The following is a 72089-nucleotide window of genomic DNA, read 5'->3' as shown; positions in this document are numbered from 1 at the left end:
AAGTTGTATTGAAGTTTACTTTACTTTTTAAGGAATCATAAAAGGGTTTTCTAGAAACAGGAAGTGATCAGGATTTCTATCGAATATGATGGAAATCGATACACCATGCAACCTTACTATCTCATAGATGTACTATTCAGCTAACCTCTCTAAGGTATAGTCTATCCTCATTGGGATAAAATGACATGATTTAGTTAAATGGTTAACTATGGCCCACATTGCATTATGTGTCTGCCTGGTTACGGGTAACCTTATCAAAAAGTCTGTGCTTACTGCCCTATTTACACTAGGAATCTGAATGGAATGAAGTAAACCTGAGGGAACTTGGTGTTTCACTTTAACATGATAATATACTAGACATCTAGCGACACTTTCCTTTTAATGCCCGACCACCAAAACAACTATCAAAGTTCTTGTTATATCTTGTTACTACTTGGATGAACTGAGAGTGTATTGCAAGGCACCTTATGAAAGATATTACTATGCAACTGAGCATCTGCAGATACACACAACCGACTTTTGGTATACAAAGCACCACCATCACGTAAATCAAAACCCGGTGATTCACCTTGTCAAACCAACTCAACATGAGTATTCAACCGTTCATATGAACTCTGTAGTCTATTGGTCTCGCCAACTAACTCTGTCTCGACTCGTAACTTGGATAACAACCTACCTTTAGTAGTAAAAATCCATTGTTCTATGAGAGCTCTAAAATCTGACATTGACATCCTGCTCAAGGCGTCTACTACAATGTTTGCCTTACCAGATAGTAGTCAATCACAAAGTCATAGTCCTTGAGTAACTCAACCCATCTATGTTATCTCAAGTTCAACTCCTTCTGCGTGAGTAGATACTTGAGGCTTTTGTGATATGTTAAGATGTAACATTTTTACCAAAAAATTTAATATCGCCAAATCTTTAAGCAAACACAAATGTTTCTAGCTTAAGATCATTGGTGGGGTAATTACGCTCATGAGGCTTAAATTGATGGGATGCATTGGCTATGAACTTGCATTCCTGCATCAAGACATACCAAATACCATTTAACAATGCGTCACTAAAAACTGTGAAATCTTTGCCCAACTCCGGTTGGGTCAAAATTGGGGCCTGAGTTAAGATGGTCTTTAACTGTTCAAAGATCTCCTATCCCTTATCATTCAATATAAAGGAAACTCCCTTCTGAAGTAGTTTGGTCATTGAGGTGGTATCATCGAGAAGACCTGAACAAGTTGACAGTAGTACCTAGTTAAACCTAGGAAACTACACACCTCAGACACATTCTTAGGTGTCTCATACTCAACTATAGCCTGAATCTTATACGGGTCGACTCTGATGTCATCTGCTGATATGACATAACATAGAAATGAAACCTCTAGTAACAAAAACTCACACTTCCTAAACTTGGCATATAATTGACAATCTCGAAGTGTCTAGAGGACGATGCGAAGATGTTGATCATGCTCATCCTCTGATTGGGAGAAAACTAAGATGCTACCTGTAAACATCACTATAAACTAGTATAGGTAGGAATGAAAGACTTGGTTCATCAAGTCCATGAATGTCGACTGCATTGGTGAGTCCAAACGATATTACTAGGAACTTGTAATGATCATATCTTGTTCTAAAAGTTTTTTTTGCTACACCGACATCCTTGACTTTCAACTGGTAGTAACCAGACCTTATGTCGATCTTTGAGAACACACATGTTCTCTTCAAGTGATCGAAGAGATTGTCTATCCTAGGAAGTGGGTAACTGTTCTTGATGGTTAACTTGTTCATGCACAACCTTATCAATCCATCTTTCTTCTAGACAGACAATACCGACGTTTCCCAAGAAGAGATGCTCAGTCAGATGAAACCATTCTCTAAAAACTTCTAAATATGAATCTTTAACTCATTCAAACCTATTGGTGCCATACGGTAAGGAGCAATGGACACCAAAGTTGAACCCAACACTACCTCTATACCAAAATCTAGTTCATGGTCAGGCAATAAACCTAATAACTCCTCTAGAAACACGTCGGGGAAATCTCACACTGTGCAAATATCCTCGAGTGTTGGAACTAAAATTTGATTGTCGATCATATGAGCTAAGAAGGCCTCACATCCACGATCAATCATTCATTGGGTTTTACTACTGATACTATCCTTGATTGACTTTATTTCCCACTGGTCATCACTAACTTAGTTTCATCATCTGCCCTGAGCTTGAGTTGTCAGGCCTTGCACTTCAAACTGGCATTGTGCTCAGATAGTCAATCAATGCCTAAAATCATGTCAAACTCTCTGAAGGGTAACTCCATCAAGTCTGCTAAGAAGGTATGTATAACCCCTAGACCCGGCCTGTACGCTAGACCCAAACCTAAGCGGTCACATATCCCATTCAAATATTTTTTAAAATCAAATTTATAAAATATTAAAGGTAATACGGAACAAAATATCGATAATATAGATATATCCAAAATGATAGCAAAATACATCTCACCAAATACAACTGGAAAACATATAGAGATATACGTTCGTACAAAATAAAAGTAGTTGATCTCCCTTGATGCCAAATCTGCTAGTTTACGGTCTACTATTACCTGAAAAAGGGTAAAAACTACATAATGAGCTAAAAAGCCCAGTGTGCTCCATACAGTGTATATAAAAACATACTGATAAAAATATTCCAGTAAAATCGGTTTATACAAACATGTCGTTAAAAAATATGAACACTACCCCCATCCGATCACAACAGAATGTGTAGGTTCCCCAAAACCATACAACACTGGTACAATAGTAAGGCCCTGAGCACACAGCTGAGGAGCCTGCATATATTCTTCATCCAACAATACCCCCCAATGACAATAATCAACATGAATGCATCCGAGTGAAAACAATGATTAATCCTTTAAAACATGAAAATGTTTCATTCTTAGAAATCATATACAAAATTACGGAAAACAGAAGTCAAATCAGTAACGTATGGTAAATCATATATCAGATAAGCCATATTCATAAATCAGGTATAAAAATATACCGTAACTAGAGATCATATCATAAGTGTGCCATAAATCAGATTTCAAATAAACGTTATTCAGATAGATATTTTAAAATAGTAAGGTAACACCTTCAGGAAACACACCAGTAACAGTCTAAGAAATCAGATAGGGAAGCCTACTACTGGGTCTATCGATCACGCTTTACTGCAGTGCTAGATCCTACGAATCGAAAAAATCCATATTTGAATCCTCATATGAATAATCTTAATCTTTATTTAAATAATTTACGGAAACCTACGGGTAATTCTCGTAGTACGCGGTTTAGACTGATCTGACGAACGGACAACACCAGACCTAACTGATCCTCGCTCAGGTGAAACACGAGTACCTTCATAAAATATCTTATTAGAATAATTCCATAACCATATCTCAAATAAATAATCAAAAATGCTAAAATACTAAGCATTTTTGGGTTAACAAACTCGATTTGTGGATTTTGGGTCAGAATTTGGCTAGACAGACTTTGAAATCAGATTCATGACGTCGAAAAACATAAAATATGACCTTTCAAAAATTTGAATTTTTGGTCAAAGACAACGGGTTTGACTGAAGATTTGGAGGTTTTCAGTTTCGAATTTGGCAAAACGGACCCCAAAAATGGATTTAAGACGTCGAAAAATATCAGGATAGGTATACCCAGAAAAGTTAACAGTTGTTTAATGGCCGGTCAATGCCGATCAAAGTTATGGTTAACGGTGGTCAATAGTCAACGGTCAATGATTTTACACAAATATCACCCTAACAGAAATTAATTACATATTAGGCACTATTTTAAAAATATTTATAAAACTAACACCCGAGTTTTTTTACACATTTCGCAATTCGGGTCAATGGGTCGGGTCGGAACCGGTCAAACCGGTTTCAAGCCAGGGAGGGTCTTCCCCACGCGCAGTGACGGCACGTGGGAGCTCCTATAGTGGCGGAAAAATTACAGAAAAATTTCATAAAAAGTTTTTAAGCAATTTTGAGGCACTTACAAAACTCGGTTGACAATTTTGAATGATGGAGAGCTCGATTTTAACAAATCCGAAACTTTGACCACTTCACATCCTCACGCGCCACCGCTGATGGAGACAAGGAGGACTCCGACGAACTCGAAACGACATAAGGAACACGATGGTGTGGGAGGTGTCGAAAACGGAGCTACGATCGACAATGAATTTAATATTTTCTCGGCGATGGTGCTAAAAACACGTCGAGACTTTGACTTGAAATTCACGACGTTTGGCAGCGTTTTACTTTAATTGATTTAAGGGGTTTATTCATCACTCGATGATGAACACGATGGTGGTTTCAAAATGACGATCAGAGGTCGGAAGATGTCGGAATTGGGTTTGAAAGTTGGGGTGCAGGAGGAGGAAAACTATGCAAATTGATTCTGGTATGAAACCAGAATCATACGCATTTAAACAAATTTCCGTCGACACTCCTTGGGTAAATTCAGGGCTTGGTCCCTGAATTTCCTTCAACTCTAAAACATGCTACAAGTTTTAAAAAACTTTCAATTTAATCCTCATATTTTGCTAAATTACTTAATTAAATATATATTTTTTCCCAATTTTTCGGGTTGTTATAATTGTCCCTCTCTACAAGAAATTTCGTCCTCAAAATTTACCATATGAAAATAGATGAGGAAATTGAGCCTCCATTGACTCCAATGTCTCCCAAGTAGCTTCTGAGGGGCCACGATTACTCCACTGAACTTTGACCATTGGAATACGCCTATTCCGAAGAACTCGCTCATCTCTCTCTAAAATCTGAACAGGCTTCTCCTCATGTGACAAATCTGGTCTCAGCTCTACCTTATCAACCTGAATGATATGATCCAAATCTGGACGATATCACCTCAACTTAGACACATTAAAAACATCATGAATACGACTTAGCTGGGGAGGCAACTCAAGCTGATAAGTAACAGGTCTGACTTTATTCAGAATACGATACGACCCAATAAATCTCAGACTCGGCTTACCCTTACGTCCAAATCTCAATACTTTCTTCCACGGACATACCTTGAGAAAAACCTGATCTCCAACCTCAAACTAGATATCCTTCCGTCACTTATCTGCTTATGATTTATGCCTATCAAATGCCTCTTTTAAGCGATCACGAATCAGTCTGATAGTATCTTCAGTCTCTCGAACCAAGTCTGCACCCAAAGTTTTTCTATCATGCAACTCTGTCCAACATATAGGAGTACGACATCTACGTCCATACACAGCCTTGTACGGTGCCATGCGAATACTTGCCTGGTAACTATTATTGTAAGCAAACTCGACTAATGGTAAGAAATCTTCCCAACTACCACAGAAATCGATCACACAACCCCGTAACATATCCTCCAACACTTGAATAACTCGCTCACACTGTCCATCAGTCTGTGGATGAAAAGCTGTACTGAAATTCAAACGAGTACCCAGAGCCTCGTGCAAATCCTTCCAGAACCTGGAAGTGAATCTCGGATCTCGATCATATATGATAGACAACGGAACACCATGAAGTCTAACAATCTCATAAATTTACAATCTAGCCAGTTTGTCTAGAGAATAATTAACCCGAATAAGGATAAAGTGAGCTGACTTGGTGAGTTGATCAACAATCACCGAAACAGAATCCTTTTTGGAAGAAGTCAGAGGAAGACCAGTAACGAAGTCCATCGTAATGCACTCTCATTTCCACTCAGGAATCTTAATTGACTGTAGCAATCCAGACGGATATTGGTGCTCTACTTTAACCTGCTGACAAGTTAAACACCTCGCCACAAAATCTAAAATATTTTTTTTTCATACCAGTCCAAAAGTAGCGCTCTTTGAGATTATTATACATTTTGTCCCCGCTAGGATGCATAGCATAAGGACTACTATGAGCCTCATGAAGAATAACCTATCTTAACACATCATCTTTAGGGATGCAGTAACGACCGTGAAAACACAAAATACCATTATGATCCACAGTATATTCTGAACTCGATCCTTGCTTAACTTGTTCAATATTGGAAAACAATGAGCTATCAAGAAGTTGTTTGGCTTTAATCTCCTCAGCCAAAGTGGGTTTAACCTGCAACTCTACTAACAAACTATTATCATCAAATAAACTCAAGTTGGTGAATAAGGCTCTGAGATCTGATATCGCCTTACGGCTCAAGGCATCAGTCACTACATTAGCCTTCCCTGTATGATACTCTATCAAAAAAATCATAGTCCTTTAGAAGCTCCAACCAGCGACGGTGTCTCAAATTCAATTCTATCTGAGTAAGCAGATACTTCAGACTCTTATAATCAATATAGATATAACACTTTTTTCAATAGTGGTAGTGTCTCCAGATTTTTAAAGTAAAAACCACGGTAGCTAACTCCAGATCATGAGTAGGATAGTTACGCTCATGGGGTTTTAACTGACGTGACACATAAGCGACAACCTTCCCATCTTGCATCAAAACACATCCTAATCCAGAGTGAGAAGCATCACTGTAGACAGAAAAATCTTTCCCAGACTCAGGCTGAATCAGCATTGGGGCTTGAGTTAGAACAATCTTCAGTTTCTCAAAGCTAGCTTGTTGGTTCTCAGACCAGACAAATGGAACATATTTCCTTAATAGTTTCGTCAGAAGAGCTGCAATAAGGGAGAACCCTTCAATGAAATGACGGTAGTAACCAGCTAAGCCCAAGAAACTACGGATCTCATAGACGTTCCTAGGTTGCTTCCAATTCAGAATAGCCTCCACTTTGCTCGGATCCACCTGAATACCATCAGTAGAAACGATATGTCCAAGAAAAGTCACTTCACTGAGCCAGAACTCACACTTGCTCAACTTATCATATAACTTATTTTCCCTTAGAGTCTGTAGAACAATCTTTAAATGCTCCTCATGTTCTGCTTCAGTTATAGAATACACCAATATGTCATCAATGAACACAACTACAAATTGGTCTAAATAGGGTCGAAACACCCGATGTATCAGATCCATAAAAGCAGCAGGGGCATTAGTTAACCCGAATGACATCACTAAAAACTCGTAATGTCCATACCGAGTACGGAAAGCAGTCTTTGGGACATCAAAATTTTCACTTTCAGTTGGTAATAACCAGATCTCAAATCTATCTTCGAAAAGATAGAAGCCCCTCAAAATTGGTCAAATAGATCATCGATTCTGGGCAGAGGATATTTGATTTTAACTGTGAACTTGTTCAGTTTCCTATAATCAATGCAAAGTCTCAATGTCCCATCTTTCTTCTTAACAAAGAGAACTGGGGCTCCCACGGTGATACACTGGGTTGGATAAATCCCCTATCCAACAACTCCTAGAGCTGGACTTTTAGTTCCTTAAGCTCCTTTGGGCCATACGATAAGGAGCCATTGAAACCGGGGTGGAACCAGAATAGACTTCAATCTCAAACTCGACTTCTCTATCCGATGGTAATCCAGGTAACTTCTCGGGAAAAACATCGAGAAATTCCTTGACAATCCGGATGCCTTCAATATCAGATTGAGAACTCCTAGTATCTAAAATATAAGCAAGAAATGCCTCGAAACCCTTCTTGATCATCTTCTCAACTACCAAAGCAGACACAACATTCGTCAGAAATCCACGACGATCCCCGATCATTATAATCTTTTGATTATCTGGGGTCTTCATAACAACTATCTTAGTCTCACAATCGAGATTGACTCGATGTTTGTCCAACCAATCTATGCCGAGAATCAAATCAAACTCTTTCAAAGGTAACTCCACCAGGTCAGCCAAAAAAATCTCCCCATTGATCTCTAAGGACACCCTCTAAAAATACAATCCAACACTATAGATTTGCCTAAGGGACTTTGAACTGTCACCGAATGCTCAGAATTCTCAACATGAATATTTAGACCCTCAAAAACAGAATACGATACATAGGAATTTGTATAACCACTATAAAAAATGCAAAGTAGGGAACTGAATGAATAATAACAGTACCTGCAATCACATTAGGCCTATCGCGATCCTGTCGAAGTCTAGCAGTGTAAACCAATGCCGGCTGTCTAGCTTCAGATCTGATGGACCCCTACTTTGAGATGCTCGACCTCTAGTAGTTGATCCAGGTGCTCTCTCCTGAATACAATCCCCTGCTGGAGTCTGAACTGTACTATGAGAACTAGTGGGAGTACAAGCTGGTGTCTGAACTGTAGGACCTGACCATGTACAATCCTTTACAAAATGGTCACTAGAACCATATTTAAAACAGGTACCCAATTTCTTCCTGGATTCCCCAGGATGAGGTTTCCCATAATAATTACATGGCTGTGACCCAGAAGAACCAACAGGTCTAGAAGGCTGAACAGCTGAAGAACCAGATGTCACAGGCCTGGTACTCACACTGCCTCTCTGAAAAGATTCGCCCATGCCTCTCTTGCTGAGGTGTGCATATGAATAAATGAAACCAGAAGGCCTCTGGAATCAGTCCTGAGCTCGATCTCTATCTCTCCTGCGCTCCATACCCAATCGCTCTATTTCCTCAGCAGTCTTGGCTATCTCAACCAAGGCATCAAAATTCCTCTCCCGGTGGGTAGCAACTCAGCTCCTGATCTCATACCTGAGTCCATTCTCGAACCTCAAGCATCTATCTGTCTCAGTGTCAACAAGTCCAAGAGTATATCGACTCAATCGGATGAACTCAACCTCGTTGTTCATACCAATCATATTATCCTGCTCTAGATTCTAAAACTCTTGGTGTCGCTCCTGTAGATATCTCTCTCTGACGTAGCTACTCTGGAAATGTGTCTTAAAAAGATCCCATATTAATTGGTTCCTCGGAATACTACCATAAATCGATTGCCACCATCTGAAGCTCTCTTTCTTCAACATAGTTAGGGCCCCCTTCAACTTCTGCTCAGGCCTCAGATCCATCTCATCCATAATCCTCTATATGTCCTCCAACCAATATTCAGCATCTGTCGAAGGTCCCTCAGTAATTCCCTCAAAAGGAACTCCTCCAGTAGCTAGCAAGAAATTCGAAATCTCAACCCCAGTCATATTACTAGGGGATATAGCAACTCTCTAAAACATGCAAACAATAGCTCTATTAATGACGTCTTCGTTCATATCAGTATCCTCATCTCTAGTGACGGGAGGGTCTCTCACAGGAGTAAAATGATCATCATGAGAAAGGGTCGGATCTACTTACGAAATAGGAGGATCACGTGGTGACATCGGATCGTCTATCGTAACAGAAGGTCGAGCGACTCACCCTCGACCACGACCACGTCCTGTCCTACGACCTCTAGCAGTACTCATTGTTGGATCTATAAGGGTCTACAGAAAGAATTTGAAACACAAGTCAGACTAGCATCAGGGATCTCAAAAAAAATAATTCATAAAATAAGGTGACACGTTTTTGAAAATATTAAAATCTCTTAAAAATCCAAAGTTTTTGACTCTTCCACAGTCCGAGTATTTAAAATCGAAAGCTATGATACCACCAAATGTAACCCCCTAAACCCGGCCTGTACACTAGACCCAAACCTAAGCGGTTGCATATCACATTCAGAGATTTTTTTAATCAAACTTATAAAATATTAAAGGTAATACGGAACAAAATATCGATAATACAGATATATCCAAAATGATAGCAAAATACATGTCACCAAATACAACTGGAAAACATATAGAGATATACATTCGTACAAAATAAAAGTAGTTGATCTCCCCTGATGCCAAATTTGCTAGTTTACGGTCTGCTGTTATCTGAAAAAGGGTAAAAACTACAGAATGAGCTAAAAAGCCCAGTGTGCTCCATACAGTGTATATAAAAACACACTGATAAGGCCCTGAGCACACAGCCGATCATAACAGAATGTGTAGGTTCCCCAGAACCATACAACCCCGGCACAACAGTAAGGCCCTGAGCACACTGCCGAGGAGCCTACATATATTCTTCCTCCAACAATACCCCCAACGACAATAATCAACATGAATGCATCCGAGTGAAAACAATGATTAATCCTTTAAAACATGAAAATGTTTCATGCTTAGAAATCATATACAAAATTACGGAAAAAAGAAGTTGAATCAGTAACGTACGGTAAATCATATATCAGATAAGCCATATTAAAAAATTAGGTGTAAAAATATACCTTAACCTGAGATCATATCATAAGTGTGCCATAAATCAGATTTCAAATAAATGGTATTCATATAGATATTTTAAAATAATAAAGTAACACTTTCATGAAACACACCTATAACAGACCTGTAACAGTTTGAGAAATCAGATATGGAAGCCTACTACAGGGTCTGTCGATCACGCTATACTACAACGCTAGATCCTACGAATCAGAAAAATCCATATTTGAATCCTCATATGAATAATCTTAACTTTTATTTAAATAATTTACGAAAACATACGTGTAATTCTCATAGAATGCGGTTCAGACTGATATGACGAACGGACAACATCGGACCTAACTGATCCTCGCTTAGGTGAAACATGAGTACCTTCATAAAATATCTTATTGGATTAATTCCATAACCATATCTCAAATAAATAATCAAAAATGCTAAAGTACTAAGCATTTTTGGGTTAACAAGCTCGATTCGGGGATTTCGGGTAAGAATTTGGCAAAACAGACTTTAAAATCAGATTCAGGATGTCAAAAAACATAAAATATGACCTTTCAAAAATTTGAATTTTTGGTTAAAGTTACAGTCAACGGGTTTGACTGATGATTTAGAGGTTTTCGGTTTAGAATTTGGTGAAACAAACCCCAAAAATGGATTTAGGACGTCAAAAAATGTCAGGATAGGTATACCTAAAAAAATTAACAGTTGTTTAATGGCCGGTCAATGCCAGTCAAAGTTATGGTCAACGGTGGTCAACAGTTAACGGTCAATGGTTTTACAAAAATATCACCCTAACAGAAATTAATTATATATTAGGCCCATTTTAAAAATATTTACAAAACTAACAGCCGAGTTATTTTACACATTTCACAATTCGGGTCAACGGGTCGAAACCGATCAAACTGATTTCAAGCCAGGCAGGGTCTTGAGTTTGAGGCACTTACAAAGCTCGGTTAACAATTTTGAGTGGTGGAGAGCTCGATTTTAACAAATTTGAAACTTTGACCACTTATCCTCCTCACGCGCCACCGTCGATGGAGACAATGAAAACTCCGACAAACTCGAAACGACACAAGGAACACGATGGTGCGGGAGGTGTCGAAAATGGAGCAACGATCGGTTGATGAATTTAAGATTTTCTCGGCGATGGTGCAAAAAACACATCGAGACTTTGACTTGAAATTCATGGCGTTTGGTAGTGTTTCACTTTAATTGATTTAAGGGGTTTATTCATCGCTCGATGATGAACATGATGGTGGTTTCAAAATGATGATCGGAGGTCGGACGACATCGGAAATGGTTTGGAAGTTGGGGTACGGGAGGAGGAAAACTAAGCCAATTGATTCTGGTATGAAACTAGAATCATACGCATTTAAACAAATTTTTGTCGACACTTATTGGGTAAATTTAGGGCTTGGTCCCTAAATTTCCTTTAACTCTAAAACAGGCTACAAGTTTTAAAAACTTTCAATTTAATCCTCATATTTCGCCAAATTACTTAATTAAATATATATTTTTTCCCAATTTTTTGGGTTATTACAGTCTGACCTTGAATTTCTATTAGACAACATTTAGACCTAGAGGGCTTGACACTTGAACTCCTACCTTTAAGTCTTATGCTAGGATTTCCATCTCTCGGACTAAGTTGGAACAAATGTATGAGTGAGTGGAATCGAGACCTAGAGGGCTTGACACTCGAACTCCTACCTTTAAGTCTTCTGCTAGGATTTCCATCTCTCGGACTAAGTTGGAACAAATGTAGGAGTGAGTGGAATCGAGATCTATCAAAGCAGTAACTGGATTGGAAAATGATGTGAAGGTGCCTGAGATCACATTGGTTGCATCACACTCCTTGTTGAATCTCACTGCCTATTGCCCGAAGGCTACTCTCAGCTCTGAACCGACTACTAATCTGGTTGTCTCTCTACTCTGCTGCCCAGATGCAATACTACCACTTCTTACCGGTTCTCGGGTTCTCTACACCGATGGCACTGACCTTTCGGTCACTATCAGAGTTACTCATTGAATTCTGGAACAGTCTTTGACAAAGTGGTGCAAGGAGTCACAACTATAGCAACCCCTCGATCCCTATTGGCACATCTTTGGGTGCCTCCTCCCACATTGAGCACATACAAGATAGGTAAAGACTCTGATCAGTTCACTGAAACTACCTCCTGAAACTAGTGACAAGGGTCTCATCTGAGACTCAAATATGCCTCTACGATCGAAACTCTAATTGATTCTCTTAGATTGAGCTATTGGGGGTTTTCATGAACCCTGAATATCACTAGGCCTCTTTACTAGAGTTTGAACTGATCTTGCTACATCGGGGGCTCTCCTGGTCTACATTATTATCTCATTATTCTGCTCAGACCTCCTACTAAAGACCCTCTCAAATGTTTTTACCTGGCAGGACAACTGAGTAAAAACCCTAGGATGGTTGACTGTAAGGTACGATATGATATCGAGGTGTAAGCCCTCCCTGAACCTACGGCAATAGTGCTCCTCTGAAGAAATTAACTTTGATGTGTACCTACTTAGTTTGACAAAATCCCACTCATATTCTATTATTGATTGGTCCCTTTGGACTAAATGTAGAAATTGCTCCCTCAAATCATCGGTGTAAGCCTCACCGATGTATTTATGGTGGAAATCTTATAGAAACTACTCCAATTTCGGTCTCTTATACTCTAGTGTTATCTCTATGGTCTCCCACCAATCTATGGCATCACCCTTGAGTAGGGCAGTGACGCACTTGAGCTTACCCTCTGGGGTAAGGTGCAACAGTCTAATGGTGCGAAGGTTCTCTCTGAGCCACTAGTTCGCCGCTATAGGATCATCATCCCCTGAACAGTGGAAGTGAGTAGTCATGTATCTGTAGAGCCTCTCTACTGGAACTCTTGGGGAACTACTACTAAATGCGCTAGGGTGCTGGTGGTGGAGGTGGTGCAATTTTAGAGACCTAGCGATCTGTCTAAATGGAGGTGAGGTCTCTAAATAAGGTCAGTTCCTCGACCCCTACGTATATAGGTACGTCCTACTGGTATGTATCTGAGACTAACTCTCATCGGTGTCTTTTGCTAGCGAGGCATGACTCTAATCTCTACCATCCTGACTATAGGTTAGGTCATCTTCCATAGGGTTTTCTCTTAAATTAGAAGGAAAAATGAGGTTATTATTGTCATTCGAGTCTTTAAAGTACTATTGACTCTCTAGATGCATGCACACTTATAGACTCTAACTGACTCTAATTCGTGGGTCTAAGGAACGACTAAACCTGATGTTCTAATACCACTAAATGTAACATCCTAATCTTGTCTAACCCGAAGATCATTGAATCATGATATCACACGAGACCACCATAGTGGATAATCCAAAAAATTTCTTTTAAGATGATAAGCAAACTCTGATAAATAAAATCCATCAATAATAATAATAATAAATTAAAAAAAATTGGGTTTACAATAACGGGAGAGCTTCCAAAATATTCAAAATAATACAACATTATGTTTAAAATCAAAATAGAGTTACATTTGACGTAAATATGGTCTATAATAGTACATACCCTCTAAACAAGATCAAGACTACTATGAATCTCTGCTGAGCTGAAACTATTAACGATGATAATGCTCCTCGGTTGGTCTCCTATGATCCTGCACACAGTAACACATTCTGAATGTTGAGCTTACGAGATCAGTGCCACACTAATAACTTTCCTATACTATATATGCATTCACTAAATGAGTTGCCTAGTGGCATAAGTATGAATACATGTAAAATACTGATATGTAATGTTGAAATAGGCATCATGGTGTAGCTGAGGGTTATACGCCTCGGAGCTCACACACCCCTCTAGCCTTTCTGAGATACCATCGGGTATTTAGGTGAGATTCGAAATTACATTAGAAACTTACACCCAGCCAACTTACTCCATCGAGTCTTGGGGCATATGCGCCTAGTTGGTTATTGAAATGTCTTGGCACTGACTAGGATATCCAATTGAATGACATATTCAACTAAAGAGACTCGGGTGTCCTAGTTGTTTTCTTAGCTTCACACAATGTTATTTTTATGTATTCTTAGATGTTTTTGTTTCTAGCTGTTTTTAGTTTATTAATTTTCTCATATGTAGTTTTATATATTAATATTCTGATGTTATTAGGCCCCTCAAGTCTAACCCCTTAATCATTGAATTATTTTCCAAAATTGTTCGCTTGTATCAATACTAACCCCTGAGTATCGATACTGACTGATTGTACTATACTATTAAGGGAGGGTAGTATCAATACTCCTGGCTAAGTATCGATACTTAGGTATTGGGGTATCTATACTGGCCTGAGTATCAATACTAAGGTTAAGTTTGATGTTTTGAAAAATATTCCCAGTATCGATACCCCTACTAGAAGTATCTATACTCTGATATCTTATATGAGTACCAATACAAAAATGTCCACTGGAAAATTGGTCTCGATACCAATTCACTGAGTCTCGAAACCGAGAACCCAGTATCGATACTCCATCAATGAGTATCAGTACTACTCACTCAAAACTCCTTTGTTTTAAGCTATTTGAAGAATAGTATTGGTACTATTCTTCTAGTACCAATACTCATACCAATTTAGGTTCCCAATTGTTATTAAAGTCTTTTGGACATAAAAATGTTAATTTTACTCCCTTAAGACCCTATTTAGGTTCCCAATTATTATTAAAGTCTTATGAGGATTAAAAGGGGGTCATAATAGGTCTTTTAACATGCTAAAAACATCAAAATATGCAATCTACCATTGACATGTTTCACAACTCATTCAACCTACCAAGTCACACCTAATGATCTACTTGTGGTAGAGTTGAGTTAGAAGTATGTAACCTTTGATTTCAAAGTTGTTGGAAGTGTCCAAGGCTCAACCCAAGGTAAGCTTTTCCCCCTTGCTCTTGGAGTTTTCTCATACTTCTCTCACTAAATAAGGATTACGTACATGGGTTACTGACTTGATTTAGAAGTTAATAAGGGTTTAAGAACGCTTCTTAGGGCTTAACATCTCTGAAAATAGATTAAAACATCCAAGTTCCTTAAACCCCCATAAAACCCATTTTTTATTACCATGGAGATTTTATCGAGACGTTTCTCTACCCGGTGACAAAGAGTGCAAATAGTACACCCCAAACGGTGTAACTAGTCTCGAAAAAGTAAGTGTTTATCCTCTTTAAATCAGATGAAACACCAAATTGTAAAGTCGTCACCAATCTTTTAATTTGGTGAGATTGGTCACCAAAATGTCATATTATTTTTATTCAATTCCTAAGAATAGTATTAAAATAATACAACTCGGGTCTGCTTACCAGAAAAATGAGTTTGGGAGTCAGTTACGTATAGGGAAGGATTAGCACCCCCATAACACCCAAAACTGGTACCGGTATTTATTAATTAATGTCTTTGCAATAAATGATAAACTTGTATTTAAAGCTTAATATAAATAAATATCAAATAATACTTAATATAAATATTACTAGTCTTATTATAATATTTAATATCAAAACTATATAAATTAAATTAAAATATTATGTATAATAATAATCCTAAAGTACTAATAACAATTAATAATATAATACTAATTAATAATTTAAACATAAAATATTAAAATTAATTAACTTAATTCAAAATAATACTATAATTATGCACTAATTATGTAATTTACCCTAATTTACTAATACGTGATAAAATAAAATTTATTAATTTTTAAGCACTAAATATATAATATTACCTAATATATATATATATGGCTAAAATAAAAATAATTAAAATTGAAAATCTGAATTAAAAGGAGTAAAAACATGTTTTGTGACCAAAATGGAATGCTTACAAAATCAGGTGGACCACGATTGTAGTTAACCCATGCTAAAATTACAAAGATACCCTCCCCCGAAACGACGCCGTATGGGAGAGAGTATTTAAGCCCCAAACTTGTCCCTAATGCCTCCATTCTCCTCATTTCTTCTCTCTCTAGACGAGAGATGCTCTGGTATCTCTCTAAAAGCCCTCACAAGAGGGTAGCCATTCACCGGTCGGCCGTCTTGTTCCAGTATTGATCACCGCCACCGACCTCCACCCACGGTGGCTGAAAAATACCCAAATTGTACAAAATTAAAGCTCTATTTACCCTAGCTCTATATCCGGCCTTTATGTTCTTTCATTTTCTTTTCTCTCTTTCGAATGTTCTACTGACTATGGATCATTGTTTTAGGCTTCTATATTGCTCTCATTGTTTTTTTGTCTGTTTGGATGCTTGCTGCTCTTTTGTGGGTACTTGCTGTGTTATTTTTTGTTGTTTTCAAGGTCGCCTTATATGAACCTCGAAGATCGGCATAATGATGACAAGATCTGGTGAGTCACCGGACCTACAGTGGTGACTCACCATAGAGTGATGCATTATACGGTCTATGATTGTCTTTTGGATCCTTCTGTTGGGTTCTGGAGAGGCGGTGAGGTTGTGGCATGCACTGGGTGGAGCAATAAGAGGTGGTGGCTGGAATAGACTTTAGGGTTGCAATGAGCACCCTAGGGTTTTGTTGGTTTGCTTCTGGCCCTTGGATCTGCCTCTGATCGAACGGTGGAGATGAACTGGCAGCCCTGGAACATCTGGTAAAAACCCTAGCACCACAGGCTTCTCTCGTGGGCTTGCTGGAACTAGGCCTAACTCGGTTGTTGGGCTTGAGTCTAGATCAGGTTTGGGTTGAATTGTTACCGGTCGTTCAACTGTGCTTGTATCTTGGGCTTGTATGCCTCGCTTTGTAACCGGGTTTTCCTCCTGTAAATGGGCCTCTATTTGTAATAATATTATATAATAATTTATATATTAATATATATAATAATATATAATAACATAACACTCGAATGAAAACTAATGTCGACAACTGCCCCTCTTTGCATATTTTTGTGTAAACAAAAATAAAGCAAAGATAAAAATATAAGTTTTCATCAAGTGAACTTCTTGCTTTGCTAGGAATTCGTTCCACTACTCTTTTGTGGAGATCGAATTTTAATCTGATTGTGCTCTTGCTTCACTACTCTTCTGTGAAGGCTGAGGATGACTGGCAAATGATTTGCTTCACTACTCTTCCGTGAAGGCTGAATTTACATGACTTGAACAGAATTTGTTTCACTACTCTTCCTCAAAAATTGAATGATTAACTTAATAGGAATCTAATTTCACTACTCTTTCGTGAAGATTATAGTCACAATTGGATTACTTCATTACTCTTCCGTGAAGATTTCATACTTTGCTGAAAATTTCGTTCCACTACTCTTCCGTGGAGAGCGAATTCTAACTTTGCTTCTACTCTTGCTTCACTATTCTTCCGTGAAGACTGAGAATGATTAACTTGATAAGAATCTAATTTCACTACTCTTCCGTGAGGATTAGACTCGAAATCAGATTACTTCACTACTCTTCCGTGAAGATTGCATACTTTGCTAAAATATCCATTCCACTACTCTTTTATGGAGAGTGAATTTTAATCTTGCTCTTGCTTTTGCTTCACTGCTCTTCTATGAAGGCTGAAATGACAAAATTGATAAGAATCTAATTTCATTACTCTTCCGTGAAGATCAGATTCAAAGTTGGATTTACTTCCACTACTCTTCCGTGGATTTTGATTTGACTTGAAAAGAACCATCATTCTAAAGAGACTAACAGATGACCCAAAAGATTATAAATTACTCGAAGGATTTACAAATTACCCGAAGAATTTACAAATGACCCGAAGGATTTAAAAATTACCCGAAGAATTTACAAATGACCCGAAGGCTTTACAAATGACCCGAAGGCTTTACAAATGACCTGAAGGCTTTACAAATGACCCGAAGGCTTTACAAATTCGTGGAAAATAATTTACTAGGTAAGAGACTTCTTACTTTTCAAAAATTTCATTTTTGGAAAAGATTGAATGAGAAACTTTGAAAATCGCTTTCTCATTTTTCAAGACAACTTGTTGGTTTGGGCATACCCCAAAAATAATACTTTTTCTATGGATTATATCCATCTATTCTTCAGATGTTTGCCTCTCCAAACATATATCCTGTATTTGTGATATGGATTCTACCTTATACTCGTAAGGTATTTTATCCTGCATCTTCTTATGAAAAATGCATTTATGCTAATGCAATCATATGTATCAATGAAATGCATGCTCTTTATGCAAATGATGTCCTTATGAATGCATGAATTGTTGATTCAATCTTAATTTGACTCTAAGTTTGATCTTCTTCCACTTGATCATCTTTTTTCAAGGTTCACTTCAATCATTAGTGTAGCAACTTATGCTTTCAAGCTTGCATTTCCAAAGAATTATCTGATCAACTTGTATCTTGGTGTCTTCTTTTTCCTTCATAAGAATTGTTTCATGGGACTTTTTCCATACTCAGAATTATAACCTGGTTTCCCGACTTTGTTCTTGATAATACCAATTGTCTCTATCTAAACTTGTGTAGAAATATGATAAAGCTTTCTTCTTTGAAAAGAGAATCTATCATCTTTGCAAAATATAGATATAACTATGACAAACTCATCAGAGATTTAATCAGGATATCAACCATGTCTGTTCTGATTTGACTCTTGAAATATATTACAAGAAGGATTTATCCTAATTCTTTTCATGTCTCCATATCTAATCAGATCTCGAATAAGGATATTCAAACCATATCATGTCTAGATGTTTAATAATAATTCATTGTTCAATCTTAGTTTGCTCCACTATTTTATTGTTTTTAAAGTTTTAACATCTCTTCGTGGAAAGAAATCTTTATCATTACACATTTCTGACCTTGTAATTAAAAAAGACAAATTTCATCTGAAATTTCATCATTTCATGTGATTTCTGTCTAAATTTCTCAACCAGTGACTTCTTTGCACGATGTTCAGAGCTTTTGTATGACATCACAATGATACTTCAGTAAGAATACAAGTGAGATACTTTAACTTGTTAACATTATATCAGGGAACATTTTACAACACATTCATCCTTTCTCATGGCTCCTGTGGGATAATGTAATCATATGATGGACAAAACAGTGATGTATGGTCAACTCGATTGTTATCATTTCTCCATTTTCATTCTTCACACCTTTCTATTTCAAGGGAATGATTTTTCCTAGAATGATAAGGGTCCAGCATGCCCTAGCATTTTGCTAATACAAATGCTACTGATGTGATCGTTCAAAATACTTGTTTGGATCATTTTTTTTTGAAATGGACCTTAAAATTCCCCAACACTTTATTTTTTTCTGATATAAGCTTTCAACATGCTCCAGCATTAAAATGCCCCAATATTATTTCATGCTAATATGAATCTTCAAGATGTCCTAGCATTCTAAGTTGTAAGGCTTACTCTTTATGTCAATTCATGCTTCTCATGAGGTCCAATTTTGAAAATGACCCCTTGTAGGTACACATGTATTGATACGTGCCAAATCTCATAATCTTGAATGCTCTCATTCTAATTAAACAACAATGTTGTTAAGCAACTTGAGGGATGTTATCACAGCTTAACAGATAATCAATCTTTCTGACTGAGATATGTGCCTCTTCCAAATAAAGTGACCATTTTCTTCTTGATTGGTTGCATTCTTGCCTTTTTTGCTATGCAATGGGATATGTGTCTTTCAAATGAGGTGATCATATTTATTTTGACAGGTTGTTACAAAGGAACATTATAAGTCCAATTCCTCAAATTTTGGTTTGTCGGGCTTCTTACTTTCAAGAATGCGAAAAGCTTCATCATTCTGGCCTTGCTTTATTTTTTTTCCCATAAAGGTATAATAGGCGTCAACTTGCTTTAGGATTATTTTCTTATTTGAAACCATCCTGTTTAAAAATGTTCTTCCTCATTTCTTATTAAAGAATGAAAGAATTTTTAAAACATTGTCCCTTACAAGTTCACAATAGAATCAAATCATCAACATGAATTCAAAAAAATAAAATAATCAACCACTTTTACTATTTTAGAGTTATAGTTCTTTGACAAGTATCAAGATTGAGAAATTAGTTTCAGATTGGCTTCCCTATTTTCTATGGTTACATCTTAGTGACGATGTCACTCCTCTCTCGCTCTTTTGTGAACATTATCACATACCTCACTTTCTTTGACTTAGTATCTTTAACCGGATGCATACAAAATGAAACAATCTAGTATAATAGTTACTAAACTTCCTAGAATACCTCTATTTCAATTCTCTGAAATCTTTGATTCTACCCAAAGTAGTGTATAAATATCGGTCTAACAATGAGATTTCTGTGTGCACACTTGTGAAATAAACTATAACATGTAACTTATTTCACTCTTTTACAACAACTTCTTTTGCAATTTTGGCTAGCTGAATTCAGCTTTATTGGCATTAGCCATCATTGGGTTGATTGAAACTTATCCATAAAGCCAGTTCTATTAATTAATTGCTTTAGAGGGACAACTTTACTATACATATGACTCTTTTTTATGAGAACCTATTATAGTCTATGTGTTTGGTGAAAGTCAGAAAATCTGATTACCAAATTTCAATGCCCAAGCAACTAACTTTAGACTAGACTTGTCAAAGTTTCATCGTCAAACCTCATCAATCGAAAATCCATCTAGTCAACTTTTCAATGTTACAAAAGATGCCCCATATTGTATGCTTCTAAATATCAATACCAAGCCTTTTGTATAATTCATTACATTGGAGAAAACTCTCTCATTTTTGTAGAAGGGTAATGTTTGGGTATATTTCATTTGAGGTAATGTCAGGGTCCCTTTTTTCCTAGATTTTAATCTTGATACTTTTGTTTAAGATGTATAACTCTAATTGTAAAGAGCTTTTAATCTAATGATACTCAAAGAACTGCAAGATTGCAAAATTGATTCAATGCTCATAACCTTAAAAGAAACATAATTTTATTACAAAATGTGGAGAAAGGAACAAAAACATATCCAAACAAGATGTTGCAAAATAAAAGATACAATAGTGGTAAATAACAACTTCCACTGTCCCCTTATTCCTTGGATATCGAGTATATAGTCAAACCAGGATCTTTGTCTATATTTGCCCCCATTTCTTGATCATTTCTTAGGTAGCTTCTTTGGATGAGCTTTTAGATACAAAAATATCTGCTTTTTCCTGAGCTATTTCTTGATCAAATTCCATCATCATTTTTCCTGACTGACAGTTGGGCTTAGTTTAAATTTCGGAACTAATCTCTTTAGTGACAATTGATGTATCATGGTTCTGGATGTTTCTTACAGTTGTATTTGGAGTATGATTCTCTTTTCTATTTAAATTGACCTCTGCTTCTCTTGATTTTAGAAGATATGATATAGGTGTCTCCAAGATTGTATCTGCCTCATTTCTTTTTAAACCTGTAGGCCAGTCTCGGATTACCTTTCCTTTTGTTTTTTTATTTCTTCTTTGTGCATCATCTTTTAGCTTAAGTGAAGTATCGAGAGTTAAATCTACCATACATACTTCATCCTTCTTGTCTTTGACTTATCATCCATTTGTTTTGACACTATCTACTTCTTTTTTGGAGTTGACTCCCAAATGTTTAATTAAGATGGATTGACTGTTGGCATCCACTTCTATAAATCCATGAGTCAAAAGATCTTGAACTCATCGTTTGAAGTTGCCTTAATTTTCCATAGAGTGTTCTCAGATTCCAGCATGGTACTCACAAAAGACCTTTTTATTATATCATCTTGGGTAAGGAGGTACCAAAGGTTTAGCCAGACATGGGGCAATAAGATGGGCTTTGTGTAATTTCGCATATAACTTGTTGCATGAGATCGAAGGAAAACAGGGTAGAGATTCCCTTGATATGATTGTTTCTTTACTATTGCTTTCCTGAAAATGTTTGTTTTGAATGTCTGATTTTTGACTAACATCCTGAAAGAAACTGTGATTTGAAGATTTCTCTTTCTCAACCAGCTTTGAGTTTCTAATGAACTTAGGTTTCCCATTTTCAAAACATAATAACCCTTATATCATAAGGTCTTGAACTTTTAATTTCAGCATTATGTAATTTTCTATAGAATGACCAAAATCTCCAGAATGATAATTGCATGGATTCTTGATATTTTTCAATTTGGATGCAAATAAGTACTAGGAGGGATAGGTGTCACAAGACCACTTTCAAAAAGAAAGGTTAACAACTTTGAATATGAAATTGGAATTGGAATGAGATGTGTCATCCTTTTTTCCTTTTTACTTTTTTATCCATTTTCAATGGGACTTGTTCCATGTTTCTCTTCTTTGAACTAACTTTAATGTCCATATCTTCTGTCATATTTCCCAATTCATGAAGCTGAGTTGGATTTCTACATTCCACAAAGGGGTCTTGGTCATTTGTCATCATATCAGTAACGACATTATTGAAATCTAGACTTTTTCCTGAGACCTTCATATTTTCATGCTCCATAAGGTCTTCTAACATTTTCCCTATATAACAGAGTAACCATCATACCCATCATCTTAGACATATGTTCCCTGGACTCAGTTTGGAACCTTCTTGTTTCTTTAAGCATTTCTTGTTGAATTTCTGTATGTTGTTCTTGAACTCTCTCAATTTTTCCAACTCGAGCTAATATTCCATTCATTTCTTTCAATCCCTTTTTTTTAGACCTGCCCCGATTCTTGAATGTACTTTCAGAATTCCTGATTCTAAAATCCTTTACTGATTATTCCCATGTGATGTTATGCAAAGCATGAATACAAATGTAAATGTAAATGCATGTATGAAAGAGTGTAATTCAAGAGTGGTCATCTTAAAACAGCTTCTATTGAACACAAAAAGGGTTTTTCATACATCAAAAAGATTATTACATATAAGGGATAACTTTTTCCCCTAATTTCTCTATTTCCTTAAAAAACCAAGTTAATTTCCATTTATGCTCCAGAATCAAGTCATCATCTTGCTTCAGTTCCCTTGTAAAACCAGCTAAGTTTACCAGCTTATGAGCAACCTTGCTTGCTTGGGCAACAACTTTCTTCATGTCATCTTCTTTTGCTTGAATCTTACCTGCCATTTCCTGAAGTTGTAGACAATGTTGCTCATTTTCCTTTATCAGAGAACCTTTATGTTCAAGAAGTTCTTGTACCATATCTCCATAATCATCCACCATCTTCATCAATGTGAGGTTCTGAGTTCTAGTGGATTTTAATTCAGCATCAATTTTGCTTTGATGAATCAGATAAGAAGTTTCCATGTTGGCTATATCTTCCTTCAATATATAGTTTTCAGCTTGAAATTTTTCCAAATTGGTGATGGTTGCATTGTTTATTTCTTCAACGGTTTGCAGGTCACAGGAAAACTTCTTTGCTTGATCCTCATGTATCCTTTTTCAATAATAAACATCACTCTTTAGTTTGATAATTCATGCTATCCATTCTTCTGGGACATTTCCTAGTCCAACATCTTTGAAGGTTTGACTGACTTTTCAAAAATCATTAAGCATAACTTCAACCTCTGTGCTCAATTTCTTGTTTTGGTTTTTCCAAAAATGGGCTTGAGCTTCATAAAAACTCTCTCCCTTGTGATTGCTTCTATTGATACTTTTACCATAAAATGCTTTTGGTACCAGTCTACCAGGATTTTTATGTGCATACCCTTCCATTATTTTAAAAGCTTCCTCGAGATATCCTTCTTTGGTTGCTTCATAGTTCTCTTGATCATGAAACCTTTTGTCCATAATGAAAACCTTTTCTGATAATCACTCCTGAATCAACACCCTTGATTATGCCATGATTATGCAAATGTAAACAGAAAAATTAATATATGCATCTTCAGAATATATAAGAAAACTGGTTAGTACCAATTAATGAAAAGGAAAAATCCTATCTATTATATATACATCTTAACCTCATGCTTTCTAGTTCCATGCTTTGTTTGGAAAAAATAACCTAAGCACATGATTTCTAGTTTACATGCATTTATTCAGGAAATAAAATAAGAATAAATAAATAAAAGACTCAACATGCTTTTCCTTATGTACTTAATTTTACAAGACTCAATCAGGTTAAGCTCCACCTAGACTCATGTTCTAGGTTTAATTATATGTTGGGTTTTGGCTCTAGAGTAAGAAGGGTCAATGAATTGTCCTTTGTTAGTGTCCCCTTGGACTGCCAAGCCCTCAATCCTGGTCCATTACAGGCTTTCTAATTAAGTTCAATTTGAAGGAACACACTTCCTTATGTCCATACGGAGGTGAAAACCACACGATGAACATAAGGTGTGAGTTCAAATAATGGCCCCTTATCCCATACGGAGGTAAAAACCACACGAGGGAGTAGTTTCTCATTCACTTAAACAGGATAAGAGCGGGGTTTTATCTAATGTCATGAATGCAGTGCACAATGGGTGAAGAAAAGCATAAAGTAATATATACATCATATTATTCTATTTTAATAACCCAAAATTAAATCTGTACACATATAAAAAAATAAAAGTTAGTCAAATAATAAACATTAATTAAAACAAAATTAAAACAAAGTTATTATTTACTCAAAGACAAATAATTAATAAATTGGTGGTTGGACTCTCATTTTTTAAAAATTCCCCAATGGAGTCTCCAAGCTGTCGAGACGTTTCTCTGCCTGGTGACGGAGAGTGCAAATAGTACACCCCAAATGGTGTAACTAGTCTCGAAAAAGTAAGTGCTTATCCTACTTGAATCAGATGAAACACCAAATTGTAGAGTCGCCACCAAACTTTTAATTTGGTGAGTTTGGTCACCAAAATGTCATGATATTTTAATACAATTTCTAAGATTAATATTAAAATAATACAACTCAGGCCTGCTTACCAGAAAAATGAGTTCGGGAGTCGGTTACGTATGGGGAAGGATTAGCACCCTCATAACGCCTAAAATTGGTACTGATATTTATAAATTAATGTCTTTGCAATAAATGATAAACTTATATTTAAAGCTTAATATAACTAAATATCAAATAATACTTAATATAAATATTACTAGTCTTATTATAATATTTAATATCAAAAATATATAAATTAAATTAATATATTATGTATAATAATATCCTAAAGTACTAATAACAATTAATCATATAATACTAATAAATAATTAAAACATAAAATATTAAAATTAATTAACTTAATTCGGAATAGAACTTAGGGTTGCAATGAGCACCCTAGGGTTTTTTTGGTTCGCTTCTGGCCCTTGGATCTTCCTCTGATCGAATGGTGGAGATGAGCTGGTGACGCTGGGACATCTGGTAGAAACCCTAGCAGCACAGGATTCTCTCGTGGGCTTGCTAGAACTAGGCCTAACTCGGTTGTTGGGCTTGAGTCTAGATCGGGCTTGGGTTAAATTGTTACCGGGCCTACAATTATGCTTGTATCTTTGGTTTGTATGCCTTGCTTTGTAATCAGGTTGTCCTCCTGTAAATGGCCCTCCATTTGTAATAATAATATATAATAATTTATATATTAATATATATAATAATATATAATAACATAACACTCGGACGAAAACTAATGTCGATAGATTTGAAGAGATGAAGGGTTTAATTTGAATCTCTAGAGATTAAGGTTATGATCTTACCTCAAGGATTCCAAACTAGGGTTGCAAGACCAGCAAGTTATGATCTTGGTTCTTTCTAAGTTGGGAGATAAATGAGAGGGAATAAGAAACAAGAAAACAAAGTGAATGGGAAGAGAAAGAGAAGAACATAATACGAGATCACTCTCTCTTAATGGGTATTATGCTTTTACTTTGAAAATTGGTATAATTACCCCCTTGACCACTCTAACTTTGGTTTTATTCTAAAAAAAACCCTTTTTATCAAATGTTGGAACAAACCTAAGCCCAAACCAAAGTTCACTTGACGCAAGCTTCTCTATTAGACTAATTGATTCATCTAAAACACTCTCGGGTTAACCCAAAGCTACTAACCTGGGATTCAAGGTATTACAAAGAGGGGTGAATTAGCTAATTGAAAATTTTAGGGTTTAGAGAAAAAGGATATAAAACATTGTACAAGAATTTAGAGTTCTTCAAATTCCTTAAATGAAGTCTACATCCACTGCCTTAGATCCACACTATAGATTTCTAACAAATTCACTAATTTAATCTTTCTTTTTCTAGGCTCATGAGTAACCTTTTACAAATCCCTAGTTTTCAATGGCTAAATTAGAACCAAACCCCTTTTACAAAAGGATAAAATGAATGCAAACAAGAAACCTCTCAAAGGAAAGTGTTTACACAATTAAACTTACTAAAACACACTATTAAAGTATATATTTGAAATCAATTTCAATAATGAAAAAGGGGGACCTTTAAAATCTTTCCAACATATTTCTCTTTTTAATTAAATGTTTTATTTAGGGTGGGTTTTGCCAAAACCATTTTTCAAATGTTTTATTATATAAAAAAGGGGGAGATTGTTGAACCTATTTTGATATAACAAATTTTAAGGGCAAAATGTGTTTTGAACTAAATTGAATTTATTCAAAGTTTTTAAAAATAATTCAAAGCCCATAAACTTGAATTTGAACACAAATGATTTTCTAGAAAAGAAGTACCAATATGATATCGGTATTGTTCTTGTAGTATCGATACTTAAGGTAAGGGAAGTATTGATACTCTCATGGTAGTATCGGCACTGCCTATTGGTTTTAAACGTGTTCATATTCCAATAGGCATTTTTAGTATTGATACTCAAAGGAGTATCAATACTAATTTGTATAGTAGTATTGATACCATGACCTTTGTATCGATACTCCAAGTCTAACGGTTAAAAAATGGCTATTGTATTTAAAGGAAGTACCGATACTCATCACCTGAGTATCGATAATCCCTGGTCTGAACAACTTTTATTTTGTATTTTTAATCCCCAATAACTCTGAAGCAACCCCAACGGCTAGAAATGGGTAAAAACTCATTCCAACATATAAAACCAAGTTGAGAACACTTGGAAAAGGTTACACAACACTTATTCAAGCATTAATTATCAAGAGAAAACAAATAATAAAGAATGAAATATTTTCTCTTGATGATCAGTTCTTGGATAGGTGTTGTGTAACCTTCTTCAAGTGTGGCTAGAGCATTTGAATATCATCACTTTCATCATCATTGCTCCCACACACCTACAAGAGTCATTTATTTGGATTTTGGTATCCAAATTGCTTTGGATCCTTGGACTTTAGTCTCAATTCCCCTTGTTCCTTTAGGAACCCACACTTGTCTAATTTTAAAAGATTTTATTTTCTTTATGGAACAAGTATGTTCCAAATGACCATAAAATGGAAATGTGAGCATTTTGCCATTTTTAAACATAATGAGTTGTTTTGAGAAATTAATTCTTTTTCTTTTGTTAAGATCCCAAGCTTAACTTTAAAATCAAAATTTTCTTTTTCTAAATCATTTATTTTGACTTTTGAAAGCTCTAAATAATTTTTCAAAATTTCATTTTGATTTTTAAAATCAATTTTTGCTTTCAAAATCAAATCATTTTCAACTTTGAGTTTTGAAATTAATTTTTTATATTTGGAATTCATGGTCTCAAATTCCAAATACAAGTCATTATAAGCATCTTGTAACTCATCAAAAGAATGTGAATTTAAATCATTTGAGTTAGAAGATACCATTGAATCTTCTTCGATGGACATGAGGCATAGGTTGGCTACTTCATCTTCATCATTGAAGTCATCTTCATCACTCCAAGCTGCCACAAATGCCTTTTTCTTGGATGATTCATTATTCTTTAGGAGAGGGCATTCGTACTTTACATGCCCCGTTTTTAACAATTGAAGCACACCAGGGGACCCTTCTTCTTGGTTGATTCATGCTTCACTTCCTTGGAAGACATGAACCTCTTGAACTTTTTGAAGAGCTTGATTATCTCCTCTTCTTTATCATCATCTTTATCCACCTCTTCATTAGAATCTTCATAGCTTTCATTAGTCGATTTGAAAGTAATGCCTACCTCATTATTCTTCTTATTTTGATTTTCTTCATCTTCTTCCTCTTCCTTCACCATCAACTCATGAGTGAGAAGAGAACCAATTAGCTTGTCAAGAGTGAGACACTTTATGTCTTTAGCTTCGATAATCGTCGTCTTCTTCGATTGCCAAGACTTTGAAAGATAGTAGATCATCTTCCTCACAAGCTTCTCATTAGGGATTACTTCTTCAAATCCCTTGAGACCATTGACAATCATAGAAAATCTATCTGTCATAGCTTTGATATCTTCATCGAGTTTTATCTTGAAATTCTCGTAGCTATGATTGAGAAGACTTATCTTGGTTCTCCTCACTTCATCGGTTCCTTCATGAGTGACTTGGAGCTTATCCCATATCTCCTTGGCATTGGAACAAGAGGAGACTCTTCCATATTTATCCGAGCCTAATGCACAAAAACAAATGTGCTTAGCCTTAACATTGAGTTGGAACTTCTTCTTCTCTCCATCACTCCAATCGTCCATCTCTCCAATTGGAATGGTGTAGCCTTTCATGATAGAGTTACAAGCTCCTAGATCATTGGCTTGAATGAAGAGCATTATCATATTCTTCCAATGGGCATAATTTGCTCCATTGAAGTAGGGTGGCTTGTTAACATATTGTGAATCTTCAATGTAATAGGCACCGAAGGTTGAAGCCATTTCTTTGTCGGTTGCATCGGGAATTGGTAGAGCTTCTTCTAGGAACGTCTCAATGTGGTTAAACCTTCTAACGAGTTAGGCTCTGATACCAATTATTAAGATTTGCAGAAGCATGAATTGACAATCGAAAAATATGCAAAGGGTGGAAATAGATAAAAATATGTTTAGGGAGTAAGGAGACTAGAAAGATAAACAAATTGAGACAATAATTTATAGTGGTTCGACTTATCAACCAAGTCTTCATCCACTACCTTATCTCCTCACTAAGGATTTTCTAACAAATTCACTAATTTGTTCTTTCTTTTTAAAGGATCAAGAGATAACCTTTACACTTCTTATCTTTTTCACTTGGCTAAGATAGAACCAACCACTTTACAAAAAGGTTAAAAAGAAGTAAACAAATAAACCTCTACAAGGTAGGGTGTTTACAAAATTTAGCTCACAAGAACAAAATATTTACAAGAGAATTAGAATAAAGAGTGAAAAGCTCTTCTCTTGTGTTTGATTGCTTGGATAGGTGTTCTAACCCTTCTTCAAGTGTCCTCATCTTGTATTTATATGTTGAAATGTTTTTATGGTCATTTCTAGTCATTTGGAGTGTTTTGGAGCCGTTGGGGATCAATTTTTGTGCAAAATAAACTGCCCAGAACAGAGGGTATTGGTACTCCTAAAGGGACTATCGGTACTACCTTTTTTTATATTTAAATCAACTAGTCGTTGGGGCATGATGGTATCGATACTATACTTATGGTATCAGTACTACTATGTAAAGTAGTATCGGTAGCCCTTTGGGTATCGGTATTACCTTTGTTTATATTTAAATCAACTAGTTGTTACTAGCTGTAGGGGCCTGATGGTATCAATATTATACTTATGGTATCGGTACTACTATGTAAAGTAGTATCAGTAGCCCTTTGTGAATCAGTACCATTTTTGCATTCTGGAATTTGAACATTGTTGGTAGTATCGATACTACCAAGTGAGTATTGATACTTCCCTCAACTTGGTATTGGTATCATATAAACAATATCGGTGTTGTTCATGAGGTATTGATACTGTAAGAACAATATCAGTACTTCTTGTCCAGAAAATTGTTTTGTGCTCAATTCAAAGTTAAATGGACTTTGAATTATTTTTGAAAACTTTGAAAACTTTTGAACAAATTTAATTCAAGTCCAAAAACATTTTGCCTTAATTGTTATATCAAAATATAGTTCAACAGAGTTGCCTTAAAACTTCTATTTTTTTCCAACACTTGTTATTAGAAAACAATTGGTTAACTAACGATTTGTAACCACAACGATGGCCATTATGCACTGATAATGATATCATCCAAAACCGTAATATCCACAATTTTTATGTCCATCCTAGCATATATTATTAAAAATTCACATCAATGATACTTGTAGTGACAACAATATTATGCATTATATCCGCAATAATGATAAGTGCAATGCGATCGAAGACACAAATACAAACTATAACTTAAATCCTTGATTAGGAGTTCATTTTTTGTTCACCCGAGGATAACCAAAATCTCATAAATGAGTTTAACCTTCACCAAACACCTTTCATGTATTATCTTCCCCTTACACTTCAAAATCTTTGAAAAAAAAAGTTATGTATTGGTATGATCCCAAAAAAATATCTTCAATAAAAATTTGCGAAAAATTTAAAAACCTCAAGGATAACGACTCTAAAAAAATCTCAAATATTAAGCTAAAATTCACGATAATATGACATAACATCTGACAAGCTTGTAGAATCTATCAAAGTCAAATCCACATTTTTTTTTGTTTAAAAAAAATAGTGATATTAGTTCATTGATTTTATTTTCATATTTTTAATTTTTTCCACCTAAGGTGTAGAGAGGACTAGTATTGACAAAATAGGAGATGTTTAAGGTACTACAGTCTTAATATACAACTAAAGAAATATGTTACCGAAAATGTTAATATTTTTTAACATATTTGGTAAAGAGCTACCTAAAATATTATTTTTTTCTACTGAAAATGTTAATATTGGGCGCTACCTAAAATGTTTAATATTTCCAGTAAAACGCTACTTAAAACATTATTTTTTTCTACCAAAACTGTTAATATTAGACTCTAACTAAAAAGTTATTTTTTTATCAGAAATTAGATAATTAAATTAATATTTTTAATAAAAAATAATTTAAATAATATTTTATTAAAAATATTAAAAAATATTAATATTTCCTATAGCATCTTGCGCGTTATCAGTAGGTTAAGACTCTAGTACACCATAACTAACCAAATGAACAAAATGGTTATCTTTATGCTATAAATAGACGCATTTGTTCCTTCAATTTCTCGTCTTCCCATTTTCTCGTCTTCCCATTTTTTTTCTCTACCCTTTCCTTTGCTTTTTAAGGAAAGCATTACGAATAGGGAGACGGGTGAGCGAGATAAAAAAGGGAACCAAAAAATTCCGAAACAATATTAAATTTTATTTTTTCTACAAGAGAAAAACGATTATCGCTTCATCCTCCCCGAACCGACTCCTTCAGATGCTTCCATTTCCATACATTTTCTCTTGAGTTTATTGGATCTGAATTTCTTTCTCAATTTTTTATATTCCGATTTCGATCCCCTTCAAAAACTGTGGAAATTATGAGTTTTTTAGGGTTCTAAATTATAACTTATTAATTTTACTTTTCTGGTAATTTGCATGTTGTTAATTGGATTGGTAGAACTGGCGTTCCGAATCTTTTGATTATTTAGGGATAAATGTATGATTAGAATAACTGGGAAGTTCTTTTTGGTTCTGGATCTGGGATAGTTTGGATGCCAGTCTGGTTGTTGGAATCTTTTCGTCTTACTGTTTTTGAAGTTTTGAGATATATTGATCTCAGAATGCTTTTCGAGGACATTTTTGGATCTCGACATTTGAAAATATTGAGATTTTGCATTAATATTTTTATCTTTTTTCGGGTTATGGGAAGAGGCTGTCTAAATAATTAGGTATTCTGGTTCTTATTTTTTGTTCTTTGGTTTGGTTCAGAAGTTATTCTCGCTTAGGCTTCCTTATGCTTCTTAAAATTGAAGTGCATATATTTTTTCTTTATGCCTTTGTGTGCTGCTTCTTTTGCTGTCATTTTTTATGTCTTCTTTTTTCCTCCATAAATTGTAGCTAAAAGGGAAAGAGTAAATCGTGTAAAGCAAAATTAATGAATGATTAAAAATGAACAAAAAAACCAAATGAACTCTTGGTTTTGGGTTCTCCAAGAAGTTTTCATTGCTTTTCTCAGTTTTTCCTTGGAATTTTTGGAGCTTGCAGATTTTTGTTGGTTACATCTCTTGCTATGGCAGCTTCTACAACTGCAACTGCATCTGGTGGTCCACAATATGCTCCTCCAGATCCAACTCTTCCCAAACCATGGAAAGGCATAGTTGATGGTAAAACTATTTATCTCTACTTTTGGAATCCAGTAACAAATGTCACACAATACGAGAGGCCTACAAATGTAGATTCTGGCCCAAAATATTCTTCAGTATCTATGGGTTCTTCAGTGCTAGTTCAACAATCTTATGAAGGGTGTTATAGGTATAGTTCTGAGAAGGAGAATAATCAGTATGGAGGAGGATGGGATATTGTACCAAAACTTGAGTCAGTATTAGGAAGTGATCAGGTATTTGTTCCCCTTCTGGTCCTATATATCTGGTATTTGTGATATGGTTTTTCTTCTCAGACTTACTTGAAAAAGTACATTTTTATTAACTTGTTGAGTACTAAAGTGAGTATTAAAAACACTATCCTTTTCTTGTAAATATATATTGTTGAGTTAATCAATTGACGGAATCGGCCAAGAGGGGGTGAATTGGTAATTAAAATTTTGGTAGAAGCTTTTGCAGAAAATTAAAAGTAATTGCACAACGATTTAGAGTAGTTCGACTTTATCCTACGTCCACTACCTTAGCTATCCACACTAAGGATTTTCCAACAAATTCACTAATTTGTTCTTTCTTTTGAGGACAAAGAGTAACCTTACAGCTCCCTCAAGAATTATACCCCAAATTCTTGAGCACACTCTTTTTCAAAGAGAAATGCACAAATTTGCAAACTTACAAGGAAAACCTCACAAGGTAAGATGTTTGCATAATTCTAGAGCAAGAAAAGAACACTCACAAATAATTACAAATGAGCACAAATGGTGTTCTTTGAAAGCAAAATGAATATTTAAAGGAAAATTGGCTTGATTTGCACAAACTTGGTGTTTGATGCTTTCTCTCTTGTTTCTCTATAATTTCTTATTGATCAAAGGCTTCAGAACTTGTTTAAATACACCTTGAATCATTTATGAACGTTGGGGATGATTAGTGAAGATCATATAGCCGTTTTAGTGTGAAAACAATTAATAAAATAGCTTGGAGCGTGGGGGGAATCGGTACCCCCTATGGGGAATCGGTTCCCTAAGTGTAAAATTCAAATATTTCGACCGTTATACAAGGGGGGAATCGGTACCCCCTGGGGGGAATCGGTTCCCTCCGAGCATACTGGAATTCTCGGAGCCAAACCATTCAGGGGGAATCGGTTCCCTCTGAGCAATCTGGAAATTTTTGGCTTTGAAATAGTTCAAAATACTTTGTAAAATTATTTTGAAATTATTTTAAGATTAAAACTTAATTTTACATTTGAGTAAAGATTAAAAATGATTTTTGAAAGATTTGGAGTAATGTTTTGATATTTGAATAGTTATATCGAATATACTTAGAAAATCATTTGGAAAATCTTAAAATTCATTTAACTTAATTTGTTATATCGAAATATCAAAATGTTTGCAACAATCTCCCCCTTTTTGATATAACAAAACATTTTAGTAATTTTAAGATTTTGAAATCAAGTTTTGAAATTACCCCCCTTACTTTAACACTTCTCCCCTTTTTGTTAAATCAAAAAGACATTTTAAAGAATTTAAACAAGGTTTTGAAATTATTTAGTCAATTGATTATATAGTTTAAGCTGCTAAGATCACAAGCAGAAACGTTAGCCATTAGTTCCATAATCAATATTCATAATTAATGTGACATGGCAAAATTGGTCATATTGCTAAAATTATGTAAATGATGCAATAATGAATAAATCACACCAAATATATAAGTTCACATCATCCATAAATCCAAAAAAATTCAAAATCAATCAATCCACAAATTCAAACATCAAACAAATCCAAAGTTACAAAATCAAACAATCCAAAAAGTTGAAGCAATAATCGTTTAGTTCAAAGTTTTAAAGCTAAGCACAGAATCACATATCCATATCAGGAGGAGGAAAACGAGCTCGCATAGCGGACATTTCGTGAGTGAGTTCATTAGTACGCGCATTGGTTGCTTCGTTGTTTGCATGCATCTCTCGAAGAATTTCTAATTGTTGAGCTCCCATTGTGGATAAATGAGACTCTATAGAAGTAAAGCGCGAATCCATGGTAGCATAACGGAAATCGAATGTCTCCATAAAGGATTGAAAATATGGAGGCATTTGATGCGTTTGTTGTGCTTGCTCCTCGGGCTGCTCAGGCTCATCTTCGGCTTCATCGATGTCTCGCATTAATTGATCAAGCTCGAGATCGTCATCATCTTCTGGTAGAGTTCGTGAAGAACTAGCTCCCGGAGTATTTGCAGAAGATCGAACCCATTCACCAGTTTCCTTATCCTTTATCCATCCCACTCTCGTTAAGGAAAGAAGATTAATTTGTTTCTTAAGGGGAAAACGACATCTAGACCGACTTTAAGCCCAGCTTTGAAAAACAGATTACTCAAAATGCAATCGTAAACTAGAGATGAACATAGTTTCTTGTTAGGAACAAGATTTACGGTTTCAATAATTTCAGCAAAAATAATCTGAGGTAGGTTTATTTTAATATTATTTTCGAAACAATGTAACCACCAAAGATCTAAGGCTCTAAGAGTAGAAAAATGACCTCCGGATGGTCAAAACCACCAATAAATCATTAGATGAAGAAAACGTTAAGGTCTAAGACACTTTCACTATCCCTTCTTTTATAACGAGATCCTAAGATTTGTTTTTCATTTGAAATACCATCGTTATCTAATCCGAATGTATTGGCTATGTAAGCCGAGTCAATATATAAGAATTGACCTAGGAGGTAGGAACGAATTCTTATGGTTTCGATTTCAGTTTGGTTTTTAACACAAACGGCATTAGAATAGAAAATACGAACAAGTTGATGGTAGACAATGGGTTCAAGATCAAAAAGTTTGTCAAATTTCCACTCTTGTAAAAGAGGAAGATATTTAAAATTAATATCTAACATAGCTTGACGAGAAGGAATACGTTCTTCCCGAATTTTGTAAGAGTCGAAATATTGATAATACCAAAAACGATGATTTCTAGGACCAGGATGATTGAAGCATGAATTTTGGATAGTCAAATTAGGATTCAATGGGATTAGGATTAGGAATTGGATTTTGAGGATTTAGAGGTGGATTTGGTTGACGGTGTGAGTGACTAGATGATGACCTAGCACGTTTAGGATTGGACATGGTTTAGAAAATCGGAATAGAATGGATAACCTGCAATTTAGAAAACACATGTATGCAATTCAATCAATCCCAAAACTCAATTGAGTCCTCAATATTTCAAGGTTCTCTAAATCAATCCTAATGGGCAAAGTTTTTGAAAACTTTTGAAAAATACGGTTTTGAGAAACAATATATGTATAGTTTTCATAACAACAACATAATTCAATCAAAATACAATAATTTGAAAATCAACATTTTTTTTATTTCGAAAATTTTAAAAAATTTTGGAAAATTCTTGTGTTTTTTATGAAATTAGTTGTAATATCTAGTTTCTAATCACTAAACAATCAATGCCTGATCTAAAGTTCATCCTAGAACTAATTAAAACTAGTTCTATGTTCATAAATTGATGAAATAGAAGTTTTGGAAAAATACCTTGAAGGATTTCGGATTTGAGTGAGATTAGATGAAGTTTGCACGTTTTTTATGATTCCAACAGGTTTAGAAGATGATATTTGAAGTGAATTCCGATTAAGAACGTTGATTTGAGGCAAAAATGGAGATTTGAGAGAGTAGAGGAGTGATTGGTGGCAAGGAAGAAAAGAGAAGAGGGTTTGAAGTTTTGAAGGGTTCTGCCCATGTATATCTAGAACCCCAGGGGGTATCGATTCCCCTGTGGGGGGAATCGGTTCCCCTTCAAAGGGGGAATCGATTCCCTCATGGGGGATCGATTCCCTCAGCACCAAAATGCTAAAATCCAATTTTAAACACCCAAAATGCTAAATTAATTTCCTCTAGTGGTATTGGCAACTCATATATTGAAAATTAATCATGTTCAAACAATTAAATTAATCTTTAAACGATATTTGAACATAAAAATTAATTTTTCATCAAGAATCATAAACCCCCCCTAACTAATAACAATGAATACACTCAAAAATTACTATTATAAGCATTTTTCATTTATTCTTAAAAGTGCTAAAATTATTTTAAACACTAAGTGAAGATAGGTTGGTCAAACCTAATTCTCTCCTAAGTGTCCAAAATCTTTCCTTGTCTAAAAGTTTTGTAAAGATATCCGCTAATTGGTGCAAAGTATCAACAAATTCTAGAACTACATCTTCCTTAGTGACATGGTCTCTAATGAAGTGATGTATTATTTCAATGTGCTTAGTTCTAGAGTGTTGGATGGGATTTTTAGTGAGACAAATAGCACTAGTATTGTCACACTTGATAGGAATGGTACCAACTTCAATTCCATAATCAAAAAATTGTTGTTTCATCCATAAAACTTGTGCACAACAACTACCAGCTGAAATGTATTCGGCTTCAGTAGTAGATAATGCAACACAATTTTGTTTCTTTGAAAACCAAGAAATCAGCATATTTCTAAGGAATTGGCAAGAACCGGAGGTGCTTTTCCTATCTAATTTGCATCTTCCAGAATACGCATAAGAAAAAGCATGCAAGCTAAAGCTAGAGTCTCTAGGATACCAAAGTCCTAAACTAGGAGTGCCTTTAAGTTATCTAAAGATTCTCTTAACAGCTAGTAAATGTGATTCCTTAGGGCATGATTAAAATCTAGCACATAAGCAAACACTAAATAGAATGTCCGGTCTACTTGCAGTTAGATAAAGTAGATATCCAATCATTAACCTATATAATTTAATATCTACACATTTACCTCATTCATCTAAGTCAAGCTTTGTTGAAGAGCTCATTGGAGTGTCATGAGGTTTCCCATTTCCAGTCCAAACTTCTTGAGTATATCTTTGACGTACTTAGCTTGATTGATAAAGATGCCATCTTTTCTTTGCTTGATTTGGAGTCCCAAGAAAAATGAGAGCTCCCCCATCATGCTCATCTCAAACTCACTTTGCATTAGCTTAGAAAATTCTTGGCAAAGAACATCATTAGTAGAACCAAATATTATATCATCAACATAAATTTGAACTACTAATAAATCTTTACCTTTATGCTTTAAAAACAATTTAGTGTCAACCTTCCCTTTTGAAAAACCTTTTTCAATTAAAAAATTTGACAATCTTTTATACCAAGCTCTAGGAGCTTGTTTTAAACCATAAAGAGCTTTTGTCAATTTAAGAACATGGTCCGGAAATTTTGAATCTTCAAAACCTGGAGGTTGTTCTACATACACTTCTTTCTTTTTAAACCATTTAAAACTGCACTTTTAACATCCATTTGATATAATTTAAATTCATGAAAACATGCAAATGCTAATAACATTCTAATTGCTTCCATCCTAGCTACGGGAGCGTATGTTTCATCATAGTCTATCCCCTCTTCTTGAGTATACCCTTGAGCAACAAGTCTAGCCTTGTTCTCACTATATTACCACTCTCATCAAGCTTATTCCTAAATACCATCTAGTACCTACAGTAGATTTATTACTAGGCATTTCAACTAATGTCCATACTTTACTTCTCTCAAATTGATTTAACTCTTCTTGCATAGTCATAATCCAATGTTCATCATTAATGCTTCTTTAATATTCTTAGGCTCTATTCATGTGATAAATGCAACATAATTACAAAAATTTCTAAGAGAAGATCGAGTTGTTACCCCTTTGGATGGATCACCTATAATTTCACCATCCTTGACATAGTTGTACTCTCTTGGATAAGATACTTCCCTTTCTTCAATGGTTGGATTCTCAAAAGGATCATGAGTTTCCTCATTTTTTGTTTCTTCCTTTAATGATGGTTCTCCAACGTCATGTCTAACGTCATTTGTATTTATAACACCTACATCATTCACACAAGAATCCTTCCTCGGAAGAGGATTATCATCGAAAACACATGTATAGACTCTTCTACAACTAAAATTCTTTTATTAAATACTCGATAAGCTTTAGAATTTAAGGAATAACCCAGAAAAATTCCTTCATCACTTTTAGCATCAAATTTGCCAAGGTTCTCTTTACCGTTGTTTAAAACAAAACATTTACATCCAAAAGGATGAAAATAGCTAATGTTAGGCTTTTTATTTTTGAAAATTTCATATGGAGTTTTCTTTAAAATTGGCCTAATCATTACTCGATTTATAACATAACAAGCGGTATTTGTGGCTTCCGCCCAAAAATATTTTGGCAAATTATTTTCACAAAGCATGGTTCTAGCCATTTCTTCTAAAGTTCAAATTTTCCTCTCAACAACTCCATTTTGTTGAGGGGTTCTAGGTGCTAAAAATTATGGCTAATACTGTTAGATTTACAAAATTCAGTAAATCCAAGATTTTCAAATTCAGTTCCATGATCACTACTAACACTAGTTATATAGTAACCTTTTTCATTTTGGATCACTTTTGAAACCGTGATGAATTGTTCTAATGTTTCATCTTTAGTACTTAAAAATAGAACCCAAGTATATCTAGAATAGTCATCTACCAAGACAAATGCATATTGTTTTCCACCCAAGCTAGTAGTCCTAGTTGGCCCAAAAAGATCTATATGGATCAATTGTAATACTCTACTAGTTGATACGTCATTAATGGATTTAAAAGAAATTCGCTTTTGTTTTCCTTTAGCACAAGCATCACAGATTTTATCAATATCAAATTTAAGCTTAGGCAACCCTCAAACTAAATCACCTTGAATTAGCTGTTGCAAAACACTCATACTAGCATGTCCTAGTCTCCTATGCCATAACCAACTATCATGTTCATCCTTAGAACCTAGGCACAAATTAGTCATATCAATAGAATCTAAATGCACATGTATATGTTTCCTATTCTATGACCAACAAGCATAATCTGATTAGATGCAATGTCAATGACTTTACAACCATTAATATCAAACATGACATTGAATCCTTTATCACAAAATTGACTAATACTTAATAGATTATGCTTTAATCCATTCACATATAAAACATTCTTAATTTGTATGGAAGAGGTATTACCAATAGTACCAATACCTTCAATGTGACCTTTTGAATCATCACCAAAAGGCACTTCTCCTCGATTTTTGGCGTTAAGCTTAATGAACCGGCTTTTTTCTCCGGTTATGTGTCTTGAGCATCCACTATCAAGGTACCATGAGTTTGAATTTGTTTCCCGTGCCTTGTAGCAATGCTCATTTTCCTACAAACAAAGATTAATTTCTAATTTTTGGTACCCAAATTCTTTTGGGTTCATATTCATTAGTTTCCAAAATTCTAGTCCCCTTAGGTATCCATTTGTGTAGGATATCCTTATCTTTAGTAGTAATGAGCTCTTTAGGAACCATATGCTTCTAACGATTTTTTCATTAGAGGTTCTTTGGGGACCTCTATGATTGTAGTTTTTAAAACTTTTTCTAACAAAGTTGGATTTAGAATTTTCTCCACTTTCAAAACGTTTTGTTCCAACTTTATCAAAAAAAGCTTTAAGATCATCAATTTTCTTTTGATGATCATCATTGACCTTTGAAAGTAAATTTTGCAAATCTAAATTTTTCTTTTCAAACTCTTCTAGTTTGATTTGCAAATCTTTGATCTTACTTTCAATATCGTTGTTGGTTTTGGATATGAGCTTATTTTCATTTTTCAATTTTGAAACATCATTTTTATATTTTAAAAACAATTTCTCATAATCCGAAGACAACCCATTATATTCTTCTAATAGATCATCATAGGATAAATCATCAAAATCAGATGAGTTAGAGGTTACCTTAGAATCTTCTCTGAATGCCATCAAGCATAAATTTACTACTTCTTGTTCCTCTTCATCGGAACCTTTTTCGTCGCTCCATGTAGCCACATGAGCCTTGTGCTTATTCTTTGATTGACCCTTTCTCTTTAATTGTGGGCAATCATATTTGACATGCCCCGGTTTTTTGCATTCATAGCAAATGATTGGTTCCTTCTCTTTTGGTTCATTTTTGAGGCCTTCATTTCGTTTGAATTTTCTTCCTCGGTAAGGTCTCATCATTTTTCTGAACCGTTTGGCAAACAATGCCATTTCCTCATCATCGTCATCTTCATCCGAATCACTCTCATCTTTTGTGGATTTGAGAGCAACTACAATGTTTTTCTTCTTCTCCTTCTCCTTCTTCTTTGGTGTCTCTTCAATCTTATCAAGGTCCACCTCATCTTCAAGCATCATTTCATGAGTGAGGAGTGACCCAATTATCTCTTCAAGAGTTAAGGACGTTAAGTCCTTAGACTCGATGATTGCCGTCTTCTTTGATTGTCACGATTTTGGGAGGGAGTAGACTAACTTCCTCACAAGCTTTTCATTTGAAATGATCTCTCCATATGACTTGAGACCATTGACAATCGTTGAAAATCTATCTGTCATAGCTTTGATATCTTCATTTGGTTTCATCCTGAAATTTTCATAGCTATGCGTTAGAATACTAATTTTAGATTTCTTTACCTCATCGGTACCTTCATGAGTGACTTGAAGTTTGTCTCATATTTCTTTGGTGTTGTACACGATGAAACTCTTCCGTATTCATCTGGTCCAAGAGCATAAAAATTTATATGGATGGTTTTGGAGTTGAGCTGGAACATTTTTGTCTCTCATTCACTCCATAATCTTGGATGAGTGAGAGGCTTGATGTATCCTTCTACTACGACATTCCATGCTCCCATGTCACTTGCTTGAATGAAGTACATTATTCTATTCTTCCAATAGGCATAGTTAGCTCCATTGAAGAAAGGAGGCTTGTTGACGGGCATCGAATCGAGACCGCAGTCGAAGTTTAAAGCGGAGGCCATTGATGACTTTGATTATCGATATAACTCTTCCCGAATCGAATCAAGAGGCGATTAAACATTCAAATGAGTTAGGCTCTAATGCCAATTGTTGAGTTAATCGATTGACGGAATCGACCAAGAGGGGGGTGAATTGGCAATTAAAATTTTGGTGGAAGCTTTTGCAGAAAATTGAAAGTAATTGCACAGCGATTTAGAGTGGTTCGACTTTATCAACCAAAGTCTACGTCCACTACCTTAGCTATCCACACTAAAGATTTTCCAACAAATTCACTAATTTGTTCTTTCTTTTGAGGACAAAGAGTAACCTTACAGCTCCCTCAAGAATTATACCCCAAATTCTTGAGCACACTCTTTTTCAAAGAGAAATGCACAAATTTGCAAACTTACAAGGAAAATCTCACAAGGTAAGATGTTTGCACAATTCTAGAACAAGAAAAGAACACTCACAAATAATTACAAATGAGCACAAATGGTGTTCTTATTGATCAAAGGCTTAAGAACTTGTTTAAATACACCTTGAATCACTTCTGAACATTGGGGATGATTGGTGAAGATCATATAGCCGTTTTAGTGTGAAAACAATTAATAAAACAGCTTGGAGCGTGGGGGGAATCGGTACCCCCTATGGGGAATTGGTTCCCTAAGTGTAAAATTTAAATATTTCGACCGTTATACAAGGGGGAATCGGTACCCCCTGGGGGGGAATCGGTTCCCTCCGAGCATACTGGAATTCTTGGAGCCAAACCATTCAGGGGGAATCGGTACCCGTTGGGGGGGAATCGGTACCCCCTTGGGGGGAATCGGTTCCCTCTGAGCAATCTGGAATTTTTGGCTTTGAAATAGTCCAAAATACTTTGTAAAATTATTTTGAAATTGTTTTAAGATTAAAACTTAATTTTACACTTGAGTAAGGATTAAAAATGATTTTTGAAAGATTTGGAGTAATGTTTTGATATTCGAATAGTTATATCGAATATACTTAAAAAATCATTTGGAAAATCTTAAAATTCATTTAACTTAATTTGTTATATCAAAATATCAAAATGTTTTCAACATATATTATATTTGACTATCAAAGTTACATAATGTTCAAGCATCTGAAGTGGGAATTTATGGTATGTTCATTTTCTACCTAAGATTGGTTTAATGTTCTTAATTTTGCATAGAATGCAAGGGGTGGACCATTTTATTCCCATAATACACCTAATGAGACTGTCAACTCTTGATCGGAGGATTATTTGCTAGAAGACTAGGATCAGCAGCTGAAGAAAGTAATTGTCTAATCATGCTTATTGTCGTCAGCATGAGATAACAGTAACTGTGAGTATCTAGGTGGTAATTACGCTTTATTAACCATTTTAATATTTTTTTTCATTCAGGCAATTTAGCTTCTGTAACTCTCATTTTGCTTGGACATTAATATCCCCTGTGATAAATTGTTCTCTCCATTAAATCTTGTCAGGGAGGTGAAGTGCCACCACCCTTTTCATCATTTGAATCTACTGGCTTTCCTTCTGAGATACTGAGAGAGGTATGCTTTTCTGCTTCTTCTTGCTCCTTTTAGCCGTTATAACATAGGGTTCAATTGAAAGTTGCATATGGTAAGTTAGTCGAACTATGCAAGTTGAATGTTTCTTGTGGAAAGTTCTGTGATTGCTGGAGGTCCCGATGAGCGTCAGACACATCTTAATTCTTTTGCCATCTTTACTTTTTTGTCGCAGGTGCGATATTTGCTCCTTGGAGGGGCTAATGTCGTACGCTGTGGTGCCCTCTGTCGGGGGCTTTGCTTGTAATTTGGGGCGCCCTTGTATGGTGGACCGATTTTCGGAAGGGTATACTGGGTGACCCAAGTTTTTTGGACCGCCGATGCTGATGATTAATTCTGCCACTGCATCCGAATGGAAGAAGAGGCCTCCTCTAGTTCCAGCTTCCATCGGCAAGCATTGGCCGCTTGCATATGGGGGATGATGCTTCTTCTGATATATGCCATTCATCTATAACTCCTAAAAGAAAACCAAATGTCTTGAGGGTAGTTTGCTCACGGAGGTTGCTGGTGTTTTCTTTCTTTCTTTTAACAGGTGCACAATGCTGGGTTCTCTGCTTCGACTCCCATTCAGGCTCAGTCATGGCCAATTGCATTGCAAGGTAGAGACATAGTGGCCATTGCGAAAACGGGTTCTGGGAAAACATTGGGTTATCTACTTCCTGGATTTATACATCTCAACGTTGCCGTAATTATCCTCAAATGGGTCCAACTGTGTTAGTTTTATCACCAACTAGGGAGTTAGCTACTCAGATACAAGAGGAAGCTAACAAATGGCTGTCCCTTGTTCCCATATGTAATGGGGTAAGGGGGAGGTAAGATAGTAGGCTGCCCCCAACACTAGGTTGAGAGCAGCTTCCGTAGGAGACCTCCAAATTATGAAATGCCCTCCATGGGACTCGATCCCACGACCTCAAGGTTAAGAACCTTGTGCTCTACCAACTGAGCTAGATGGTCATTTCTACAAGAGGAAGCTAACAAGTTTGGGAAATCATCAAGAATTAGTTGTACAGTATGTTACCATTCTTTGAATCAGAAGTCAGGGCATCAATTTGTTCTATTCTTTTTTTAGCTCTTTTATCATGTTCCATTATAAATAGTATGCTTAATTTTTTTCAAATGATCCTCCCCTAATTATATTTTGATATAGGATCTTTTCGAAGGTGAATGTGGACAGAACTCGGAGTTTACACTGATGTGAGTCATTATTTGTATATGTGCAGTGTTTATATGGGGGAGCACCAAAGGGTCCTCAGTTGAGAGAGATTGAGAGAGGAGTAGATATTGTGGTTGCCACTCCTGGCAGGTTAAATGATATTCTGGAGACGAGAAGAATCAGCCTCCACCAAGTTTCTTACCTTGTGTTAGATGAGGCTGATCGCATGTTGGACATGGGATTTGAACCTCAAATACGGAAGATTGTGAAAGAAGTTCCTACTCGCAGGCAGACACCAATGTACACGGCAACATGGCCAAAGGAAGTCCGTAAAATTGCAGCTGATCTACTGGTAAATCCTGTTCAGGTCAACATCGGCAATATTGATGAGCTTGTGGCAAACAAGTCTATTACCCAGGTTTGAACTCCATTATTGCTATTTTTTATATAATTCAACTCTTATTTGGGAATCTGACAGGTAATAGTTTTTATGTGAATGAATGGTTCTCTCTAACATATAGTTGCCAAGAAATTTATCGTTGTTATGATATATTGCAGTATGTTGAAGTGTTATCACCAATGGAAAAGCACAGAAGATTGGAGCAGATACTGCACTCACAAGAACCAGGATCCAAGATAATTGTTTTTTGTTCAACTAAGAAGATGTGTGATCAACTTGCTCGCAACCTCGCTCGACAATTTGGAGCTGCTGCTATCCATGGAGACAAGTCTCAGGCTGACAGAGATTACGTGTTGAGTCAGTTTCGCACTGGGAGGTCCCCAGTGCTTGTTGCTACTGATGTTGCAGCTCGCGGATTGGATGTTAAATACATAAGGTAGGGGTTGGGATTTCTTATGTATGGTTCCATTGCTTTATACTTCTATAGTTGCAAGGAACTACTTATGTTGATGCAGGAAAATCTTCATATTTAATGTTTTCTTGGTGATTTTATTACAGCTGCCGCGTTAGTAAATCATGATAATGATTGCAATTATTAATATCTTTCACAGGGTGGTAATCAACTATGACTTTCCGACTGGGGTTGAGGATTATGTTCATAGGATTGGGACGACTGGAAGGGCAGGTGCTACCGGATTAGCATATACATTCTTTTGTGATCAGGATTCGAAGCATGCTTCAGAGCTAATCAAAGTTCTAGAAGGTGCAAACCAGAGGGTGCCTGCAGAACTTCATGATATGGCTTCACGTGGTGGTGGGAGGGGAATGCCTAGACGTTGGACTCCCAATTCTGGTGGCCGTCCTGGGTTTGGATATGGTGGCAGGGATGGTGGCAGAGGTGGTCGAGGAATTTCTACATTACCATCTAGATGGAATGACATCTGGAGGACAGGGATATAGGCACGAGTCTCGAGATAGGTATGTGGTGTTCTCTTCATCTTTTTTATTTATTTTTCTAATTTTTATACTTGCTTCTGCACCAGTTAAAATTATTGAACTGTTTCTGTGGTGGTATCTGATTTTTTTCCCACACTATCTTTGATTAGTGAATTTAGAATTATTCTAATTTTGGTATGGAACTTTAAATTCTCCCATGTTTATTGACCTCTTTGTTATGTCTGAACTGATATGATTGTGGTTTCCATGATAGTTACAACAAGGGAAGGAGTCGGAGTCGGAGTCCTGCAGGTTGGGGTGATCACAGCAAAAGTGGTTCCATGAACGCAGCCAGAGTCGTAGTGCTGACAGGTATGATACTGCTGCTGGACATCAGCGCTCGTGAGAGGTTCAGGTCACTTTATAGTGGTGCTGGTAATAGTGGAAGATCGATTGGTGACTCTCAGCAGGAGAGGGGAATACCCTGGTAAAGGTATCGGGGATGAAGAAGAAGGCATGATACCTCATTGATCTTTTTGACCTAAGAATTTAGGAATTTGGTGGTTCATGTAAGTTTGGTTCAAGTTTTATATAACATGTTTCAGAAGTTTAAATTACATGGGAATATTTGTTGCATTTTTCTCGATAGACTTGCTAGGGTTTTAGATGAATGGAGTATGAAAATTTTAGAAGTGTCTCGAGGTAAAATAAAAGAAAAGTAGGCGAAGTTTGTCACTTGTTAGATTAAATGTCTTTCGAGTCTTGTGATGGATATGTGTAAGGATCAGATTAATTACTGTTTAATACACACTGGATTGTTTTTAAAATTTCTACTGATTTTAAATAAGTAATCTGGTGTTATTCTCTTAAATATCTATTGTTTTTGTTTCTTCAAAGAAAAATTACAAATGAAGTCATTAACGTATATGTTAGGTCGAGTCACGAAGATGAAGTGCTTTTAGGGTTAAATGCTGTCACATTGCATCCAGTTGATGGTATCCGTTAAATTTTAATGACCCTGAACCCTAAAAGAGGGAAAAGGAAGCCACAGGCCTGGGCTTCTTTCATTTTTCGGGTTCTTTACTTAGAAATGATGCAAGGAAATCAAACTCTGCATTCAGTTGATTTGGTGTTGAAGTTTGTTTTTCTATGATTAGGTAAAGGCCTAACCTTTCACCTTTAAAAAAGGGAAAGAGAATACAAATTGATTTATTACGCGGACTTGGGTTTTGGCTTCAGTTGTTTAGCTCTGGAGTAGAGGAAGACTCCGGTAAGAGCCAGGGTAGTGCCTGCATGGATGCATGCCATTGCCAGCAGTTAATACAAGTTTAGTAGGTTAATTGCACTGGAGTGCAGCGTAAAGGCGGATGATTTACCGAGGGAGTTGATGGGTGAAACAGGAGTCTGGAAGAAGATGATTGATGAAATGATGACCACAACTCTCTTCACACAATTCCCCACTGAATGCGTCACTGGTGACACCATTTGCAATATCATGTATGACACCTGTCATTCACAATCCACTCTCAGATTATACAATCATATTTTAAAAAATATTAAATATATGCTCATATACCCCTATAATTTTAGTTTTTTTTTTTTTTTTTACATAAGAGGGTTACCTGTTGATAACTGTGGAAACAGAATCCAGCCAGAAGTGATCTTATGCACAGCTCTCTGACATTCAAACCTTGGTTTGCCTTCACTCCCAAGTATGGGAATTTTGTTAATGAACATAACAAGCCCTAATTGCTTTAAGACAACTTCAACATATGTAAATACTCACAGCAGTTTGTAGATATGAAGGACTGAACTTCACACCTTCCAATAAAATGGCAGCAGGAACCAACAGAATAAACGAAATTATTGTTATTATTGAGAAAATATTGATATTGTCCAATGTCTCCTGTTTATAGAGATACATACATGTTAGTTCCTCAACTAAACATTCCCTATTTTATTTATGTATTTAAAAATCTTATCCCTGTATTAAGGTCGGAGTTTTTTAATGAGATTAAAAATCACGAGTTATGTGTTTTGTACCTCATTTCTAACCATGAACTTTTTGCTAAACACATTACGCGATTGGTTAGTCACATTGGAAGCCATTGCACTGCAGAAACCAATCCTGTTGAGGACAGGCAGAACAAGTTTAAGAAACAATTTACTACAAATATAAAGATATGATGTTCAATTTCATGAAAACATAATAATTAAGGGAAAAGGGTGTTACCAATTAAAAGATGCCTCGGAGAATGATGCTAATGCCACTCCACCAACAACTGGTACGAGGGAGGATACTATCCACAAAGTAGGCCACTGCAAGCAGCAGCAAAAGAATTGAGAGCTGAACCCTCTTGGTTTCAACTAACTAAATCAAACAGTGCATGAACTCGTACCTCTCCAAGAATCAGAACAGAGAACAATACAGTGAAAAAGGGCTCCATTGCTTTAATGGTGTGAGTGAATGAAACATTAACTTTGCCAATACTCACATTGGTCAAAAGATTGCCCAAAGTGTGAACTACAGCCAATGGAATGATCACTGCAACCTGAAATCTGCTTTGTAAAACACTTTCTTTTCAGAATCAAAACAAATTAATCAAAACAAGTACCTGAGAACGAGTAAGCTTGGGTCTATGGTGGAGATTTGAAGCCCACATTATGAGGATTATCAAAGTACCACACCCAAATTGGAAGGCTGTAACTGTGGCTGGAAATGCATACACCTTTAAAACCTTCACAACAACCCACAATGTAACTCAAATTCAACATCTACCCATTGCATTTCAAACTCTGTTATTGCTTGGTTTCCAAGAAAACAGACAAAAGGAAATTGGGTTTAGAACCTGCTTGTTGAAGATGTTGAAATAGATATTCAAAAGATACCAAACTGCAAACATGGCTCCGAGTTGCAGGCTGGTGGCCAAACCAGTATACCCCTTTGTCTCGCCTATGTTTTCAGGAACCTCTTGAGCTCTGACCCTAAATCCATCATATCTTTCTTTAGAAACAAGCAAAGAAGCATTGAAGGGGGAACAAGAAGAGAGCAAAGAAGCTTTTTGAAACGGAAGTCCATTGATGGAACTGAATGGCTTTAAAGAAGAGGAGTTGGATACTGGAGTACTAAATCTGGGGTTTGGGTTCTTGTTTAAAGGTCTAAACAATGGAGTTAAAGGAGAAAGAGAGAGTGCAGTGGTCTGCATCTTGGATGGTTCAAATGGGAAGACGAGGTCATAGTTTTTGTGGGGGGGCTTTAAGCTTTGCATGAATCGACAATGGCATTTACTTTTGCAGTTGGCAGTTTGCTTAACACATCTTTGATTGGATTGGTTCATGTAATTATGGGATAATGTGAAATTGCAGACTAAAACACAAGGAAATAAAACTGATCCAATTTTGATTAGCTGGAGGTGGAAAATCCATGGATGACATGAATCCCAAACCACGTTTGTGTCTAAGCTGCCTTGACAAAGATGTGGCACTGGCAATGACAGCTTCATTCTCGAAAAGGAAATCTGAACATGGACCTCAAATTTTTATGCCAAAATCATTTATCATGATATTTTTCAACCTTGATAGGAACCCCATCAAAAGATAATATATTGTTTTTATGCTTATTAGAATTTTTAAATAAACTTGATAACTTTTTAATGTTTTCATGTTGACAGAGAGGAAGAAAACACACACTCAAAGGAACACGGTATGTATAGATGGATTCCTAGAGTCGACCCACAAAGTCTACATGAAAAGGAATTATCCAGAATTGGCAAGTGTTCGAATCATTGTTTTACATATACTTTCATATCCGTAAAATATGATTAGTTGAAAACATGGAAAATAACAAGAGCCCTATCCATCCATTGTCGAAACCTTCCTTGCTAACTATAGATAACGATAACAGATAAGCAAATTTCGTAATTTCTTGCATTTTCAACAACTTATGAGATATATACATACACATATTAGGTTAAAGGGGCATTTTTTGTCTTGAGTTAGTACCGAACAGTTGATTAGTCTCTCTACGAATAATACACTTGCTTTGGTCACCGAACTCGTAAATCACATCAATTTAGAATCTGTGTAAATGATTACGTGATAGAGGGGAAAGTTTGAGGACAATATTGCTATTTTAAGAAGTTCGAGGGCCACATTGATTTTTTTAAAGGTTTGAAGGTTAATTATTTTTATGTAATATTTAAATAAAATTAAGAAAGTAAAATTTTAGAATAATAAAATAAAGAATATAAAAATTACTAAAATTAAAGCATTGTTAAAATTTCAAAAAATAAAGTAAAAATTATAAATTTTTAAAACTATAAAAAATTATAAAATGATAAGTCGTATATCATCAAAAAATTAAAAATATTTATAAAACATTAAAAAAATTAAAATTTTAATCCATAATGTTTTTAAGTGTTTCTCGTAAACATGTGAACGAGAAAGAGAAAAAAGATGAATTCAATACTAGTTGTGAAAATTTACACCACCAAGTTTAGTGACTATCATTAATTAACTCTTTTCAAGTAAATGTTGTTATCAAGTAATAAATTCTTGGAAATCCGAAAATTGATCGATGAGGAAGTATACATATAAGTTACAAGGTTATAAATATAAAGAGAATTACACTATAACATAATGCCCCAAATATTTGATAAGGACTAATTTGGATAGCAAAAAATATTAGAGCCTTAATAAAAAGGAATAGATATTGGAGCCTTATAGTATAATTTAACCCATAGATATTAGATTTTTACCTACCTCAAATATTCACGACATATACAATAGATTAGTTCAAATAGTAAACAACTTGATATCATTTAAGTAGGTTTCATCTTCAAGTTGTTAATGCATACAAAAAAAATCCTAACTAATTAAAATTTAATCCTAACTGATTAAAATTAAGTGTGCAAATCCTTGGGGATCAGCTGGGTAACTAAAAAAATATCCACCACACATTATTAACACGTGTTTAATATGATAAAGAGAACAAAGGAGAAATGAGGATCTATTATCTTCAATCTTTTCTCCTCTCTAACGTGAGAAAGCAAGGACTCGAGCTCTCATTTTTTCTACTCATTTCCAACAAAGTACATGTGTTTTCTATGTTTATTTTTAATCTCTTTTAAATTATGAGTTTAATTTTTATTGGAAAGCCAAATATGAAAACGAGTTTAATTCCATGTTTATTTTTTTTTATCTCTTTTAAGTTATGAGTTTAATTTGTATTAGAAGGTCAAATATAAAAATGAGTGTAATTTTATGATTTGGGATTATTCAAGTTCTTATAATTCTAAAGAACAAGGGTTTTCAAGATACATTATTTTTTTTTACAAAATAGTAAATAAATCATTGACAATATAATAAATCCAACGATTTATTTCTTTTTATAAACCATGAAAATAAATTCAATGATTTATTTCCTTTTAAAAGATAGAATCATTAAAGATTCATAAGAAAATAAATCTAATAATGTATTTTTTTATTCAAAATTCCCAAAAAAAAATAAATTTAACAATTTATTTCTTTTAACAATTTATTTCATTTTAAAAAATAGAATCAATTAAGATTCTCAAGAAAATAAATTTAACAATTTATTTCCTTTTAAAAGATAGAATCATTCTAGATTCTCAAGAAAATAAATTCAACGATTTATTTTTCTTATAAATTTAGAATAATTCAAGATTCTCAAGGAAATAAATTAAAAATTAATTTATTTTCCTTACAAAGCTAGAATCATTCAAGATTCTCAAGGAAATAAATTAAAAAATAATTTATTTTCCTTACAAAGTTAGAATCATTCAATATTATCAAGGAAATAAACTCAACTATTTATTTTTCCTTCCAAAGTTAGAATCATCCAAGATTCTCGACAAAATAAATTTAACAATTTATTTCTTTTTAAAAGATATAATCATCCACGATTCTCAATATAATTTATTTTTCTTATAATATTAGAATCATTTAAGATTCTCAAATAAATAAATTAATTTATTTTCCTTACAAAGTTAAAATCATTTAAGATTCTAAATGAAATAAATTCTATTATTTATTTTCCATACAAAGTTAGAAGCAGTACAAGATTCTAACGATGAAATAAATCTAGTGATTCATTTCCCTTTTCTAACTTTATATATTCTATTAAACAATGGAATTAGTAACACTAAAACCTGAAACGGATATATCACGACAACACAATTATTTTTAACAAACATAAATAAAAAAGAATTAATCCTTTAATTTTAGCAACTCAATAATCAAAAGGAATTCATCATTTGATTTTAATTTTCACAATCCAATAATAGAAAGAAACTAATCTTTTGATTATAATTTCCGCAATCCAATAATCGAAACGAACTGATCATTTGATTTTAATTTTCGCAACCCAATAATTGAAACGAACTAATCTTTTTATTTTGATTTTGACAACTCAATAATCAAAAGCCTTGGATTAAACTTCGAATCAGTTTGTATCTACAAAATTTCTTAAAAAAATTAATAGTACCATAATAAAATTCATAATGTTTCCAAAAACACATCAATTAATTATTATAACATTTAATAATAATTATCAATATCGAATATATTCTTTATTCATGTCATATTTAATATTCCATATTAATAGGTCAAAAATGATATGATAATAATACCATAACAATAATATCATGATTAATGCTTACATGCACTTTTATGTGTCAAATCTTACCATAATGATATTACCAAATAATATCATAACATAAAAAGAATCATATCAATTCTTTAGCTACCCCACAACAACAACCACATATGGAAATATTTTTTTCAAACAAAGAATCACATTGATTCTTTATTACAGAATCAATATTCTGAAAAATTAGTAACCAACATTGCTTTAATGACAATTTCTATTTAAATAGATTTGTCCACTTTCAACAAACTCGTTAAAACGACAGAATAAATCTTGAAAATGAATTAATTTATTTTTTACGATTTTCGAATCGTCTCGGATTAAAGAAAGGTAGAATAAAGAATATGTACTAAGATTATTAAAAGTATAACAATCCGATACGATAAAATAAAAAAGGAAATTTTATTTAAATAATCGAAAGGAATAGTATAGAGATAAATACATGATTTTGACAGAACAACTGAATGGAAACAAGTTGAAGCCTACAACTACAAAATTTCCTTATGACATTTTCGACCACTCCATGGTGCTTGATATCATTGGTTGTCTGTCTCCAAGGATACAACAAATAGATGATTAGCTACAGTTGTACAAGATCATGAATTGTTCCTTGCCTTCGTCTATCACAAAAAAAACTAGAGGAGAAGAAAAGAATATTATTTCTGAATTGTTTTTGAGATTTTTTAATGTGTTTAACCTAATAGGTTTACACGGTATTTATAAGGATTTCAAATTGTGAACAATTGAAAATTTTTGACCTAATGAAGAATTAATAAGAATCAAGCAATCAAACAATTTCCAAAATTGTTGTTTTAATTAAAGGAACCTTTTAATATTTATCCTTTTAATTCCAAAACAGTTTTTGAAAAGATATGTTATATTTGAGGAAAATATTTCATATTTTGGTTAAAATATCTGCAAGCCCACGAAAAGCTCGACCGGTTTGGACATTCACGTTACCCACATCGTGCACATCTGCACATTTATGAATAAATAATTGGTTCCATATTTCTTCAACAACATGTGTATCAATTTCTCATTCAAAGTTTCAAAATTGTCGAATTTTTTCAAAAAGTAAAAAAAGGAAAGTTTGTGTTTTATAGTGTGTTTTACGAATAAAAATGATGAAGGATTAATCGAATAGAGAAAGTGAAACAGAAAAATGGCAACAGAGATATCATGAGTTTTATGTAGTATATTACTAGAGGAGTTGGTGCTTTAGTTTTACTTTTTCTTCTTTTTAATAATAATAAGAAGAAGAATACATGCAACGTTGTTTTTTTAATTTTTTTAATTATCATGTAAAACTTTTATTAAGGTAGTAACGGGAGTTAATGATTGAGGAATTAAAACCGAACAAATCGATACATAAGAGACCAAATGTATTTAATTTCTAAATAAGTGACCAAAATCTATCAGACCGAATACATAAGGGACTATCTATATAGTTTACCCTAAATGGAAAGTAATTACAATTTATGTAATTAATCAATTAACCATAATCAAATTTACAAAGTATTATGTTATTGGTTTCAATATTACAATTCAAATCAATCATGAGATATTATCAAAATTCAATACAATAAATCGTTGGATTTATTTTCTTAGAAATTAAGTATGATTATACTTTAAGAAAAGGAAAATAAATTATTAAATTTATTTTCTTGAGAATCAAGTATGATTCTATTTTGTAATAAAGAAATAAATCGTTAAATTTATTTATTGAAAATCCTGATATGTTTGTAAAGTGAGATTTTGAAATAAATTTACTTTGAGAATCTAATTCATGCGATTTTAATGGATTTATTTGATCTACTTTTACAAACATGAGGAAATAAATATTTTATTACCTTCATTGGTAATAATAAAAAGTATTGATATATATTTGCTAAAGAACAAAAGTGAAACTATAAAGAAATTTATTTTCTATAAACTCAAACTTGAAAACCAACATAAAAATATTAAGATGATAAGAAGTGATTATGTTGGTGAATAAATTGAACCATTAATTGGTCAATAATGTACACAACATGATATTATTCATAAAGTGACACCATCATGGAGTAGCAAAGCGGAAGAATTAAATCTAAAAAGGAAATGATGAACACAATGCAAAAAAGTTTTGGATTATCACAGAACAAGTAGGAGAAGCAGTTTTTCAGCTAGTTACCTTTTAAATATGGTTCTCCGAAAAGAAAAATGAAAATGTAGACAATTTTTCTACAATTACTTAAAAATGTGGGGTGTCTTATAAAGATAATGATAGAATGAAACAAAAATAGACCCCAAAATAATAGATTGTATTTTAATTGGCTATATAGATTATTGCAAGACATATCGATATCTTGTGTACGAATCAAAGAACCTTGAGATTTGTAAGAACACGATACTAGAATCAAAGAATACTTCATTATTTGAAGATATCTGATCAAAATCTATCAATAAAGATAAGTCCAAATGTTCAAAAAGAGGTTAAACCAGAGATATTGTCATAATGACAAAGAAGTATGAAAAATGTGTGTATGTCAAAATTATAGATGTTCTATATTGTTGACATACTCATTGTTATAAGTAACAATGAAATAGTAAAACTTACCAAATATATGTTAAATTCAAGATTTGACATTAAAAATATGAGACTAGCTGATATAATTTTGGACATCCAAAATCTAAGATCTTTCTAAGGGTCTCATATTGACAAAGTCACACTAGATAGAAAAGAGAAGTTTGGTAAGGACATTTCTAGTATAGCCAGAACTCCAATGAATTCGAGTTAACATTTGTCCAAAAATAAAGGTCAAAACATTAACCAAATGGAATATACAAGGGTCAGAAAATATCTAAATGAATTAGACTAGATATTGTTTTCACCGTGAGCAATTTAAACAAATTCACAAACAATTGAGAGAATTGAGATATCTCCGACATGCTCAAGATTATAGATTACATTATTTCGAAGATCATGTTGTCTTAAAATGATACTCCGATGTTAGTTGAATATATAATATTCAAGATATCAAAGGCATAAGTGAATGTGTTTTACATTAAGAAGAGGACTCGTGTCATAGAAATCCTCAAGAAAATGGTTATAACCAGATCCACAATAGAATCTTAGTTTGTAGCTCTAGACATGTCAAGAGAATAAGTTGATTGACTTTAGAATTTCTTAGAGGATGTTCTTAAATGGCCAAATTTTGTGCCCTTAATATTCATATATTGGTAGAGCACATAACTTTATGTATAATGGTAAGTTGAGATATATGCATCATTGACACAATATCATTAGAAAACTGATCTCAAATGGAATTATTTCTATTGATTTTATAAGATCAAAGGATAATGTTATAGATCCACTAACTTAAGGGTTAAAATTGATATCAAATTTAGAAAACATCTAAAGGAATGAGACCAAAGCCCATGGAAAATTAAAGGTATTATGTGAAGGAAAACCCTACCTAATTGAGTGGAGATCCCAAGATCTAGGTTCAAAGGGAGAACCTAATCGCATAAATTATATGCAGTCACTATGAGAATTTTTTTTATCTCAAGTATATTATTATGTTGTAAACAGTGATCAAATTAGTATAGGCCAAACCAAGATTTTAATATCCATTGTGTGCTTCGGTGAGCCGAGCAACATAAGTCACCTATGTGACAATGAAGTGGGGCCACTTTAAGGAGACTATTGTGCATAGTTATTTCAAACTATTGTAGAACCAGGCGATGTTCATGGCTATATGAACATACTCATGAGAACTAATATTCTTGTCAAATGGGTAGTTGTGTGAAGTATATCATCGTTTACAAAAACAACAGAATAATTCAAGGACATCACATCTACTGGTCAACTAGTAAAGTAAATATGCTGTCACAAGGGAAGGTTCAAAGGAGGACACCTACATATCATATAAAATTATTGATCATAGAGTCTATAACCACATCGAGTCAAAATGGTTTTGATAAAATGATCAATTTCATTCATGTGAGGAATTGCTGCAAAAAATTCGATAATTTTGGAGCTTTGAATGAGAAGTTGATCCAAACGTTGTTGAGGAAAATGTGGAACCAATTGTTGGTTTGTAAATGTGTAGATGTGCACAATGTTGGTAATGTGAATGTTCGCACTGATCGAACTCTTTATGGGCTTGCGGGTATTTTAATCCAAATGTGAAATATTTTCCACAAATAGAGCATATCTTTTCAAAATCTATTTTGGAATTAGAAGGATAAAAATTAAAAGGTTTCTTTAATCAAAACAATAATTTTGGAAAAAAATTTATTCTCATTAATGCTTCATTAGGTCGAAAATTTCCAATTGTTCACAATGTGAAATCCCTATAAATATTGTGTAAACCTACTTGGTTAAACACATTCAAAGCAACTCAAAAAACAATTCAAAAATAATTTTCTTTTATTATCCTCTAGTTTTTTAGTGATAGACGAAGGCAATAAATAATTTGTGATCTTTGCAGTAGTGTAACTGTAGTTGATCATCTAGTTGTTGTATCCCTGGACACAAACGACCAGTGATCTTAAGCACCATAGAGTGGTTGAAAATCTATTTTAAAGAAATTGCATAGCTGCAGGCCTCAACTCATTTCCATTCGGTTGTTTTGTAAATATCATGTATTTATCTCTATATTATTCTTTTGGATTATTTAAATAATATTTTCTTTTTATTTTATTATCTCAGATTGTTATACTTTTAACATTTTTAAAAGAAACACACATACATTTTATACATACAAAGAGAAGGTTGTTTTTCTTATTTGATCAATGATGGAATCAAAGGTAATCACTATAACCCAAGACGACGACATCAACCACAAAATAGTACAAAAAGTCATTGAGCCATTTGAATCCAACAACAAGACTCAAATAATCATTCTAGTGGTACCTGATATTTACAAGCAATTTGTTTATATTCCCAAAGAAAAATAACTCATCACCATGGGTGGTTTCCAAGTTGAGCATACTATTCTTACATGGAACAACACCGCTACCAAAACTAATCATCACCTGAAAAATAATACTCTTGTTCTTCTTTATTTGGGTGTCTTCTTCTTCAACCTCACTACTATAATTAAAAAAGATTGAAAATTTATTAACTAAAGTAATAATGATAATCTCAGATCTGTAAAAATTTCCCATTTTTTGAAAAAGTTTTCTACCCTCTGTTTATTTAGTCAATTATGACAATTTGGGGTATTACTTACTTCTTTCTTTACTTCTCAGTTTTCAATATGTTCAAGTTAAAATGTAACACTCTAATCTAGTACGACTCAAAAACCGATGGATTAACATGTCACATGGGACCATCAAAGTATCTAACCCAATTTTTTTCTTTAAAACAATTGTAAATACTATATAAAATCCATCCCAAGTGAAATAAAATAAAACATGATAATTCAAAGTTTACATAATATGGGGAGCTCCCAAAATATCCAAATAATACAATACCGAGTTTAAATAAAAAAGAGTTACGAATGAATACATAAGGATCCATAAATAGTATAAGCCATCTAAGAATAACTCAAGACGTACTCTGAATGCCTTGACTGATCTAGAATTATTGTCGACGATAATGCTCCGCTACTGGTCACATAGGAACCTGCGTGAGCTCAATGTCACACTAATAATTATACTATACTACATACATTCACTAGATGAGCTGGCTAGCGGCACATGTATGAATACATGCAAAATACTTATATGTACTGTTGAAATAGACATCATGGTGCGGCTAAGGATTATGTGTCTTGGAGCTCACACACCCCTCTAGCCTTTTTGAGATACTCTTGGGTATCTAAAGAGATATCCGAAACTACATCATAAACGTACACCCAACCAACTTACTCTATTAAATCTTAGGCCATATGCGCCCAATCGACAATTGAAATGCCTTAGCACTAACTGGGATATCCAACTGACTGTCGTATTCTGCTAAAGAGACTCGAGTGTCATAGTTGTTTCTCAAGCGTCAAACAAGGCTAATTTTATGTTATCCTAGTTGTTATTGTTTCTAGTTGTTCTGCTTTTTTATTGTTCTCAGTTGTAGTTTTATCTACTGATATTCTAATGTTGTTGGGCCACTCAAGTATAATTCCTTAATCATTGGATTATTTATCCAAAACTATATGATGGTACCAATATTGGCCCTTTAGTATTGATACTACCCCTGATTATCGATACCCACCTCTTGGTATCGATATTGACTAACTAAGTTATATTAATAAGGGGAAATAATATCGATACTCTCGACTGAGTATCGATACTCTAGGGCTAATATCAGTACTAGCATGAGTATCGATCCATAATTAGGTTCAATGTTTTGAAAAATATCTTAGTATCGATACCCCTATTAAGGGTATCGATACTCCCATGAGTATCGATACCAAAATTACCTACTGGAATATGCTAAGTGAACTTGGTATCGATACCACCTTACGAGTATCGATACCCATTGAAGGAGTGTCGATACTTCTGTCTCAAAATCCCTTTGTTTTTATCATCTAAAGAATAATATCGATACTGTTCTTTTAGTATCGATACTCGTGCCTAGAAATACCCTATTTTGGGTATAAAAAATAATTTCGACCCTAAATATCCTACAGAGGGTTTCGTTTATTATTAAAATCTTATGAAGACTAAAAAGGATCATAATAAGTTTTTTAACATGTTGAAAACATCAAAAGATGCAATGTACCATGAACATGCTTCATAACTCATGCAACCTACCAAAATGCACCTAGTGATCTACATCTGGTAGAGTTAAGTTAGAAGTTTGTAACCTTTGATTTCTAAGTTGCTAGAAGTGTCCAAAGCTCAACCCAAGGTAAGTTTTTCCTTCCCTTACTCTTAGAGCTTTCTCCTACTTTTCTCACTAAACAAGGATTAAGTACATGAGTTACTAATGTGTTTTAGAGCTTAGAAATGTATTAAAAACATTTCCTAAGACTAAAATCCTTTAAAAATGGGCTGAGTGACTAAGGTTTTCTTAAACCCCCCACAAAACCCATTTTTTAGTTACTAAGATGAAATAAGGAGATTGAAGGCTTGAAATAAAGCTTTGAAGATGAAGGTTATGATTCTTACCTTTAAATAGTTAAACTATGACTGCAAGATCACCAAGTTACCACATTTTCTTAGATTGATAAGAAAGAAGATGAGAGCTTTGGGAGAAGAAGAAGACAAGGAAGAGTTGGGAAAAAGAGGGGGTTCTAGGCGTGAAATCACCTAACAATTAAGGTTTTCAGCCTTTGAAATTGAAAATGGTATAATTACTCCCTTAATCACTTTACTTTTAAATGTAACATGAAAATACTCCATTTTCATAATAATTTGGCCCCAACCAAGCCCAATCCATTATCTGCTTGGGCTAAACTCTCTTACAAGGCTAATGGGTTTATTTAACTCTCATCGGGTTGACCTGAAACTACTAACCTGGGATTCATGGTGTTACCACCTAGAAAGAAATTTCATCCTCGAAATTTACTTGGATAGAAAAGGTGAGGAAACTGAAGCTGCATATCCTCCTCGGTTTCCCAAGTTGCTTCCTCCATGCCATGGTTCCTCTATAATACCTTCACCATAGGAATACTCTTGTTCCTTATTTTATTTATATCTCTTGCTAGGATTCTAATCAGCTCCTCCTCATAGGTCATATCTGGGCTCACAGATCTCCTCTTGAGATATGACATCAGATGATCATAACGATATCTCCTAAGCATGGAAACGTGGAACACATTATGGATGCACTCCAACTCCGGTGGTAAGGCTAATCGGTAAGCCATTAGTCTATTCTTCTCTAGTACCTCGTAAGGTCCTATGAAGCGTTGGGTCAACTTTCCCTTGTAACAAAAATGAAACACTTTCTTTCGTAGGGAAACCTTGAGTAACATTTTGTTCCCTACTGAGAACTTTATACTTTACATTTCAGATCTATGTAGGATTTTTGCCTATCTGAGGCTTCTCTTAACTGGCTCTTTATTAATCGAACCTCTTATTTAGTTTTTCTAATCAAGTCCAAACCTATTATCTTATTCTCACTAAGCTTTCTCCAACATAGCGTAGTTCTACACTTTTTCCCATATAAGGCTTCGTATGGAGCCATCTTGATGCCTGACTGAAAATTATTGTTGTACGCGACCTCCACTAGTGGTAGGTGGTCCTCCCAACTACCCCCAAAATCTATGATTGTACACCTAAGCATGTTCTTTAAGATTTTAATGACACATTTTGACTAATCGTATGTCTGAGGATGGAATGTTGTACTAAAGTTTAGTTTGGTGCCTAAGGATTCATGAAGGGCTTTCTAGAAACAGGAAGTGAATCGGGGATCTCTATCGGATATGAAAAAAATCAGCACACCGTGCAGCCTCACTACCTTACGGATATACAATCGAGCTAACCTCTCTAAGTATATCTCATCCTAATTATGAGAAAATGAGCTAATTTGGTTAAACGATCAACTATGACCAAAACTGTGTCATATCTCTATCTAGTCATGGGTAACTCGATCACGAAATCCCTGGTTACTTTGTACCATTTTCACTAAGGAATCTAAATGGGTTGAAGCAAACCTAAGCGAACATGTTGTTCTGCTTTAACCTGTTGACACACTAGATATATAACGACAAACTCTAACACTTACATTTTTATTCTCAACCACCAGTACAACTATCAAAGCTCCTGATACATTTTATTACTACTTGGATAAATTGAGAATGGTCTGCAATGTGCCTCATGAAGGATCTTACTATGTAGCTGAGCATATGTGGGTACAAACAACTGACCTCTGAAGTCCAAAGAACCACCATCGTGTAACTTAAAATTCGGTGCTTCTCCTTGGCGAACCTGCTCAACTGCTCATCTGAACTATATAGACTCTTGGTCTCACCTACTAACTCTGGCTCAACTAACATTTTGGCTAATAACCTACCTTCACTAGACAAGCTCAACCGTGCTAGGAGAGCTCGTAGCTTTGACATCGATTTTCTGCTCAAGGATTCTGCTACAATATTAGCCTTACCTGGATTGTAGTCTATCATACAATCATAGTCCTTAAGTAAATTGACCTATCTACACTGTCTCAAGTTCAACTCCCTCTACATGAGTAGGTGCTTAAGACTCTTGTGTTTGTGAAGATGTGACATTTCTCACCAAAGAGGTAATGCCACCAAATATTTAAGGCAAACACTACTACTGCCAGATCGAGGTTATGGGTGGGGTAATTGCGCTCATGGCGTTTAAGTTAATGAGATGCATAACCTACAACCATGCTCTCTTACATCAAGACGCACCCAAGACCATTCAATGATGCGTTACTGAAAATTGTGAAGTCCTTTCCCGACTCTAGTTGGGTTAACACTAGGGCCTGAGTTAGGATGGTCTTTAACTATTTGAAGCTCTCATATCGCTTCCTATTCCATACAAAGGGAACTCATTTCTAAAGCAGTTGGGTCAGCGGGGCAACTATCATCAAGAAACCTAAACAAATCAACGATAGTACCCGGTTAAACCTAGGAAGCTGCATACCTCTAACATATTCTTAGGTGGCTCCCACTCAACTATAGCCTAAATCTTTTGAGGATCAACTATGATGTCGTCTTCTGATATGACATGACCAAAAAAAATGCAACCTCTAGTAACCAAAACTCACATTTCCCAAACTTGGCATACAACTAACAATCTCATAGTGTCTAAAGAATATTTCAGAGATACTGATCATGCTCCTCCTCTGATCGAGAGTAAACTAGGATATCATCTATAAAAAAACTAAGAACTGAACTAGGTAGGGTTGCAAGACTCAATTCATCACGTCCATGAATTTCACCCGGGCATTGGTGATTCCGAATGAAATTACTAGGAACTCATAATGATTGTACCTCATCCTGAAAGTTATCTTCACTACATCGGTATCCTTGACTTTCAACTTATAGTAACATAACCTTAAGTCGATCTTTGAGAACACACATGCTCCCCTCATCTGATCAAAGAGATCATCTAGCCTAGGAAGTGGGTAACGATTCTTGATGGTTAACTTGTTCAATTGTTTGTAGTCGATGCACAACCTCATCGACCCATCCTTCTTCTTGATAAACAAGACCAACGCTCCCCATTGAGAGATGCTCGGTCAAATAAAACCTTTCTCTATCAATTCCTGAATCTAAGCCTTTAACTCCTTCAATTCTATCGGTGCCATGCGATAGGGAATAATGGACACTAGAGTTTAACCCAAAATTACCTTAATACCAAACTCAAATTCACCATCGGGTGGTAAACCCAGAAACTCCTCTGGAAACACATCAGGGAAATCCCTCATTGTTCGGATATCCTCAAGTATTGGGGATGAGATTCGGGTGTCGCTAACATAAGCCAAGAAGACTTCACAACCATAATCGATCATTTGCTGAGCTTTTATAGCTGACAAAATCCTTGATTGGTCTGACTTCTCGTTATTTATTACTAACTTAATTTCATCATTTGTCCTAAGCTTGAGTTGTCTAACTTTGTACTTCAAATTGGTATCGTGCACGGATAGCCAGTCCATGCCTAGAATCATGTCAAACTCTCTGAAGTGTAACTCCATTAAGTATGCGAAGAAGGTTTGACCCTGAATTCCTATTGGACATCATTTATATATCTTGTCTACTAGAACATCTAGACCTAGGGGCTCGATACTCGAACTCCTACCTCTAAATCTTCTACTGAAATTTCTTTTTCTTGAACTTGGTTAGAATAGATCTAAGAGTGGGTGGAGCTGAGATATATCAAAGTAATAACTGGAGGGAAAATAATGTAAAAATATATGAGATCACGTCGGTCGCATCACACTCCTCGCGCTCTCTCACTACGTATTATCTGGAGATTACCCTTGGCTCTGAACTAGTTATTGATTTGGTTATCCCTCTCCTTTGCTGCCTGGATACAGTACTAGCACCTCTCACTAGCCCTCTATCTCTTTGTACGAACAATGTGAACCTTTGAGTCGATGCTGAAGTCACACTTTGAACTCTGGAACGATCTCTGACAAAGTGATCTAAGGAGCCGAAACAAAAGTAACCCCTCGATCCCTATTGGCACGTCCCTGGGTGCCTCCTCCCACATTGAGCACAGATGGGGTGAGTAAAGAATCTTGCTGACTCATTGGCACTAGCTTCAGATACTAACGTCAGAGGTCTCCTCCTAGACTCGGATCTATCCTCACGATTGGAACTCCGATCGACTCTCATAGACTGAGTTGTTGGGGGTCTCCATGAACCATCAATGTCCTTGGCCCTCTTGGCTAAAGTATGAACTAATCTTATTAGCTCGATAATTCTTCTAGACTACCCTATAACCTTGCTCAACTATTTGGCCTTCTTACTCAGGACCCTCTCTACTACCTTTTCCTACTGTGATAACTGGGCAAATACCCTAGGAGGGTCGGTGGCTAGGTACAATAGAATATTGAGGCGTAGTCCCTCCCTAAACATACAATAGTGGTACTACTCTATAGAGACTAAACCTGGCCCGTAACTACTAATTTTGAGGAACTCCCTCTCACACTCTATCACGGTCTTGTCCCTTTAGGTAAAGTGCAGGAACTACTCCCTCAAGTCATTGTTGTGAGCCTCGCATATGTATTTCTATTTGAATTCTACTAAAAAAACTCCCAAGTCAACGTCTTTAGATCTAGTGCCAACTTTATCGTTCTCCCACTAGTCAATGGTGTCACCCTTAAGTAGGGTGGTGATGCACTCAAGTTGACCCTCTGAAGTAAGGTGTTATTGTCTGAGGTATTGGAGAGTCTCCCTGAGCCATTGGTCTATTGTGATGGGATCTTCATCCCCAAAACTGTAAAAGTCAACGATCTTATATTTGTAAAGCTTCTCTACTAGGGACTCTTGATGTACTAGTATAGGCTGGGCTGGAGGTACTGACAGGGGAGGTGGTACAGCTGAAGTGTTGGGTAGGGACCTAGAGATCTGCCTAAGTACAAAGGTGAGGTCCCTGAGGAAAGTCGCTTGCTTAACCCCTCCATCTATAGGTATATCATACTGCTCTGTATCAGGGATGAACTCATCGTTGGTGTCTTCTACTAGTGTTGCATGATTCTCATCTCTACCATCCTGACTATAGTTTGGGTCGTTTGCCATAAGTTTTCCTCTCAAATTAGAAGGAAAAAGGATGTTATTATCATCATTTCATTCTTTAAAGTACTCTCAACTCTCTAGAGGCATGTGCACTTATAAACGATGATTGATTCTAACCCATAGGTCATAAGAATGACTAAACCTGATTCTCTGATACCACTAAATGTAACACTCTAATCCAGTACGACCCTAAGATCGATAGACTAACATGTCACACGAGACCACCAAAGTGGCTAACATAAAACTTTTTCTTTAAAATAACTGTAAATATTGTATAAAATCCATCCCAAGTGAAATAAAATAAAACATGATAATTCGAAGTTTACAAAGTATGGAGAGCTCCCAAAATATCCAAATAATACAATACTGAGTTTACTTCAAAATGAGTTACGACTGAAAATATAACGGTCTGTAAATAGTATATACCCTCTAATAATAACTAAAGACGTTCTCTGAATGCCTCGGTTTTTCTAGAACTATTATCGATAATAATGCTCCATTACCGGTCACCTAGGATTCCAAGATGAAAACACGTTCTGAACGCTAAGGTCACGTGCTTAGTGCCATACTAATAATTGTACTATACTACATGCATTCACTGGATGAGCTGACTAGCGGCACACGTATGAATACATGCAAAATACTAAAATGAATTGTTGAAATAAGCATCATGGTGCGGTTGAGGGTTTTGTATCTTAGAGCACACATACCCATCTAGCCTTTCTGGGATACCCTCGGGTATTTGGGGTAAGATCTGGAACTACATCAGAAATGTACACCAGACCAACTTACTCCATCGAGTCTTGGGGTATCTGCTCACAGTCGGTGACTGAATAGCCTTGGCACTAACTAGGATATCCAATTGACTATCATATTCTACTAAAGAGACTTGGGTGTCCTGGATGTTTCCCGAGAGTCAAACAAGGCTAGTTTTATATTATCCTAGTTGTTAGTGTTTCTAGTTGTTCTGAGTTTATTACTATTTTCACTTGTAGTTTTATCTGTTGATATTTTGATGTTATTGGGCCCCTCAAGTCTAATACCTTAATCATTGGATTATTTATCCAAAACTATCTACTAGTACTGATAACGGCCCTTCAGTATCCATACTAGCCCCTAAGTATTGATACCCACATCTTGGTATCGATACTGACTGACTATGTTATGTTGATAAGGGGAAACAATATCGATACTCAACCATACTTTAGTCGTGGGGTATCGATACTGGCCTAAGTATCGATACCAAAGTTAGGTTTGATATTTTGAAAAATATCTCAATATTGATACCCCTATTGAGGGTATCGATAGCGCTACCGATACTCAGCCATGAGTATCGGTACCAAAATTACCTATTGGAATCTATTAAGTGAACTCGGTATTGATACCACCCTGCGAGTATCAATACCCTAACTACAGTATCGATACCCATTGAAAGAATATTGATACTTTTATCTCAAAATTCCTTTGTTTTTATCATATAAAGAATAATATCGATACTATTTTTTCAGTACCGATACTCATGCCCAAAAATATCCTGTTTTGGGCACAAAAAATACTAATTTTCTACCCCCAAACATCCTATAGAGGATTCCCAACTATTTTTAAAGTCTTGTGAGGATTAAAAAGGATCATAATAGGTCTTTTAACATACTGAAAATATCAAAAGATGCAATCTACCATGAACATGCTTCATAACTCATGCAACCTACCAAAATGCACCTAGTGATCTACATATGGTATAGTTGAGTTAGAAGTGTGTAACCTTTGATTTCTAAGCTGTTAGGAGTGTCTAAAGCTCAACCCAAGGTAATTTTTTCCTTTCCCTTTCTTTTGGAGCTTTCTCCTACTTCTCTCACTAAACAAGGATTAAGCACATGGGTTACTAATGTGTTTTAGAGGTTATAAAGGTATTAACAACACTTCCTAAGACTGAAATCCTTCAAAAAGAGACTGAGTAACTATGGTTTTCTTAAACCCCCACAAAACCCTTTTTTAGCTACCAAGGTGAAATGAGGAGATTGAAGACTTGAAATGACACTTTGAAGATGAAGGCTATGATTCTTTCCTTTAAATAGTCAAACTATGACTGCAAGACCACCAAGTTACCACCTTTTCTTAGTTTGCTAAGAAAGAAGATGAGAGCTTTGAGAGAAGAAGCAAACAAGGAAGAGTTGGGAAAAAGAGGGGTACCAGACATGAGATCACCTAACAATTAAGGTTCTCATCCTTTGAAATTGAAAGTATAATTACTGCCTTGGTAACTCTACCTTTAAATGCAACCTGAAAATACCCCATTTCCATAATAATTGGGCCTCAACCAAACCTAATCCAAAATCTACTTGGGCTAAACTCTCATACAAGACTAATGAGTTTTATTTAACTCTCATCGGATTGATCCAAAACTACTAACCAAGATTTGGGACGTTACATAAAATCCTCGACGTTTACTCCGGTGATGCTTGATAAAGTGTTGATGTCACTTTTTCACAGTGGTAGTGATGCTCTGAACAATGGGTAATTCAAACAAAATTCTCCTTTTTTGTTATTTAAACCAAGGAAATGCTTTAAATTTTATTTTAATGATTTTTAGGTGGAGATTGTGGCTATGGAAACCTTTAAAGCCAATGGGTACGAAGTCAACACAATAGCTTTTAGCACTGCTCTTTTCAAAAATAGGTTCAGTTGTGGTGCCTATTTTGAGATCAAATGCGCCAGTGATCCACAATTGTTCTATTCTGGAAACCCTTTCATTTTCATCACCGCAATCAAATTTTACCCTCCCAATTATGCTCTTCCTAAATATAATGTCGGCTGGTGAAATCCTCGTCACCCTCGCTTTGATCTCGCCATGCCCATGTTCCCTAAGATTGTCAAGTATCTTCCCGGTCTCTTATTGCATTAAATAAGAATAATTTTTTAATCTAAAAAACGTTTGATTTTCTAGTGTTATCTTAAGATTTTTCGAGAAGCAAATAGAAAGAGTAATTCCTTTATTTCTTTTTTTCGTAGGGTGCCACGCTGGAGAAAGGGATGAATGAAGTAAGGAGGAGGACACTTGAAATATTATACTTTATTTTTTAATTGTCAACTCGAACTTTTATTTTTTAATTGTCAACTCAAATTTCGTTAATGTGTTAACAGAAGTTAACGACCGAGGGAATTAAACTGAATGAATCGAACAAGACTCAAATGCACTTATTTTTTTAACCAGTAACCAAATTTGATCAGACCAAATACTAAGTTTAGATTTAGTTTTTTTTTTTACACGTATGTTGTTGATTAGGATTAATAGAGGTCTAGAAGTTACATCTTCAAGCAAAAACTAGCATTCTCACAAAGTAACAATTTTACCTTCAACTAATGTTGTTTTGTGGTATGTACAAGGTTTTTATAAGTGTGGTCTACTTTATTTTGTGAATAATCCATTTTTGTGAATAGAGTTAATAGATAAATTCCTTAGCATGAATTTGATCCTCGACTAGTGTTGAGCTCAATTTGATTAATGAAACCGAGGAATCAGTTCGATAGATTCAAAATAGTCTCAAAGTAGGTTATGATCGTCAAACCTTGAAAGAACGTTTCGCATTTCGGACGTAAAGAAATGTTAAGTCTGAATTTTATTGGACTTAATTGTTGGATTAAAATATGACATAAATTAAGTGACCAATTATATTATAAAGTCATAAGGTATTAGAAGTGTCATGGAAATAAAAGTGTTGATATTATTAAATTATATTTATAATTCGATGAGGGTTAGAGTTATAGGTACAGACAATAATTGATTCTTAAATCAGCTATATAAAGAGGTTATGGTCCTAAAAATATATATTATCTCATATTTTCTCTTATCCTATAGAGAGTTTATACTTAAGAGAATTATATCTTAATTTCATGTTTATTATGACTTGGTTCTAATAACTAGTATCATTGCCTGCCACGTTAGATTATTAAGAATAAATTGATTTTGTATAATTTTTCTGATTGATTTGGTACTCAAGACGATAGTTTATATGCTTTATATAAATTTTGATGTGTTATTTTTTTTATTCGAACATAAGTTCAAAAGCAATCACAAGATTTTTTGCATTTATGTTTGGTAATTTAGGGTATAATATGATCGACTAAATGATAATTATGGAATTCCCAATTATAGGGTTCACGGCCAGAGCTTACCATTAATAATTTGTGTAATATGAAATTAGTATGGATTATTATTTTATGATTTTATATTTCGTGAAATTGAAATTCAATACCATTAATGATTTTGTGTAAACAAATGGTGGAGTAATGGTTACATAAAGTTTTGTAATTGATCAAAGGTTGAATCATATTATTTTAGGAGATTGAAATTCAATATTAATTTCATTTCATAATTTTTTATAATTATTTTCTCATGTTTTTCTCAAGAGAAAGTTCATATTTTCTGTGAGTGTTCATACTTGCATCAAAACGTTTGCATTTCTGAGTGTTATGGTTTTTCATGACCTTTTATTTATTATTATGAAGTGTTTTTCTACGGTTACGGTAGAAGCAATTGCTTTTAGTACTAAGAACGACACCACCGACCTATTAACTTAGGTTAATTATTGATTACATGATTAAGGCATTTCTTTTACAGTTATGCACCGATTATTTTTTGTTTTCATTTATTGTTTTATGTTTTGGTTTAATTTGGTGAATTCATGATTAAGAATCATTTGAGTAGTAGTCAAATGTTTAGGTTTTTGATTTCTAATAACTTCGTTTAGAAAACTTTATTATGAGTTACTTCGGAAATCATGACATAATTAGAAAATTCGGTTTTGGTTTTTTGACTATAATGGATTATATAGTATATATTTGGCATTGATATATTCGATTCAATTTAATTAAAGATTTAATTCATTGTTATGTATTTAATTTTGACTTTTTGTTAAATATTTATTATTTTGAATTTGGTTTATTTTTTCTTGATTTATGTTAGGGGTGAGCAAAACTAGATTCAACTTGAAAAATCAATTTTTTTTTTCATTTTTGAGTTATTCTAGTCGAGTTATTCGAGTCAACTCGAATTAATTCGATTTTTGAGTTTGAGTCGAGTTGAAATTTTGAAATTTCAAGTTACTCAAAAAACTGAAATTTTGACTAAATATTTTGACAGTTTTACGATTTAGTCATTGATTTCATTATTCATTTAATTCATCTTTTATTTTAAGTACATTTTTACCAAATTTGAACCATATGCTCCTAAACCATCTTAAAATAAATATGTACTTTCTATTCCTCTTTTTTATAACAAATTTTCTATTTTTCAATTTAGTCTCTTAATTTTTATAATTTCCTTATTTCTTCAATTCATCATTTATTTTAAGTATGTTTTTTACCATATTTAAAACATATGCTCCTAAACCATTGTAGAATACATGTGTACTTTCAATTCCTCCTTTTTGGTAAAAATTTTCTATTTTTTAATTTAGCCCCTCAATTTTTTATAATTAATTTTTTTCTTCTATTATTCCTTTATTTTAATTTCGTTTTTACCAAATTTGAATCAAATACTCCTAAACCATCGTAGAATACATATCTACTTTCAATTCCTCTTTTTGATAACAAATTTTTTATTTTTCAATTTAGTCCCTTAATTTTTTATAATTTCCTTATTTCTTTATTTCATCCTTATTTTAATTATGATTTTACTAAATTTGAAACACATGTTCATATACCACAATAGAATACCTATATAACTTCAATTCTTATTTTTTTACTAAAAATGTAATCTCTCTTTTTATTTAGTCCCTTAACTTTGCATTTTACTCAATTTGATCTTTTGACTACAATTGTTTGCAAATTCTTTCTTCTCATCAATTCCTTGACTCCTTTATACTTTGATCAATATTTTACTCTCAAAATAATTTCTTTAAAATATAATATTATGAATATATTTTATAATTTTAGATTGTAATTGATATATTAAATAACATTTTAATGTGAAAAGAATATAAAATATCTATAATATGGTTAGAGAAAGTCAAAAAATTAGAACAGATCCTTGCCATTATTCTATAAATAATTATAATAAAATTAGTATAGAAACTCGAATAACTCAACTTGAAAAAATTGATTTGAATTTATTAAACTCGACTCGACACAAAAAAATTTCAAGTTAAGTTCGAGTTGTAAAATACGACTCATCAACTTGAATAAATAAAAAAAATTGACTCGACTTGATTGAATGCTCACCCCTAATTTATGTAGTTATGACCTAAATGCATGTTTAAGGAGTTCTTTAAAAACAATCGAAGACTTGAGTTTTCGATTTCTAATAGCATCATTAATGTAACCTTATTTTGGGTTATTTTGGATATTGTAGTGCAATCAGAAATTTCAATTTTAACATTTGATTATTATAGAAATATTAAATTTGAATACTAATATTTATTTTAAGACGACTTAATTAAAGTAATAAGTCGTTAAAGTGGTCTCCATTCTGGAAATTATTTTTAAATATAAAGGTTACGTACATGTACCTTAATATATGTTAGTATTGATCGGCCCAAAGGAAGATTAATAGTTGACATAATTGCATGTACACCTTTGGTAATAAGCATGTGATAATTATTTGGCTTGATGTGTAAGTAATAAATCGACCCAAATGAAGATTTTTGTCAGTGTTTGGTTACTGCATCAGATATAACGTAAGGTGAATATTTTTCTAAAGATGTAATATTGATGAAGTATTTGATATCTTGAGATAAAGTTTAAGTGTATTCAAATTTATTATTATTTTAGTTATCTTTTAATTTAATTGAAAGATAAATTAAGAGAAATTGATTGGTTGACAATATTTCTATGGTTTTATTTATATTGTTAATGCAATATTTATATATATTCAATTAGGTTTTTCAGTATTAATTTTTGCTTAATAGAATATATATATTTTGAAACAAATTAATTTATGACTATGTCTGATATTTTGATAGATTGATTGAAACATAATGCCGCCAAAGTGATCTCTTGTGTGTAGACTGGTTTATTTAGAATATCAAGATGATTATGTGTTTCTTGTATTCATGCATTTATTAATGGACCCAAAGGAAAATTAATATTATGTTGGATTTCAAGCGACACTTGTGGTAATGATGTGACAATTATAAGGTATTTTATGTAAGCATTACATTAGTCCAAAGATTAGTCTTTTGTTCGACATAGCTTATTGTCAATGTTTGATTAATAAAACAAGAGTATCGTTTACTGTTAATATTATTGTCCAAAGGCTTGATATTGATATGGTGTTTGGTATCTAGAAATTAGTCATTATTTTGAATTTATTGTTTGCTTATGTAAGCTTGTTGTTTATTCTGTTCATATAGTTCTTTTGTTGTCACAATTCTACTAATATCAATTTTATTCTCATGTTTAATGAGATAAATTCAAGTGATGGAAAAATGCATTTACATAATGTTTTGGTTGTATGAACATAGACTTTGTACTAAGGAAAAAAGAATTTTCACCTTTCATGGGAGATAACATCCTTAATTGGTGTAAGAGATTTTGAGAGGTGAATTTTTTTTCAAATTGTATGAGTCTAGTGGTCATGAAACACAACATTTTATAAGTCTTTAGGGGCACATAATATGAAAATATTACTTAAGCCAATGGTTTTCTTGACAAAATTGAGAATTGTTTTTTTAAAGACAATAAGGTTTAAACGACATCACTTTTGACTTCTTTGATATCTATAAAGTATAAAGGTCAAGGAAGTGAGGGAGTACATTATGAATATGTTTCATATTGTTTCAAGACTTAAGATCGAGTTTTTCTGAAAAATTACTTGTTCTTTTGATTTCAGTATCGTTTCCTATAAAGTTTAATCAACTCAAGGGGAGAAATGAACTCTAAATGAGCTCAATTTTCATTGTGTGCAAGAGGAATAAAGGTTTAAGCATAATAAGTCTAAAAGTATTTACTTGAAAAGTGCATATAAAGATAAGGGAAAAAAATAAAATCAGAATGTAGTTATCAAGGGTCCAACTTAAAAGAGATAACAATATGTTAGAAATAGTTGTTCTCTTTTGTAATAAGTTAGGACATATGAGGAGAAATTAAATTCTAAAACAACAAGCAACTACTTTGGTTATTTTGAGCGATCCAGGGTTTATAAGTTTTATGATCTCACAATTAAAAAAAATATTTTTGAAGTGAAATCTATAATATTATCTTTAGGATGTAGAGTTTAGAGGGAGAAATAAGATTTAAGGAATTAATTTT

At 34.3% G+C, this 72089-nt stretch overlaps 2 protein-coding genes and 1 long non-coding RNA gene across 4 annotated transcripts; 2 read left to right on the top strand and 1 right to left on the bottom strand.

The window, feature by feature from the left end:
* Window positions 1–42274: 42274 nt before the first annotated feature.
* On the top strand, window positions 42275–43170 carry LOC120187923. Of its 2 annotated transcripts, none has more exons than XR_005522359.1 (3): window positions 42275–42323; window positions 42466–42534; window positions 43082–43170. It is a non-coding gene; the product is annotated as an uncharacterized LOC120187923 (long non-coding RNA). The 2 variants fall into 2 exon arrangements; XR_005522358.1 differs by lacking the exon at window positions 43082–43170 and adding an exon at window positions 42725–42878 and having other exon boundaries at window positions 42282–42323.
* Window positions 43171–43248: 78 nt separating this feature from the next.
* LOC120187801 (DEAD-box ATP-dependent RNA helicase 46-like) lies at window positions 43249–45618 on the top strand. Its single transcript, XM_039191426.1, has 6 exons — window positions 43249–43325; window positions 43498–43558; window positions 43770–44120; window positions 44261–44538; window positions 44714–45080; window positions 45313–45618. The coding sequence occupies exons 1-5, from the start codon at window positions 43249–43251 to the stop codon at window positions 45060–45062; spliced, it is 1116 nt and encodes a 371-aa protein (XP_039047357.1). The 3' UTR covers window positions 45063–45080; window positions 45313–45618.
* A 514-nt stretch (window positions 45619–46132) lies between these two features.
* LOC120187922 (phosphoenolpyruvate/phosphate translocator 2, chloroplastic-like) lies at window positions 46133–48372 on the bottom strand. The gene is made up of 9 exons (XM_039191517.1): window positions 47888–48372; window positions 47654–47776; window positions 47438–47590; window positions 47272–47357; window positions 47082–47166; window positions 46825–46944; window positions 46661–46738; window positions 46415–46544; window positions 46133–46327 (listed from the first exon to the last, which is right to left on the bottom strand). Exons 1-9 carry the CDS (start codon window positions 48305–48307, stop codon window positions 46251–46253), a joined length of 1272 nt encoding a protein of 423 aa, XP_039047448.1. The 5' UTR covers window positions 48308–48372; the 3' UTR covers window positions 46133–46250.
* Between the last annotated feature and the right edge of the window lie 23717 nt (window positions 48373–72089).

Source organism: Hibiscus syriacus, unplaced genomic scaffold, assembly GCF_006381635.1.
Source record: "Hibiscus syriacus cultivar Baekdansim isolate YM2019G1 unplaced genomic scaffold, ASM638163v2 tig00113726_pilon, whole genome shotgun sequence".
Taxonomy (NCBI): Eukaryota; Viridiplantae; Streptophyta; class Magnoliopsida; order Malvales; family Malvaceae; genus Hibiscus; species Hibiscus syriacus.
The sequence above is the reverse complement of the archived record's forward strand: the minus strand, read 5'-3'. Positions and strand labels throughout refer to the sequence as shown.

What these genes read in the sequence shown, in the direction of transcription:
- LOC120187922 (XM_039191517.1), bottom strand. Translation starts at nt 48,307, where the DNA reads ATGCAAAGCTTAAAGCCCCCCCACAAAAACTATGACCTCGTCTTCCCA. An exon ending in TCCGAGGCATCTTTTAATTG is followed by an intron (nt 47,167 to 47,271) that starts GTAACACCCTTT and finishes TGTCCTCAACAG; the next exon opens with GATTGGTTTCTGCAGTGCAA. An exon ending in AGTTCATGGTTAGAAATGAG is followed by an intron (nt 46,945 to 47,081) that starts GTACAAAACACA and finishes CTCTATAAACAG; the next exon opens with GAGACATTGGACAATATCAA.
- LOC120187801 (XM_039191426.1), top strand. Translation starts at nt 43,249, where the DNA reads ATGGGTCCAACTGTGTTAGTTTTATCACCAACTAGGGAGTTAGCTACT. An exon ending in GAGGAAGCTAACAAATGGCT is followed by an intron (nt 43,326 to 43,497) that starts GTCCCTTGTTCC and finishes CAACTGAGCTAG; the next exon opens with ATGGTCATTTCTACAAGAGG. An exon ending in CAAACAAGTCTATTACCCAG is followed by an intron (nt 44,121 to 44,260) that starts GTTTGAACTCCA and finishes GATATATTGCAG; the next exon opens with TATGTTGAAGTGTTATCACC.